Raw genomic sequence first — 60,948 nt, 5'->3', positions numbered from 1 at the left:
GGGCAAAATAAATGTGTCACTTTTGACTTTGAAATGTAAAAGGAAGATCCAGAATTTTGATTTCAGCTTTTGGAGACAATTTGTCAATGCTGGGGTACAAGATTGGCTAATGTACTTCAGACAAGTATAAAAAATAATCATAATACATATTAATAATACAAGGTTACTGAATACAACATGAGAGTGTCGTTGAGATTTTTCTCAAAAGCAAATTAGTCTAGAAAAAAAAATATTGTTGAACTCCTTATGTCAGTAAAATTTGGAATTTTTTTATAAAAAGATCGCAAAAAAAAAATACATGTGGCATTTGCCATTGATTGTAAAAAAGGAAGATCCAGAATTGAGATGTCAGCTTTTAAGGACAATTCGTCCATGCTGCTTTAAAACAAAATTCAACAGTGTTTTTCACAAGTAGACCTTTTATGATAAATTGTTTTCTAAAACATTCTAAAGTAAAAGAAGTAAGGGACAATAACATCAGCTAGTCCAGCCATTGTATTGTACATGTTAGTTTCTTGCAATATTTTGACTTTTTGAGTCCATGTAAGTTGTGAGTGCATAAGTACTTTACGACCAATCTTGTACCCATCTTACCAACAGACATTGTAGATTCACCCTCCACTCTCTTACTAACTCATTAATGTTACCAATAAGATAGACCAGCCTCTCACAAGTAACCCATGTTTAAATTCTAACTTCAAGTGAAATTTTAGAAAACATATGCAATAAGTTTGTTTATATCATGATGCTAAAATATTCTAATTTTTCTTTCTAATAAAAATATCTCATATTCTCCATTGGTGCAGACCTTGCCTGATTAGTTTTTGTTTTCAGTAAGTTGATTTGAAAGTTCATTTTTTGGGAGAAAATTATTGCAAGAAAATTATTTTTGACAGGAGGTTTTTGGTCCTGGTTGGTGTGCACACCGTTTTGGGTCAATGTCATGAAAGTTAAACATCTACATGTAAGAGTGTGGCGCCAAAGTAGTGGGAATTAAATTTTGTTATCTGTTTAGATGTATAATTTTTAGGCGCAGGCTTTCTGTGAGAGGCTGTTCCCAAGTTACTTAAAGATAAAATACTTATAATTATACTAATTACCCTCTGTTCATGCATGAATTCCTATGTGCTACTTGACTTGGGTGCACTTCCTCAAAAGTCAAATCCAACATGATTATTGAAAAAATTCCTGCACTATCCTACCAAAGGTTTAAAAAAGTTGTAAGCACTTAAAATGTGTTCAGTTTTTTTCTGAAGATCTACATGTATACACTGAAGTTTAAATACTTCAACTTTACATCGGCCCTTTACTTTCTTCTTGATTAGTAAGATTCAAGTCTTTGCATGATGCATGAAGTAAAAAGTGACTAGATTTAGGATTATCAGTCTCCATCAGGAACAGTATTGGCACGGGCTGAGATATGAAGCAAACCTTAAAAATTCTAAACAATAAAGTACTGTGCTCAAATTCCACTAATAGTGTTCACTATTCTATTTAAAGTGTTTAACACTTTACATGTCTATCATTAACTCAACCTCAAGTAAAATTGTTTTGTGGCTTAAAATATAGATTTGGTGTGACAGAGAATTGACAAAATTCGGACAAGCCATTTTTCCTTATCCCACACATCACTATATGGTCTTTAGTGCAAGGATACACAGGCCTTGAAAAACTATTCTGTTTTAGAAACTATTCTGTTTTAGAAAGTAACTGTTTTAATCCTATTAATATTTGAAGTACGCTGGATGGTTTACAGTTAATGCTGATAAGAACCTATAAAGAAGCAACTGTGCTTCAGTCCCTCCTCAATTTGTTTTTAGTATCCGCCTACTCGATGCCATGGTTTTAGTGAGAGCCTACATAAAAAAATAGTTAAAAAAATATTTACAAAAGCGTTTTCCACACCTTTTCCTAAACCTTCCTTTTTGATAAACTTGCTTGACTTAGATTCGGGCATACTGATCATGATAAGCTATTTAGAAATACTACATGTAGTTCAATCCTATTCACCTCACAATATCCTATACATGCATGAACAGATGACTATACCTTAATGCTACATTTTTACAAAAGTGCTTACTTTGACAAAGATATCGTCACCGTTTTCAAGAAGTGCCCCCTGCAGCAAAACTTAAAAATTTAATTTTGAAACCATTGTGTCAAAATGTTTTAGCCCCTTAATCTTTGGCATTTTTAAAAACCATGAGGGTTGAGAGTTGAGACTTTCTATTTTTATAAACAAACATGTTCTGTTGTACAGAGCATCATGTTTAAACCAATGTCTAAACAAAATTGCCATTTCAGAAACTTGTAAACTCATCTGGGTCACACAGATTGTCTGACGTTTCAAACTCATTGTTTGGCATTATGAAAGCACTTACTCTTTAAAGAAAGGGGCAAATTCAAGGTCGCCTGTTTATTAAAAACTTAAAAAATCTGGTGATATGATCATTGTGCCAGTTTATGAAATTGGAAGACAATGACATTTTGCCAAAAAACAAAAGTTGATTTTGATAAAAACAAGATATAGCACTTTACAACTTTCCAAAACTTTTCAAAAAAAGAGTTTGTCTTTTCTTGAAAACGGTGGCGACTGACAGACTAATCCCCCTAATTTTGTAAGTATATTTTACATATAATTATTGGCATTGCTTTTTAGATACGATACAAACACTCTGGTCCTTTAATGGTGATCACATTGAGGTTCCGAAGAGTGCAATGTCCACGTGCGTTTAGAAATGTCTCTAGCCTTCATGGCCTTACGAACACGTGTAGTCTCAACAGAACTGCTTTATCCTTCTCATCTCAATTGTATCTTATATTGTTCAAAGAGTCTGTAAGTCAGTAACTCTGTCTCCAATCCAGGCTTTGAGATGTAGCATTAGAGCTGCATCTCGAAGCCAACATGTCCAAATTGTTCAAAAGGTTTTTGCTAGAAAGAAGCTTGTAGAAAAGGGTTGATGATTCTTCAGAGTTCAGTGAATCCTTGAAAGTTCCAAAGAGTGCGCATTCAAAGTGGGTTCAGAAATGTCTCTAGCCGTGAATACACATAGTGTCTTTGCAGTGATACACCCTTCTCATCTCATTTGTATCTAAAGAGTTCAAAGGAGTTCCGTCTCCAATCCAGGCTTTGAGATGTAGCATTAGATAACTCCAGCACCGCATCTCAAAGCCAACATGTCCTAAATTGTTCAATAGTCTTTGTTGGTAAGAAGCTTGTAGAACGAGTTGATGATCCATCAGAGTTCAGTGCATCCTTGCAAAATAACGACGTCTTCACACGCCTTGCATCATGCAGCTTGCAGCATGGGTTGATAGATGTTTCTTGCATTCACAAGGTCTTTTGAAGAGAGTAGCTACCTGCTTAGTCCATGAAGTAAATATTTCTCTCCATTTGAATACTTGATTCTGCAAATAAGGAAACCCACTAGGAGTTACAATTGGTCCAAACAATAGGATTTACATGTACATGTTATCTATCCTCGAAAGGTCAACAGGAAAAATTAATGAAAGACTTCCAAAAAGTCCTTAAAGAAATGTTTTGAGTAGAACAAAACAAAATTTTATGAAGCAATATTTGAGACTGCTATGTCCAACTAAACTATCTAGCCACTATGTTAGCATATCTTTATTTGGTCAACATCTTGCCAGTGATTTCCCACTGTCACTTATTACTTGAAGTCTTAAAGTTATTTAGTGAAGGGACTGAGTGACCCTTTAAAAGGGAAAGGTTATTTTGATTAAGGAAGATCAGATTGTATTCTATGGGCCACAAACTGGCTGCAATGGCCATTCTGGTGTACAAGTATCCCAATAATATCTCAACATTTGATGATAAAGAAGTGATTATGTTTTCCACTTACACGAGTACCATTCTTGTGCTGAAAGTTACTGCATCTTCACAGGACAGTGAGCCTTTATGAGAGGGTTGTGCAGATGTTGTGTAGCCAATGTTGTGCAAAATGTCGACCCTCATTTGTCATCTAATGAAGGAAGGTAACAAAAATAGAACAGTGTTTAAAATATGCAATAGCCACATTAAAATTAGATACCCAAGTCAAAATGCATAAAATCTGAAAAGAGTTTGTAAGAGTGAGCATAATATAATATAAGGGGTGAAACGTACTAAATGTTCTTGTAAACACCTCATTGACACAATCATCCCTGCCATGACAGGGTTTTCCACAGGGTTCAATATTTTTTGGAACAACAAATTGTGCAAACCATTCCTGCACTAACCTCAAATTGCGCAACTAATTCATGCACTATAGTCAAATTGCGATTACTACACTGCAAGTTGCATATTGTGCACACCATTTCTGCACTATCAGCAAATGCCCCAACTATACACGTACATGTATTCCTGCAAGATTTACTAATTGTGCAAATATTATTTTACAAACCATTTCTTTTTCAGCTATAACAAAACCACCGATGAAATCCCACTTTGTGTACGATAACCCGATACATGTAGTTTCGACTTGAAATGAGAGTTTCAGATTTGCTTCCGCTTTTCCTTTCTTAGAGGCAGTGGACACTATTTGTAATTACAAAAAATAACTATTATCATAAAACCTCACTTGGTAACGAATAATGGAGAAAGGTTGATAGTGTAATACATTGTGAGAAACGGCTCCCTCTGAAGTGACGTACTTTTCGAGAAAGAAGTTATTTTCCACGAATTTGATTTGGAGACCTCAGATTTAGAATGTGAGGTATGGAAATCAATCATCTGAAAGCACACAACTTCGTGTGACCACGGTGTTTTTTCTCGCAACTTTGATGACCAATTGAGCTCAAAAATTACAGGTTTGTTAATTTGTGCATAAGTTGAGATACACCAAGTGAGAAGACTGGTTCTTTGACAATTACCAATAGTGTCCAGTGTCTTTAAATCCTGCTCCCCGCCGGTTGAGTCTTGGCGCTGTATGTTTCAAAACCATAGAACTGTCAACCTCTCATCAGGCCCCTGATTGACAATGTAATCTCTAGTAATAGCGCATGGTCAACTCAAGTGTTGAGTCTTGGACACAACGTTCCGGTCATTGGCTAAAATGCAGTCAGGTTGCCTTATGACACAGAGAGAAATGCCGGCGAAACGTCTTTACGAAATAGCTGACTTCGGGGTACTAGATGCTGCACACTATTAATTAGATCAATCTATGTAAGTTGCAAGTTCAAGGCGAATTGAAATGGTTGTCAGTTTGCTGAAGAATTTGCCAAGGCGATCAACGATTTGGTCCGGGCGCTACATGTACATTTCTTAATGGGCACATTTTGTAATTTGAAAGTACTGTCCGGGCGATCGTGCACAAAGGGGGATTTTAGTCCGAAATCAGTGGTTTTGTTCATGCTGAGAAGGTTTGCACAAAAATGTTGGCATGATCTTGCAATAACAGTTTCCCTGTGCAATTGCCGATCGTGCAGAAATGGTTTGTGCAATCGGGATATCGTGCAGCGATACAGTTTGTGCAATTTGCCAATAGTACAGGAGTTTGACGTTATTGCAGGAAACATCCTGCACCTTGTGAATACAGTTGATCAATGATGTTGCTGTAGACTTTGAGATAACGTAGTAAAGCACTCAGCCATGTTTCTGGAATTCTTTTGATTATTTCCACTGAGTAAAGTGTAGCAAACTAAGCTGAAAATACGTTTAATTCGAGTTTGAAAGACTTTCTTACCTCCTGTGCTTGTGTTGTGAGCAGCTCACTGTCTGTCTCCAACTCATTGTAGTCATCCATGGTTTTTCGGCTCAAAATGTTGAAATGCATTGTCTTTCTGTGGTGCCTCTTGTCTTTAACTTGCTGTTGTACATGTATGTTGTGTGTTGCTGGTGTCAACATCTCATGTTGCCAAACGTCATGGGGATCGAGAGGGATCAATCTAAAGGAAAGGATAATAAGAAATCAGAAATTAAATTATCTGTGCATAAATCGATACAATCCTACCGCAGATCCAAATGATTGTTGACTAACGGGACTGGTTTCTTACATGTACATGTAGGACCTGAGGACTCAGACTTTAGTTACATACAGATGTATCTACATTAACGTCAAACCAAGGTAATGTAAATCACTTACTTACAAATCAACAAAGAAAATTATAGTTTCATTTCATAAAAATGTAATTTGCCCTGTCAGTGATGACGCACACCCAATATTCAGACCGGTACGAGATGTTCTTGCACCAAGTGATGCAAAACCCAACATAATAATTGATCATTTGATGAAATGGAAACAAAATAACAGTACAGTGAAGACATTTACAAAGGAAAAGTTTTCATATTGCGCCAACACTTTTTCATTTGATATGAAAAAATATGGTATCTGAAAAAAATTCTAATTTACCTATTAATGAGATATCCCTTTTTTTTTGTAAAAATGAGTGAAAAAGTGCAGGCGCCATACGGAAAGTTATCCATTTAATCATTTATGCTTTAAAAATAGTGCACAACAAACGTTTTGTGTTTAAACATCCAAACATTGCAACACTGACTTTTTCCTAAACAAAAACAATATAAAATATTTACTACATCGACTGAACCAACCACACCACAACAATGGTCCCTCCGCCATCTTGAAAATTATAAAAAATAGTTGTACATAAATAGTCAGAATATTGACTGTCACTTATCAGCCAGATAATGCATTTATTTTTACCTGAATTTCGACTCTACAACATGACTGTTTCCCATAAGACGCAAGGGGTATTTGAAATTATGTTACAATTGCCAAAAAGACAAAATAGAAATAGGTTTCTTACCGCCATGTATAAAAAAAATTCCCCATGCTGGATGCAAAACTGGACAACCAAGACCAATGGAGGGCGCTGTTTAAAAAAAGTCCTTTGAAAAACTTAAAAAGTTCAGTACATTTTTCACTTCTCAAACACCAAAACGAAAAATTTCAAAACCCTTTTACGGAACAATAATATATAAACAATAATTTTAAACAAATATTGTCATGTTATACTTAATTATAAAATTCAAGGGAGGATAATAACCTGGTCCCGATCAATAGGCCCCTGTCATGACATACTTGGTGAGTCAGGGTACCAATTCAAGCAAACAATGCCACACGTTGAAGGAATGAGCACATGTTTTTTGTTATGACTGAAAGTGAGCCTGAGGTCAGCTGAACTCAACAACAATCCACTTTTCGAGGTAAATATACTTGTTAAAATTCTTAGTTAGTTACCCATGGAGCTAGCCCATGGTTAATCGGATAACTTTCCGTTTGGCGCCAACACCTTTTCACTCATTTTCACCAAAAAAGGATATCTCATTGAGGTAAACTAGATACTTTATTAACATATGGAGATAAAAAGTGGTGGCGCCATACAGAAAACTTTTCCATTGTGATGCACAAAGTTACAATGTGGTTTAGCTGCACCAAAAACTTCTTTCAAATTAAAACCCTTAACAAAACAAAACAAACTTACTTATACACAACCTAATCATAATACTAAACACGAAATTAATTACACTTTTTCTAACGAAAGTGGTTAAAATTGCTAAGCACCACATTGTACACCCCCCCCCAAAAAAAAAAAAAAAAAAAAAAAAACTTACAAAATCTGACAACAGACTTGCAATTGGACAAACTGGTAGGTCTTCAAACCCAAATGTTTTAAAATTTTGAAAACAAATTATAATGATTAAATAAATAAAACAATTAATAACTTAATATGAATGTTAACCAAATAAAAGATAATGGTTAGTATAGTGCCCCTGGAATAATCAGAAAAAAATCCTGAAAATCTTCAAAGCCTACATGATGAGGTCAGCTTGTAAATACTCTGATTTTTTTTGGATTTTTTTTTTATGACAAAAATATCCCAATTTATTAGTCATTCTGCTTTTAGTAATGTACAAAATGAAAGTTTTTAACCCACAAAATAGAGCAATGAAATGGGTGTTTACTGGTGTAACAAACAAATTATACTTTTTAACTTTGAACTGATTTTTAACTGATGTAATTTCATTGCAAGTTGAAGTATCAACCGTGCAACAGGATGGTGTTCAATGCATTGTGGGAATTCAAAATGGCCACTTTTTCCAGCAACCATATTTTATTTTTGAAACAAATTGTAGTGTTTAAAACCCAAAAGAAACAAGAAACAAGAACATTGACAAGAAAATTTAACAAAAAAAATTATTTTAAAAACATTAAGACTGGGTTGCTGTAAAAATCAAAGATATTTTTAAAATGTTGGCAGACTTCAAAAAATGGATTTTGGCAAAACTCCATGTATGAGTAGGTATGGGTACACAATACACAAAAATCGAAAAAAAGTTAAATCAGACATTGGTTGCCATGGTTACAGCCAAAATAAGATTTTCAGCAAATTTTCCAAGTTTTTACCCTTTTTAAGAGTTAAAATATAGGTAAATTGAAAGCACTGGTACATCTAAATGGGAAAACGTTGAAGTTTTTCTTTCCACACATATTGCACAACCATGTTTACTCTTTCAGAAAATGTTTTTAAAAATTAAGTGTGCGATCAACTTTGGATCAAACCACTATTTGAAATAGGGGTGTTTTTGTCATACTTTCTTATAGCGGAAAATAGGGGTCTCGAATGGGGCCCTAAGTCCGAAAGTGGCACTTTGTGGATTATGACACTTTTATAGTTGGAAGATAAGGTACCAACCTACATAAAAATGCAATAAAATGTTTTGGTATTTTAAGTGCGCGAACACAGTTTTGCCGGAAAGTTAGCACTTTGGCAGGGCAAAAACGCAACAAATGGCAACAAATTATACATTATTATTAGGTAAAAATATCAGTAATTTTTTTTTTTTTTTTTTAACCTTATGGGTGGATGGGACTTGAGGTGCATTAAAACAAACTCAACTTTTGAAATCATGTTATAGCCCATTGCCATGGTAACAGCTCATTTGTGGTTTGGCTATTTTTTGCCACTTTTGGGGTCAAAATAACCGTATTTTAGCATATACTTTATTTGCAACTCCACCCAGCCAATGTGCATTCTTTTTTTCATAAAACCTTTCACATCAATACATTGAGTCGTCCTATGCTTAACTTGAGACAAAAAAATTATTGCTTAAACTTTTACCCTAATGCTATTTTTAGAACATCATTAGCGCAATAATACTTTTAAGTCTTCCATCAATCCGGCACCTTTTATGAGCACCCTGTAGCCTTGTGGACTACCCAACATTGAGCAAGAATATTTTTAATGACCTAAGTTTTGGATTTTATACAACCCCCTTCCCTGCATGCCCCGCCCCCAAGCATATCAAATTTTGTTGACAATGCATTAAAAAGCGCCTCCTTTGTTGAAAGTCCCTTTTTAAAATTTCCATTGCACATCACTAATAGTAGGAAGGTTTATGCTGTCTTCAGTCACCTTTAGGGAATATTTGCCATTTCGGTTGTGATTGGGCGGTTATTTGTGTTTTCATGTCTGGGGAGCACAAATAGGCAACTGTATCATGTAGTGACACTGCCTCAACATGGTAAAATTTGAATTAATTCTCTTTATTGGCATTTCTTACATGCTGAACAATGATGTTGATTGAAAGAAAAAAGCAAAGCAGCTTAGAAGTATAAAAAATATAACTTTATACAATGTATAGTTCGAAGACTCACCCCAAGCTAATTCGGCTGGTAATAGTGTTATCCGGCTATGTTCAATTAGGGAACTTGGAAATTAATTGATTTACGTAACCATTAATTGTACACGCAGTCACTGATTATGTGATGCCTCTGCGCAGTGTTAAGGACGTGTTAGACATTTTTGATGTTCAAACGAAGAGCTGTGAACGTTCATTTTGTCAAGAAAATTGAACATTTTGTTTAAAGTCACCTGGAAATAGATTTTGTTTTCTTTCAAACATAAGAGTATATGCTTATGAACAATAAAACATTTTTTTTAGTAATTGTTTGTCACGATTTATATGTTTAAAAAATATATAAAGTTGTTTGGGGGCTGACTCCGCCTACCCCTTTTGTGACGTCAATCGAGGCAAACTTTGCCTGCAATGCGTATAGTAAACACACGTGCAAAGTACATGTAGGTCCAAGTTGTGAGTTGGTACATTTCAAAAAGGGTTTTTCTGCATTCAGCAGCAATACACCTGGTCGGCATTGCCGAAAAAAAGAAAAAAAAACCACTTGACAAACTCATGACTTGGTCCGTACATGTACTTTGCAAATTGTGTTTATTCTACGCATTACAGGCAAAGTCTGCCTCGATTGACGTCACGAACAGTGCCCTCTCGGGTCGGGGTCTACTCTCCAATTTGTAAATAACATAAGAACTGTTTTTTTTTAAACCTTAGTTAACTGTTTATTCACATTCAAATCATCAATATGTATATATTATTATTAATGACATACAACACTGCTCCCCAGTTCAACAAATACCAAAACATTTTTGTGAAATTCCTTCAGACCAGTATCTTATCTTTCAAGCCTGGTAGACCAGCTTGACTAAAAATGCTACTTTCGGACTTCTGACAAACTTAGCAACCCCCTCTATTTCCCAAATTGAACTTTGTTAAAAACACCCCTTTTTGAAATAATGGATTATTCCATTCACAATTGAATGTACCTGTGTCAGGTGCACTTTAGGAAAGACCAAGGGTGTATATTTACCATATTCAGTTGAAGGGCAGATAATATATTTGGTCTTTATACAGTGAAGCCTTCAACTTTGGGTAATTTTCAGAAAAGAGCTAAATTAGGTTAAGTATGGCAATTTTCTTATTTTTAACCGTTGTCATGGCAACCAAAGTGCAATGCAAAAACTATGCTTTCTTTTTACACTTTGGTTGAAGGAATTAACATGTGCAAAGAGTAAACAAAATCCATTAAAACAAAAGTTCATATTTGTTTGTTATACAATTTGAAAATAAACACATTTTTTTCCTAAAAAGGACGAAGTTTATGGCAGCACTGCTCCCCAGTACAACAAATACCAAAACCTTTTTTTTGAAATTCTTACAGACCAGTATCTTATCTTTCATGCCTGGTAGCGAAACTTTCCTAAATATGCCACTTTGGGACTTCTGACAATTTTAGCAACCCCCTGTATTTGCCAAATTGACTTTTCCTCAAAACACCCCTTTTTGAAATAATGGAATCTTCCATTCACAATTAACTGTACTTTTGTCAAATGCATTTTTGGAAAGATTAAGGATAGATATTTATCAGATCCAGCTGAGAGGTAGGTCCACTATTTGGTTTTTACACAGTGGAGCCCTCAACTTTGGGTAATTTTTACACGTGAAAAGAGCTAAATTAGGTGAAATATGGTAATTTTCTACTTTTGACCGTTGCCATGGCAACGAAGGTGTAAATGCAAAATTAATGCTTTATTTTTTCATTTTGGTTGATGGCCTTCACTTGTGCAAAGTTTAAACGAAATCCATTTTTGAAAGTCTGCCACCACTTCTTTGATTTTTAGAGCAACCCAGTCTTAAATATGTAAACAAATCAGGAAAACTGTTAATACTTTTCCTAAATCACATCTATTATAATGGATTTTGTTTTACCACAGACAACATAATATTTATCCCTACAGTCTTTTTACCCCTGAAATATTTAAAAAGAAAATTAATTACCTCAATTGTTCTCAAAAGCCAGTATATTACCACATAACATTAAGTCTGCCCAATGTGCTTGCGAATTGTTAATTTTCCCACTTTTTTAATAATGAACCAAAAACGATAATATTGATAGAATCAATGCCACAAAGTGGTGCAGCTGATAAACATATCACTGTTTTATAATGCTGATAGCAGTTTTAGTTATGGACAAGGTATAGTGCAATGGAGTGTCTTACTGGTGTATTAATCAAAAACTATGAAATTAACTTGTTTGATTTGGTTAAATTTTGTAAAACTTTTTGCAACCTGATCAAATTTAATGACAAATTTAAATGTCATGTGTCACATGCATTGTGGGAATATTGAAATGGCTGCCATTTCTGGCAACCATCTTGGAGTTTATATTTCAAGACTGTGAGGGTTTAAAGGCAGTGGACACTATTGGTAATTACCCAAAATAATTATTAGCATAAAACCTTTCTTCGTGACGATTAATGGGGAGAGGTTGATGGTATAAAACATTGTGAGAAACGGCTCCTTCTGAAGTGCCATAGTTTTCGACAAAAGAACTAATTTTCACGAATTTGATACCTTAAGTTTAGAATTTGAGGTCTAGAAATCAACCATCTAAACGCACACTCATTTGTGTGACAATGGTGTTTTTTCTTTCATTATTATCTCGCAACTTCCATGACCGATTGAGCTCAAATTTTCACAGGTTAGTTTATGCATATGTTGAGATACACCATGTGTGAAGGCTAGTGTCCACTGCCTTTAAACAATTAGTATTAATTTAACACTTTTAAGGAGCTCGTTCTTAATTTTTCAGGCCAAGAAATAATCTAAAATTAATTTGTTGAATTTTGTTAATTTTGTGTAAAAACATTTGCAATTATTTATCAAATTATGTGGCCAATTCAATGGTGATACTTCATGTTTTATTGGCCATTGCATTGTTGGAATTCAAAATGGCTGTCTTATCTGGCATAGTTAACACCCAAAATAGCTAAGGAGCTAAATTTATGAATTTTGTGCTGAATTGAAATTATGAAATTGTGCTTGTGTGAAGGTGAGAATAGCTGGTAACAATATCACCGAGCTCCTTTTAAAAGCGCCATAAGTAGCTAAGTACAACAAAACTATGCTAACTAGATTAAGGTTATCAATTTTGGTTTCACCCATTATACACACCGATGTGTGTAGCACTGTATACTTATTACTTTCCCCGAGACTTGTGAAAAAAAGGTTCCCATGCCCCATGTACAATTTGTGAGTGGTGTTCTGCTCATTTCTGCTGAGCAGAAAAATGTAAAACAATTTTGTTTTCTGCTTAGGCAGCTCTATAAAATTGACCCCTGGTCTTCACTGCATGGTTAATGGTTGTGTTGGTGGCTGGCTGCTGGACAGAGCCAAAGGGGAGGTTCATAAACAGCGGTTCATCACACTGTTATTGCCATTAATAAAAACCTTCATGAAAGGTGATTGCAAAAGAGCCACAGATGGCCCCCCAGGCATGATTTGAAGACAATTAAATAAAATATTTGATGGAGATTGTACTGGCCGATTTTGATAAATTGTTGGTGTGAGAAAAGTGGGACCACATCTGAAACTTGTTTGCTGTTGTTTTTGTCTAACCGTTTAACTGATGACACAAAATGAAAATGTTACAGGGTCTAGGCCTATAGAAAATGTAACATTTGTTTACCAAAAAGAGTGACCTTGTACATTCCAGGGCCTTTTGGCAGGCAAAACATCACACTCTTCAAAATGGAAAGTTTTACATTTTATTGGTCATCCATAATCTCAAAAGTATCAGCTAAACATTTAACAAACTTTGAGTTTGCTTCTAAAAACCTTTATGAAATTTTGACATTGCTTGATGGTTATCTCCTATTTGGTCATTGACAACATTGTTTTTGTATCCTTTTTATTTACAGCCATCATCAGAGACAGAAGTCTAACCAAGCACATCTGATGTTCTGCACAATATGATGTCAGCCATGGATATGAACAATCTATATGCAAGCAGTGGTTTACATGTATGTACTGAGGCTTTGGGATGTAATGAACTAGCTGGCCAGGCCAACAGTCTTGTATCTTGGAGCAGCCATCTTGTTTGTCGCTCATTTAAACCAGCGTAATCAAAACGAGGGTGAGAGTCAGAATAGATTGGTGCATTTTAGAGATATTTAGAATAGGAATTGATGATTGCTATTGCAGTCTTTAGAAACTCCTGGGTCAAGATTGAGTAATTTTGAGGTCATGCTGAACAGGGCCGAATGTCATAAAGCCTGTAAGCACAAAAATTTGCTCAGCATAAAATTTCTTGCTCGAAAAAAAAACAAGATTACCAACCAATTTTTAATTTGTTGCATATTGCTTGTAACTGGCATTCAGCTGAAATTCACGTGAAAATTTGGTTGGAAATCCTGAATTTATTAAGGAAGAAAATTTCATGCTAAGCAAATTTTTGTGCTTACAGGTTTTATGAAATTGGGCCCTGGAAACTGGTTTTAAATTTTTTTGACTCTGACTCTGCTTCAGCTTGACACATTTTTGAATCACATGAACTTCAATAGTAGTGGGTAGTTTGAGTGTATTTTGCAACAAAACAACTTAAAGGCAGTAGACACTATTGGCAATCCCTCAAAATAATTATTAGCACAAAACCTCTCTTAGTAATGAGTAATGGGGAGAGGTTGATAACATTGTGAGAAACGGCTCCCTCTGAAGTAATGTAGTTTTCGAGAAAGAATTAATTTTCCACGAATTTGATTTTGAGGCCTCCGATTTAGAATTTGAGGTCTCGAAATCAAGCATCTGAAAGCACACAACTTCGTGTGACAAGGGTGTTTTTTCTTTCATTGTCATCTCGCAACTTCGATGACCGATTGAGCTCAAATTTTCACAGGTTTGTTGTTTGCATATGTTGAGATACCAAGTGAGAAGACTGGTCTTTGACAATTACCAATAGTGTCCAGTGTCACCGAAAACTGCTGTTCTCTTGTTTACAAGAAACATTTTATGTTATTGTCTGGCCTTAATCTGGTGAGAGTAAAGCAGAATTTTCTAAAATGTGAGCCATTTTGTTGGCCTTAAGAAACTGCATGTAAATGCCTTCTTTCATTATCCATCTTGGATCAAACTGCTGCCATTATTATTGTGACTTCTGTTTAAAGGCACACGGTGCACGTTTGGTAATTGTCAAAGACCAGCGTTCTCACTTGGTGTATCCCATCATAAGCATAAAATAACAAGCCTGTGAAAATTTGGGGCTCAATTGGTCATTGAAGTTGTGGAAAATGATGAAAGAGAAAACACCCTTGTTGGACGAATTTGTGTGCTTTCAGATAGGAATAAAAGACTTCTAGCTAAAACTTAGAAGTCTTTTATTATTTTAGTGAGAAATTACTTCTTTCTCAAAAACTACGTTACTTCAGAGGGAGTCGTTTCCCACAATGTTTTATGCTATCAACAGCTCTTCAATGCTCGTTACCAAGTCAGTTTTTAAGTTAATACTTGTATTGAGTAATTACAAAACGTGTACCTTCCCTTTAAAGTCATTATTTTAGAATTAGTCTTTATTCGGAAATACTAAAACTTTGATAAATTTCAGGCCAAACACCTTGGCCCAATTTCAGAAAGCTAAGCAAAAAATTAATGGGGCCCCGGTGGCAACAGTGTAAACCTAATGAAATATTGGCTGGTTATCTGTTTCTGCTAAGTAACATTTTACTGTGCTTAGCAAGATTTTGTGCTTATTGGCTTTATGAAATTGGGCCCAATTTCATTTAAGCACAAAAGCAGCTTAACAAAATTATGCTTCGTAAAGTACAGTTTACTTGACAAAATACGATTTCACATGTACCATGAATGTGACTGGTTTCATTCTCATTTTTTCCTCAGCAGAAAATTATTTTTGCAATATTTCCGGCTTAAAGACACTGGACACTGTTGGTAATTGTCAAGGACTAGCCTTCACAGTTGGTGTATCTCAACATCTATGCATAAAATAACAAACCTGTGAAAGTTTGAGCTCAATCGGTCGTCAAAGTTGCAAGATAATAATGAAAGAAAAAAACACCCTTGTCACACGAAGTTGTGTGCTTTCAGATGCTTAATTTTGAGACCTCAAAATCTAAATTATTTGAGGTTTCGAAATCAAATCCGTGGAAAATTACTTCTTTCTTAAAAACTACCCTACTTCAGAGGGACCCATTTCTCACAATGTTTTATTCTATCAACCCCCCCCCCTATTACTCGTTGCCAAAAAAGGTTTTATGCTAATAATTATTTTGAGTAATTACCAATAGTGTCCACTGCCTTTAAGAGCAGCACTATGAATTTAGGCACTGGACCCAACTTCAGGGCACTGCTAACTGCATAAATTATTGTGTGCTTACACTATTCATCTTTCTTTGATTACAAGCTTTGTGATGGTTGTGTAGGCACTAGGCAGGATAAGCTAAATGGTAGTGTGAAGCAAGAAATCCTTGCTAAACTATGAAACAGGCTTGCGTCCAAGAGCATGGTGAGTTTTCATTTACAGTAAGTAGAACTATAAAGTTGGCCATTGATATATAAGTACCAAACTAGAACCTAGAACTTAGAAATATAAATTTGTGCTTATTTAACAGTAAGGAGCAGAGCCCAAATTCCTAGAGCCGCTTAAGCAGAAAATAATGCTCAACATATTCCTGCTTAGCAGAAATAAAGTAGAATACCAGTCACAAAAAGAACATGTCACATGGTATTTAGTCTGGTAACCCTAATCTGGTAACCATAATTTTGTTGTGCTTAGCTACATTTTGTGCTTACTTGTTTTAACTTCATGGTAAGTTCTGGTTGGGTGGCTTGCTGCTGTTAATCGACCAAGCCATTTTGTCAGCATTAAGCATCACTTGAAGTTGCCTTAAAGGTGCACTTTTCAAAGATTCATATTTACAGACAAAAAATGTGTTATCAAGCCTAAACTCTGCATGTATTCAAGCGGGGATATGTAACATTTACAATTTGAGGGACTGTTCATCAAGGTGAAATCACCTTAAAGGTGCAGTTTTACAAGATCTGTATTTAGTTACAGAAACAAAACCATGATTGAGCTGAAAACAGCCGGAATGTGTAATATCTATATTTTGAGGTCACACTGCGATGACATCACCAATCGTCACATGACACCAACTTTAAAGTGCACCTTTTCAAAGAAATGTATTTACCCGAACAATGTGTGATTAAGGTGAAACTTTGTTTGAATTCGAACCGGGATATGTTACATTACAAATTGAGGTAATATCATTTCTGAGCTAGCCTTGTAAGGTTAGCGAAGAATGCCTAGTAATGTGGAGTACGCACGTGCAGAAGCCCAAATTTGCCGCTAACCCATGAAATACGCTTGCTAGAAGCACTGCTTCCGTAAGCGCCGATCTGTGCTTACGGTAAGCAGAGCCACTGAAATTGGGCCCAGGGACCAATTTCATACAGCTGCTAAGCATGAAAATTTGCTTAGCATGAAATTTCTTCCTTGATAAAAACAGGATTACCAACCAAATTTCCATTTTGTTGCATTTCCTAGTTACTGGTATTCAGCTGTTGTATGGTTTTCTTGAAAATCAGGCAGAACATTTCATGCTCAGCAAATTTTTGTGCTTATAGCAGCTCTATGAAATTGGACCCAGGTGTGACATGCTGTCACGTTAAAGGTACAGTTTTACAAGATATACCAACAAAATACATGTTGTTGAACTGAAACTTTGCATGTTATCATGCTAAGAAATGTACATTACATCCAAAATTTTAGGTCCTGTTGTAGTGACGTCAACAAATGTAAACTGACGTCAAATTAAAGGTGCAGTTTTATAAGGACTAGCTCCGTTTTATTCGCAAAACCAACACACAGCTGTAGTTGGTTTTTATTAGAATCTATTAGTGTTACCGTAAAGCTGCAAATGTTTATTAAGTGTAATGGAATACGTTTAACAATCAGTTAATTTTCAGGTTTTTTTTAACCTTGTATTGTTATGCAAATCTGTTGTTAGCACAGTGACCTTTAATGGATAACCCCTTAGTATCTTTATGAGTAATTAACCTCGTATTACAAGGCTAAATTTTCTTAGTTATTATTTTGTGCAATCTCAATTTTGATGGAGGGGTCGGTAAAATATTTCACTCTTAAGATTTATCAAAAGTGTACCCGGTGATCACCATGAACTTTGGATAAATTTAAGATTAGCGTACACTTTGAAATTCAATTTTGATATTGAAATTGTTTATCAATGGATTATTACCAGTAAACCTATTTTGATCAGTGATTTATTAGATTTACACTAATTAATGTATTTGTATATTACTGTTATTATTGTTTAATTTCTAAGTATATTTCTGTACTTTGTGTTGGGATCCAGTGTCTTTACTTGAATGGGTGTCAAACCAATTGTTCAATCATTTTATGTCTGTTATCTATCTGTCATAATGGAAAATAAATTATTGACAACTAAATAAATTGTGAATGTTTTTTTTTAAATGTCAGACAAATATCTTCCAAACCCCAACCCCCAGAGTATCTTCTTATGGATTTGGCTGTAAAATTTATTTTTGAGTTAAATATGATTTAATTTCTGACCAAATCACCATGGATACCGAGTTTGTTTGGGTGCTGTAAAAAAAATTCCCCCTTTGTGTACATTGTGTATACCAACAAGCAGCAGTCACTGTGCATGGTGCAAGCTCCTTGCTTTATGGTGCAATGCACCACTACACTAGAATGTATGGGTACACGCTGCACGTGGTGCGAATGCTGAGCACAATAATTGTGATTGACAGACATTTAAAGGGTTTTAATTTACTTATTACAAACCACCAATGTGATCCTTACCTGATTATGTATTCATTGCATGGGTTTAAAATGTCACTCATCCACGAAATCATGCAGAAAATCACAATTTTAAGTTGCAACTGTCAAAAAACAAGATGTCCCGCTTCGTTTGTACATAGACTGGTTCCTTGTCGCCATTTTCACACAGCCAGGTGTCATTCCTATGCATTTTCGCCATGATGACTTCAGGGTCCATACATTTAAAGCGCCCTCTACGGTGTTGTCAAAAGTTTAAAGCATATAGCAACACGGAGGTTTCAAACTCCAAATCTAAGGGGGTGGTTTTGTTTTTGGGTTGAAAGTTGAAAGTTAACATCCAATTATGAATTTTAGTTGATAAGGATTGTAATAGTCCACTCATACACTTTATTGAAATTGCCCCCTTGCCCCTATAACCCCCTCCACAAAAATCACAACATTTTAACTTTACGAAGTATCCACCAGCTAGTATTCCCACAGGGTCTTTTGGGCTTTTAAGTGGAGTTTTATAACCACCCGCCTCAGTGAAACACTTCAAACAGCGAATTCCAAGCTTCCCTTTCGTGGATCGATTCCTAACCCTAACCACTACCTATCCAACCGAAATCATCCCATGTCCGAATTATGGAGTTTATTTTACAGTATAGCCCCACTCTCTTAATAAGGACCACTGTTTATAACCGCAAAGGTTTTTCTTCAAAACATCCTGAAAAATCCCAACCCTAACCCTATCCGCACCAGAACCATAGTCTGTTCCCCACAACCGAATCCAGACCGAGGAGTTTCAATGAGTTTCTGTGACAGTAGACCTACTTTTTCCTTAGGACTGCACTTTGTAAGCGCATATTGTAGTTATTTCACAACAGTCCCCAAAAAACCTAACCCTAACCGTTATTTTATCCAAACCAACTGAAAACACCCCAAACCCGCGGGAGTTTCTTGTACTATCCGTCCTTTGTTAAGGCCTGTTGTTTGTAACTGAAGTCTATTTCCGGCTGTCCTGGAAAAAACTAACCCAAATTCCAACCCAAAGCACCCTACACCCGAATCATGGACATTCTTTACATTACTCTTTCCTTCAGGACTGCTGTGTAACGGCAAGTATTTATTTCCAATTTACTTGAAACCCCACATCTAATCCAATTCCAACCAACCCAGCTGGAAAAAGCCCCATATTTTGTTATTTACTCCCACAAAACCTCCACAACTGGAGAAGATAAAAATACATACCTGAACCACAGAGTTCTTTGCAGTGCTCTTCACGTCAAGACTGATGTTTGTAACCGCAGAGTTTAATATTTCCAACCAACCAACCAGCCCTCTCGAAAAACCCTAACCCCAACAGCCCCAAACCAGACCCACGGAGTTTCTTTCAATACTTCTCCTAGCAACCGCAGAGTTTTACTTCCAAACTTATTGACAAAAATCCCTAACCAGTAACCCAAACATTACACCCCACACCAGAATCAGAAAGTGTTTTTCACAATAATCTTTCCACAATTTTATTTCAAAACTTCCTGAAAAGCCCAAACCCTCTCCCCAACCAAAATCATTAACCCCCTAACCAATCTAGTCAAAGGCACACCCTCACAAAAGGTGTTTACCTTTACATTACTCTTCATTCGGGACTATTGCGTGTGTAAAAGCATTTGTTACTAAACCATTATCAGGCAAGTCTAGGACACAAAGCATCAAAATCAAAATTTTGTTTTAAACTGTTCTCTTTATCAGTTTTATTCGTTTGAAATAAATTTACAATACTAGCTACCAACAACTTTAATGCTTACATATGCCAACATATTTAATACTAGCTCCCAACAACTTTAACACAAAGCGTACAGCTCCCAACAACTTAAATACAATGCTTACATCTACCAACAACTTTAATACAATGCTTACATCTACCAACAACTTTAATACAATGCTTACAGCTACCAACAACTTTAATACAATGCTTACATCTACCAACAACTTTAATACAATGCTTACATCTACCAACAACTTAAATACAATGCTTACATCTACCAACAACTTTAATACAGTGCTTACATCTACCAACAACTTTAATACAATGCTTACATCTGCCAACAACTTTAATACAATGCTTACATCTACCAACAACTTTAATACAATGCTTACATCTACCAACAACTTTAATACAATGCTTACAGCTACCAACAACTTTAATACAATGCTTACATCTACCAACAACTTTAATACATTGCTTACAGCTATATACCAACAGTTTTAATACAATGCTTACATCTACCAACAACTTTAATACAATGCTTACATCTACCAACAACTTTAATACAATGCTTACAGCTATATACCAACAGTTTTAATACAATGCTTACATCTACCAACAACTTTAATACAATGCTTACATCTACCAACAACTTTAATACAATGCTTACATCTACCAACAACTTTAATACAATGCTTACATCTACCAACAACTTTAATACAATGCTTACATCTACCAACAACTTTAATACAATGCTTACATCTACCAACAACTTTAATACAATGCTTACATCTACCAACAACTTTAATACAATGCTTACAACTACCAACAACTTTAATACAATGCTTACATCTACCAACAACTTTAATACAATGCTTACAATTACCAACAACTTTAATACAATGCTTACAGCTACCAACAACTTTAATACAATGCTTACATCTACCAACAACTTTAATACAATGCTTACATCTACCAACAACTTTAATACAATGCTTACATCTACCAACAACTTTAATACAATGCTTACATCTACCAACAACTTTAATACAATGCTTACATCTACCAACAACTTTAATACAATGCTTACATCTACCAACAACTTTAATACAATGCTTACATCTACCAACAACTTTAATACAATGCTTACATCTACCAACAATTTTAATACGATGCTTACATCTACCAACAACTTTAATACGATGCTTACAATTACCAACAACTTTAATACAATGCTTACATCTACCAACAACTTTAATACAATGCTTACATCTACCAACAACTTTAATACAATGCTTACAATTACCAACAACTTTAATACAATGCTTACAGCTACCAACAACTTTAATACAATGCTTACAGCTATATACCAACAGTTTTAATACAATGCTTACATCTACCAACAACTTTAATACAATGCTTACAGCTATACCAACAACTTTAATACAACGATGACCTTTACCAACCACTATATACAAACAATTTTAATACATGCTCAAAATAATACTGCTAATATAATACTGCTAATTACAAATCTGCAATTGCATATGAAATATCCCTTCAGTCGCCTACAAAATACTATTTTGTTACAAGAAGATTTTTTTTTTACCCTCATGCGAAGGTCGACGGTTAGAGTCTTACCAAAGTGTTTTGCCAGTTTTGTTTTTGTTTTCCCACAGAACTCGCTTAGAGGCACTGGACACTATTGGTAATTACTCAAAATAATTGTTAGCATAAAAACTTAACTGATAACGAGCAATGGAGAGCTGTTGATAATATAAAACATTGTGAGAAACGGCTCCCTCTGAAGTAACATAGTAATTTCTCACTAAAATATTTGAATTGATTTCGAGACCTCAGCTGAGGTCTCGAATTCAAGCATCTGAAATAACTTCGTGTGACAAGGTTGTTTTTTCTTCCAATATTCTCTCGCAACTTCAACGACCAATTGAGCTAAAATATTCACAGGTTTGTCATTTTATGCATATGTTGAAATACAGGTGGGAAGACTTGTCTTTGACAATTACCAAAGGTTTCCAGTGCCTTTAAGCACACAAAATAGCCAAGCACAACAAAATTATGCTTACCAGAATATTGGTAACCAGCAAACTACGCCGTTGTCACATAAACAACATTTGATGTGAGTGGTATCCCGCTTATTCTGCTTACGACAACTGTTTAGCGAAGTTTTCTGCTTAAGCAGCTCTATGAAACTGGGCCCTGGGGTGGATTTCACATAAGATAGTCCTAACTTAGGACTAGTCCTAGGCAATGCTAAGAGATAGGACTGGTCCTAAGTTAGGTCCAGTAACTCATCCTAACTTAGGACTGGTCCTATCTCTTCGCATTGCCTAGGACTAGTCCTAAGTTAGGACCAGTAACTCATCCTAACTTAGGACTGGTCCTATCTCTTCGCATTGCCTAGGACTAGTCCTAAGTTAGGACCAGTAACTCATCCTAACTTAGGACTGGTCCTATCTCTTCGCATTGCCTAGGACTAGTCCTAAGTTAGGACCAGTAACTCATCCTAACTTAGGACTGGTCCTATCTCTTAGCATTGCCTAGGACTAGTCCCAAGTTAGGACTACCTTTGTGAAATCCACTCCTGGTGATAATCACAATTACAAACAAAACATGATCACTGAAGAAAAAAATCGTTAGGTTTTGTTTGAAAGTTCCATATTAATCACAAGAGGTCACCTGCTAAACTTTATTTAACTGGTGTATTTCGTTTAGAAACCATGTATTCGAGTCCAAAACGAGCAGTATTTATTGTAATAATGTGCCAATAACTGTTCTCACTAGTCACTTCTGTACCAAAAAATAAAAGACAACCCTTTAGTGCCTTATGTGTGAATAATATGTGGACAACTTTCTTTCTTTCTTTTTTCTGAAAATAATTGTAAATGTGGCAAAGTGCTCGTTGGATTTAATTGTGAAAGTTGAGGGCGCCAATTTGATTATTTCATTTTAAAATAAGTCCATAGCCTGTTTCAAGTTAAACTGTTGTTTTTGGATGTGCCCCCCCCCCCCCCACATCAGTTAGTTTGTACATTTGGTGGAAATGAATGCCCATCAGGCAAGCTATTTGGTGCACGATCTTTTTTGCGCCATTGGTTAATATATCTGGGGGAAAATATATCTTGGAATGCACTAGATGAACGGCGTCCAGAGGTTCACATTGTTCAAAAGTCTTATTAATTTGGTGGTCATGGGTGAATGACCGCACTTTTGAAAATGTTGCATGTTAACAGGAAAGTATAAGGGCCTTGAGCAGTTGGGAAATAGGAGACCAGAAAATGTACGTTATTACTTAACGTCAATAAGTTTTTACTTTTCGGTAAACTCGAGTTTATGAGGGAGTTTTGGTGGTGACATTAGATGGCAGCAGACACACCAGGGCCTAGTTTCATTGATCTGCTTAATTCTTAAAATTACTAACTTATCAATAATGAACAAGTCAACGGCCACAAATTGCGCATGCGACATTGTATTTTGGTTGGTAACCTCATTATGGTTAGCATACATTAGATTTGCTTAGCTTATCCGAGTGCTTAAGCAGTTCAAAATGTGCATGCTCAGATTACTTATGTCTGGCGCCACCTAGCGCTACCAAACCTCCAACCGGACCCAACAAATTATAATCTAGTAACTTTTTGTACCAATTAATGGAGCAATCACAAAAACTTACCTTTAGGAATACAAGATGAAGGACATGCTTACCAGTGAGCCAGCTGAAAAAATTAACAAGAAAACTAATTTCAAGTCAAACTGAAAGCAATATGGCAACCCCCATTTCAAACGTGCTAAGAAATAGAATTGTCCCAATTTAATAACACCGGGAATTTGTAGACAAAAACAAACTTCCGAGAAAGGACTTTGTTCCAATTGTTATACCCCAGTTAACAGCTACCTATTAGATTTATTGTTTCAGATCCATCAAGTAGGCTACCGTTTGTATTAACTACATTTTTGGTCATTATTTTGTTCTCTTTAAGCCGTCTTAAAAAGGCTGTTCGATTATTTTACTTCTCCATATATGTAGATAAATGTAAAGACAACAAACCTAACCTCTGACAAAAATGTCATTCTAGTAAGTGGTAGTGTTTATGAGAAATTGTCGACAGGCAGTTTTGCCAACACAGGAAGAACATTCCCTAGATTAAATAAAAAATCTGAAGAAAAAATGTAATGATAAACTCGAGTTTATGAGGGAGTTTTGGTGGTGACATTAGATGGCAGCAGACACACCAGGGCCTAGTTTCATTGATCTGCTTAATTCTTAAAATTACTAACTTAGCAATAATGAACAAGTCAACGGCCACAAATTGCTCATGCGACATTGTATTTTGGTTGGTAACCTCATTATGGTTAGCATACATTAGTTTTGCTTAGCTTATCTGAGTGCATCAGCAATTCAATGAAATTAGGCCCAGGTTGATTTTCATTGTTCAAAATGTGCATGCTCAGATTACCTATATGTCTGGCGCCACCTAGCGCTACCAAACCTCCAACCGGACCCAACAAATTATAACCTAGTAACTTTTGGTACCAATAAATGGAGCAATCACAAAAACTTACCTTTAGGAGTACAAGATGAAGGATGCCTACCAGTGAGCAAGCTGGGAAAAAATCAACAATGAAACAAATTCCAAGTCAAACTTAAAGCAATAATATTATTGGTTATTATATCTGGAAGAAAAAAAAACACCCAATCAATAGACCGATTGCGCTACCAACCAATGTTTACATGTGATCACGTGACCTATAGTGGGTATAGAAAAACACAGCTACTCGGTAAAGACATGAAGACTCGTACTGATGGACCATTATTGGCTGTTTTTTAAACAAATAACACTTTTTAACTAAAGACGGAGCCCTTTTAATGAAAATGAACATCGTGACATTGATTTAAATTACCTTTGCTGTTTGATGTTCCCATTATTCTACTACAAAAGAGTTTTTTTTTTGAGAGTTATGGTTAGACTACCTAAATTACTGGGGTTTGAGCGAGCTCACGCGCCGTGGATTTTGCGTTGTTCACGGCGTGAAGTTGGACTGTGATAAGGGAGATAGCGAAGTTGTCCTACTCACTGCTGACAGCTACCCCTTCTAGTTACATAATTTGAGGGTGAAAATGAAGGGATTTGCAGCTTCTTAATGAGATTTTTATTGAAAGTATTGGCAGCAAAATCATCACAACGAGGGCAATGTAAAACCACACTTTCCGTGCACAAACACATCATAATGTGAACCTTTCTCTTAGAATTTCCTATTTGGTGGAACTGTGTTTACCCATTACTGGCCATGTTCAACCACCGGTAAGGTCTCATGTTGACAAACTCGGGAGTATTCTTCAGTGATTTTGAGAATTATGTCTTTTTTAGCCAAAAATTACAACAGTAATCATGTCTTTTTAACGCACGTTTATGATGCACTACGCCGTGTTTGTTTACATCCACTAGGTCACGTGACGCACGGAGCGCAATCGTCTACTACAGCCTTTGAATCAATTTTATCACTAGATAATTTGATGTTATCAATGTCATAGTTGAACGATTTTTTGCACAGTAACGATGCCGACCTGTTTACAATTTTATAGCAGGGCGCGGAATTATTTCAATCCACCTAATTTTTAATTGGTTATGGTGGGGGGGGGGGAGGGTCGAAAACGCTCCCCGGTTACGGGCAGGTTAGAAAAAAGCCACACGTAAACTTGTCCAGATGTCCCCCCCCCCCCTCCACACAACCTGGTGTAGCTTCTTGATACCCCCCCCCCCGTCCACCCAAAAAGGTTACCATAGTTACGCAGCGTTTTGGACTACACTAGATGAATGGCGTCCCGAGGATTACATTGTTCAAAAGTCTTATTAATTTGGTGGTCATGGGTGAATGACCGCACTTTTGAAAATGTTGCATGTTAACAGGAAAGTATAAGGGCCTTGAGCAGTTGGGAAATAGGGACCAGAAAATGAACGTTATTATTTAACGTCAATAAGTTTTTACTTTTCGGTTAGCTCGAGTTTATGAGGGAGTTTTGGTGGTGACATTGGATGGCAGCAGACACACCAGGGCCTAGTTTCATTGATCTGCTTAACTCTTAAAATTACTAACTTATCAACAATGAACAAGTCAACGGCCACAAATTGCGCATGCTACATTGAATTTTGGTTGGTAACCTCATAATGGTTAGCATACATTAGTTTTGTTTATAGCTTATCCGACTGCTTAAGCAGCTCAATGAAATTAGGCCCAGGTTGATTTCCATTGTTCAAAATGTGCATGCTCAGACCTGTATGGCGCCACCTAGCGCTACCAAACCTCCAACCGGACCCAACTAATCTAGAAACCTTTGATACCAGCAGATAAATGGAGCAATCACAAAAACTTACCTTTATGAACACAAGATGAAGGATGCTTACCAGTGAGCCAGCTGAAAAATAAAATCAATAAAACTAATATCAAGTCAAACTTAAAGCAATATGGCAACCCCCCCTTTCAAACGTGCTAAGAAATGGAATTGTCTCCATTTAATAACACTGAAATTTGTAGACACAAAAAGCTTCCGAGACCGACTTTGTTCCAATTGTTTATACCCCAGTTCAAACAGCTACCTATTGGATCCAATGTTTCAGATCCATCAAGTAGGCTCGTTTGTATTAACTACATTTTTGGTCAATGTTTTTTCCCTTTTCAGCCATCTTAAAAAGGTGAAAAGTATGCATTTGTTTTTTGAAACTGTTCGATTATTTTACTTCTCCATATGAAGATAAATGTAAGAACAAAATCCAAACCGCTGACAAAAATTTCATTCTAATAGTTGGTAGTGTTTATCTGAGAAACTGCCGACAGGCAGTTATGCTAACACAGGAAGAACATTCCCTAGATTAAATAATACAAAATCTAAAGAAGAAAAAAAATACCTTTTTTGGTTAAATGCTAACACAGGAAGAACATTCCCTAGATTAAATAATACAAAATCTAAAGAAGAAAAAAAAATACATTTTTGGTTAAAGACAGTGGACACTTTTGCATGGTAATTATCAAAGACTAGTCTTCACAGTTAGTGTATCTTAACATATACATAAAATAACAAACCTGTGAAAATTTGAGCTCAATCAGTCGTCGATATATGCAAGATAACAATGAAAGAAAAAACACCCTTGTCATACGAAGTTGTGTGCTTTCTGATGCTTAATTTCGATACCTCAAATTCTAAACTCGAGGTCTCGAAATCAAATTCGTGGGAAATTACTTCTTTCTCGAAAACTACGTCACTTCAGAGTCTCTTACAATGTTTTATACCATCAACCTCTCCCCATTACTTGTAATCAAGAAAGGTTTTACGGTGTCAATTATTTTGAGTAATTACCAATAGGGTCCACTGCCGTTACACCTCTCTCTAAAAATACATTAGTTTGCAGGGAATCGTTTCTCAAAATGTTATGAATTGATGCATGGGCGTCAATCTGTCTTAACTTAACTTAAATACATTTATAAAGCGCTTTAACCCTGTTTCAAAGCGCTGTACAGTCAAGAAAAAAATTAAAATGCAGGATTAAAAAAACATTAAAAAAAAGAAAAATAGCAATATAGTTTTTAAAAAATACACAACAGTTAAAAAGTGAGTAGCAAGAAATTTGTAAAAACATTGCAATACAACAATCACAGATATGGGGGGGGGGGGGGGGCATTATTGAACGTGTAATTGGGGAGCCATTATTGAACATAGTTGGGGGAAATTAGGCTGTAAATGCTCCATGGTGCAATCTAGGGAGTCATGAGGGGTGACGTGCCCCCCCCCCCCCCCTCACATGTTGGAATTTAAGGCCTTTTCAAGCTATGATACACAAATGGAGACGATCCCCGGTAACAGGCAGGTCCCCGGTAATGGGCAGGTTAGAAAAAGGCGTAAAAGACATAAATTTAGTCAGTTGTGAACCCCCCTCCACTTGATTGGTGCCGCTCTTGAGCCCCCTCCCCTCCCCCGGAACACATAGTAATAAAAATAGTTGCGCAGCGGTTTTGGAATGCACTAGATGAATGGCGTCCAGAGGTTTGTGCACATTGCTCAAAAGTCTCAATAATTTGGTGGTCATTTTTGAAATGTTGCATTTTTACTAAGTACGCCTAAGGGCTTTAAGCAGTTGGGAAAAGGACAGACCAGAAAATCTATTGTGAAAAGTAACGTTATAAGTTTGAAAGTAGTACTTTTCGGTAAACTTTCTACCTCAATGGTTCATGGGAGACTTGGGCGACACATGGTGACAGCAGACAAATTAGCACTAATGAGCCCACAAAGTGTGCATGCGACAAATTTATGTCTGGCTTGTAATCTTAATTCTGATTATAGTTCATGTTTTGCTTAGCATATTTTTGTGCAAATTAATGAAATTCAGCCTCGGTTGATTTTGTCTTGTTTAAAATGCTCGGAACTATGTTAGACCTGGTTTAAAGCCATTAGACACTTTCGGGTAAACAGTATTGTCCAAGGCCCACACTTCGTGTATCACAACTTCTATATCAAAAAACAAACCTGTGAAAATTTGGGCTTAATCGGTCATCGGAGTCGGGAGAAAATAACGGGAAAACCCACCCTTGTATCCGCTTGTGTCTGACATTGTGTTTAAAATAAATCCGTAATTATCGTTAACGGGAATTGATATTGTTTTACTGTTTTCTCAAAAAGTAAAGCATTTCATGGAATAATATTTCAAGGGAAGTATTTCACCACTATTTTCTGTAAACCCTGTAATTTATTTGTAAATCTGTGAACTTTTTTCTTTTCCCCTGTACCGAAAGGGTCCAATTGCTTTAACAACATGCACGATTTCTGCAAACTCTCAATTAAATAAAATACCAGAGCCATATTTAGTTGTTCTGTTTTTGACTAAATACTTGGCACTTTTTGTAGCACTGGTAGAAAGAGTGGTGATCTGTTTTTGATTTGCATTTATGGCTTTCCATAGTTTTCCGACTGGGTTGGCTAAAAACTCGGGTGAACGTCACGGACCATGGGACGTTGCAAAAGAAAGGTTATACGTAGCAACTTTATTCAACCTGGGATGTCTGGCGCCACCTGGCGCTCCCCAACCTCCAACCGGACCCTAACAACTTTGCATGATTTGCATAGCTTAGATAGTTATAACCCTACCATTATAACTTTTGATACCAACAAATTAATGGAGCGATGACAAAAAAATTACCTTTCGCAGTACAAGACGAAGGACGCTTACCAGTGAGCCAGCTGGGGAAAAAATCAACAATAAAACTAATTTGCAACAAATAAACCAAGTTTCAAGTCAAACTGAAAGCAAAATGCCTACCCCTCCCCCCCCCCCACAATCGAATGAACATAATACGTTTCCCCATTTTTAATACTGAAATTAGTAGACAAAAAGTTTCCAATATACCCTACTGATGTTGTTCAATTGTTACACCCCACAGTTGAACCATCTACCTCTGGACCGTTTGTCTCAGATCCATCAAGTGGCCGCTTTTAGCCATCTTAAAAATGCCCAAACGTATACCTTTTGTGTCTGAAACTGATCGATTGTTTTACTTCTCAATAAAAATGAAGATATTAAAAATACAATAAAAAAAAATGTAGATATAAAATACAATAAAACTAACCTAAGAAAAATTTCAGTCTAATATAGGTGGTAGTATTAATTGCCGAGAGTCTGAGGCGGTTTGCCTACACAAGAAGAACAATCCCTAGATGCAATCACAATCTGAGAAACGTTTCAAGCAGAAACGTTTCTCAGATTGAATGTTGAACCCCCCCTCTATTCCTTTGTAGAAATCGTTTCTAAAAATATTATTATCAACGGATGCAGCGTCTCTTCTGATTGAATGTTGACCCCCCCTCTCTATTCCTTTGTAGAAATCGTTTCTAAAAATATTATTATCAACGGATGCAGCGTCTCTTACCAAGTACGGTTTTATTGTTATTGTTTTGTTTGAGCAATTACCTAAGAGTTACCCCTCCCCAAGCCTATACGCCATGAAAATTGTGTTCTATGGGGTCATTAACTGCACAGTAAACTTGTATGTGGCTTTCATTCAGTTTCATTGTCGCTTTGCGAAAGACATCGCTTTGTTAAGAGTGCTTTCATTAAATTGCCCGTTATTTTCTTTTTTGTACACTTTGCTCTGTTTGACATTTCCTGGGTAAACGTACATACATTTCCAATATTGAGGTAGGCCTACGAGGTGGCTGTTGTAATTGGTTAAATGGTCGGAACTAAAATGCGGGTTTATTCTAATCTACATAAAAAGACACACAAGCACATTTTTGTTTTCTTTTATTTCACAATAAAAAAAAAACAGACAGAGACACAGTATGGTTTCCTTTACTACAGCAAAATTACACAAGTTACATTTCACATTATGTGATGGGATCAAGCAGTCCTATTTTTTTTTTTTTTTTTACATTTGGAAAGAGCAAAATCTATGATTTAATGATATAAAAACCCGTCAAAACACCTAATTTCAACCCCTTTTAAGTTTTTTAATTGGGACACAGGTTGACACAAAATAAGCTGTTCTTTGGCATAAATAAAGCTTTTAAACATTACACCACCTTTTGTCCAGTTTATCCATAACAACATTCCAGACACTCGACTCATTTAGATTGATCACATCACATAATACTGGATATGAACTAAAAGAAACATACCACATTAAAAATGACCATAACACTTTTTTGTACTAACTTGCCTTTCAACCTTTGTATTTGATGATGGCCATTTATGTTTCTTAACAGAAATCCCAGTAAAATGTTTTGAATTTTCATGAGAGGTGATGTCTAAAGTAATTCCTCTTCTTTGCTTCATCCCAGAGATGGAAATCAATTAATCTTGCAGACCTTTAATGCACTGCTAACTTTGTTATAATGTCATACCCCAACTTGGAATAATAATAAGTCTCCTCACACTAGAATGGGACCTGGGGTGGATTTCACAAAGGCAGTCCTAACTTAGGACATAGTCCTAGGCAATGCTAAGAGATAGGACTGGTCCTCAGTTAGGACCAGTAACTCAATATAACTTAGGACTGGTCCTATCTCTTAGCATTGCCTAGGACTAGGAAGTTAGGATTACCTTTGTGAAATCCACCCCTGACTACTTTGCCATCCAAGACTAACCACACTCTAAAAACTCCTGGTGCCTTATTCATAAAGCTGCCAAGCAGAAAATATTGCTTGACAAATATCTGTGCTTAACAAATATGAAGTGTTAGGGTAACCAATGCACACTTAAAGGCACTGGACACCTTTAGTTAATTGTCAAAGACCAGTCTTTTCACTTGGTGTATGTCATCAACATATGCATAAACTAAACAAACCTGTAAATATTATGAACTCAATTGGTCATCAAATGTGCGAGAAAAATGGAAGGAAAAATACCCTTGTCGCATGAGTTGTGTGCTTTCAGATGCTTGAATTTGAGACCTTAGCTAGCTGAGGTCTCTAATTCAACTCAATTATTTTAGTGAGAAATTACTTTTTTTTCTCAAAAACTACCTTACTTCAGAGGGAGCCGTTTCTCACAATGTTTTATACTATCAACAGCTCTCCATTGCTTGTTACCAAGTAAGTTTTTTTTCACAGTTATTTAGAGTACGGTAACTACCAAAAGTGTCCAGTGCCCCTTGATGTAACTTTGGCCGGTAATCTGTGCTTAGCAAGAGTTTTTGTGCTTACAAGCTTTTGAAAATTGGACCCAGGTCAGAGCTGCCAACATTTACATCTTGCAATCAGCGAGATTTTGTAAAATAATTAAAGAGAGATTCAAAACTACATGTTTATTTGACATAATAGTGCTCCATAATCACAAAGCTTTTTTTAATTTGTTGATCAGAACACGAAAAGATTGGTTTATTTTTTGGGAACTTTTAAGAAAGACCCTGCTTGAGTCGAAACATCAGGACATAAACTTTCTTTTTGTTTACATTATTATGCGATAGATCCTTTTGGTCCTTTTGGTCGATAAGTTGTTTGCAACAGCTAATTCTCTTTTCTCAGTCTTGTAGTTTTGTTTTACATGAATCTGAATCCTTTGAAATAACTCATTTTGGGTCAACACAGAGTAGCTAGGCCTACAGGATTGTAAGTGTTCCATATCAGGGAGATTGTCAAATTTGTTGATCAGAACATGGACAGATTGGTTAATTTTCAGGGAACTTTCTGCAGACCCAGGGATAATTGGCAGCTGCTTACCCCCCATGTGTCAAACTGATGTATAATCAAAGCTAAATCACACTTTTCAACCACTTTCCGGGATAGGACCCGGGCTCAATTTCATAAAGCCTGTTCGCACAAAAACTTGTTTAGCACAACAAACATTCGCTTAGCAAAAATAGATAAGCAGCCAGAATACCACACAGTTAACCATTGATGTGACTGGTACCCTGGTAATTTCTTGCTTAGACAAAAAATTTCTAAGCAGATTTGTCTGCTTATTTCTATTAGCTTCATGAAATATTTTGGAGTATTTTAGAGTGTCACATACAAGCGGATTGGCAATGCAGATGGTTTGAGACATAGCTGTCAGAGAATATCAATACCTTACATGTTGCTGACTTCGTGAGCCGAGACATCAGATACACCAGGTTCTCCAATAGCTCACCACTCTCCTCAAACTGCATACCATTAAAAGGGATAAACAAATGATTATGTTGTAAGTTTCAAGCTTTATAAATGACTGCAAGACAGACATACATGTATAGAGCCCTAAAAACTATAGTATGATTAGATGAGGTTTGCAGGAACACCATGTGATAATCTCTCATAAGTACGTGTTGGTTCTGGAAAGGACCGGTGGTTGACAACTCAGTATGCCCTGATCGTTTTTCTCCTGAAGACTATTAGAGCATACTGATCGAAACGTTGAGTTGTCACCCACCAGTTCTTTAAAGAACCAACACTACTCATAAGCGATTTACACATGGTGCTATTACAAACCTTGCCTTATTATACTCCCACCGTGCAAGGTTGAAATTCCTGCTGTACAGAGATCAGGGTAAAAAAAAAACTGTGTTCTTTATCCCTGATGCAAAATTAACATCCAGAACATATTGCTCAAACAATTTTTGCTTAGAAGCAGGATACCATTACAACAGATAGTACACATGTCAATGTTGGCGGGTAACCTTATTCTCGATTAGCATAATTTGGTTGTGCTTAGCTATTTTTGGTGCTTAAGCAGTTTAATGGGCACTGGAGAAACTTATGTTTCACTTGGTACTGGTCTGAAACACTTAAAATCCTGTCTTGTCACAGTCTTGACTGAACTGAGGTTATTTCAGAGGTATCCATTTTGCTGGACACATTTAAACTAGACACACTAAATTAACAAGATTGCTCAACACTTCCATACAATTCAGGCATTGAGTAACATAGGTTTGGTAGGGGGGGGGGTCCAATTGTCTGATGCAAATGTGAACAAGGTTCAAACCGCTTGGATGCTGTTTTTGCACTGTCAATCAGTGCAATGATGAAGGTCCAACAGGATAACACAGGATAACAGATCAAGTGAGATCATACACTGCATGGTCACCATCTTGCAGTGCCAATCTCCTCTAAACCAAAAAACCAAATGGAGGGGATAACAAGACAAAACATTACCAGTTTTTACTTGCACTTGTTTACACTAAAAATTTCCGCACTCGACAGCATGTCCTACTTATTTTTTTGGGACGCATGCGCAAACACGCAGTGCATTTATCCTCACATAAATGCGAGGCTGCACTTCACAGAAAGGAAGGAAGAGTTGTATGCATTTATAAAAATGCTGTAAATAGGATGAAGCAATCACTCACTCTATGTAAGTTTCTAAAGTCCCTTCAGAAAATTAGTTCTTAAACAAAAAATAAAATCGAACCACCACTTAGTCTCTTGAATGTGAAAGAGGACTCTTCGGGGTGCTATTATGACTTTTTTGGGGTCGCCATTTGCAAGAAATAAAAATAAATAAAGAGTAAACAATTGAAGTGTCCGTGATCAAAATGGAAGGGTTAAATTTCTTCCAAAGACATGAATGTTTAGGGTAAACACATTTAAACCCTGTATCCTGCCTTGAATAGGTCGAACTCCAGACAACTTCAGAGTCCTTGAATAACATAAACAAATGATATACACAACTCATTGTTTTCATCCATAATTGACAAAATATTTTAAATCTTCGGATAGGAGAGTCTGGTTGCCAATGAATGTGTGGATTGGTAATGGTTTGCTTTTTTGTTTAACACTTCAAATGAAAGTTGAAGACATACATGTAACATGACAAGTCACAATATAGGCCAACTTGTGCTAGCCATGGTTGTTACTTCTCTGCTGACACTGAAAACAAAACAAGAAAAAGAACAGTGTTAACCTTCCTACTCTGAGCCCATATTGGATCCCACAAATTTCGACATTCAAATGAGTTTTCACTGATTATGCATGGTTGTGATTCGTTCAATGGTACAAAGTGTGTGGTTAAGAGTCAGGGAATGATTTTTGAGTGGTTTTTGAACCAATTCAAAGGTTGAATGCAAATCTTAAAGCCAGGGTACACGAGTCTGCTATATGAAATTCTTAATTTTCATAGTATGTTTCTATTCATTATTCTTCTTCTTGGGGGGTAGGAGGGAGCTGGGGGCTGGTAAACAAACTTTGTTTACAAACAGAGATTTAGAGATAAAATGGCTTTATATCGGGGATTAATTGAATACAAGGGGGTATGATAAAGCCTTGATGAAGACAATCTAAGATGAAGAAGAGAGCGACTCTGGGAAAAAAATTCGTTCCAATTTCCAAGCCCACAAACATGTACACAGAATTGAAAAGCAATTTGTTAGTCCCACTTTGAAAGCATTGGCAAGTTTGAACAGAGGAGAAACAAATATAAGAAGTGTTCATGATAAATGCTTTAAGTACAGGACAGGCCTAATGATGACAAGGCAGGAAAGAGATAACAGACAAATGGTACACTGAGGGTGTTTCACAAAGTCAGTACTACTGAGGGGAGGACCTCATGAAAATAATGTACATTTGTAGCGTTACACACTATATAGGCAAGCAGTCCAGTTTTTGGACTACTTCGTTACAATGTCGGAATTGACTAAAGAAAGGAAGAAACCTCACAGAAAGGGGAAATCTTGGGAAAATCAGGTGAACGAGCCGATGCGACAGCAGCTGACTCCGCCAAGATGAAGGGATACCCGCAAGATGAAGTCTCATAAATTCATTCTCTACCTTGCAGCATACCTCGGCATCCTGGAAGATCTTGCTGACCTATCATGCACTCTTCAAGCCTTTAAGGAGTAAGGTTGAGGCTACTTGCTTAATGTTAAATGGAAAATTAACCCAACAAGGCCAGAGAGTAACAGAAGTAATTGAAGAGATACAGAAATCTGAGGCTGAAGAGCAAGATGGCTCCTTGATGTACCGAGGGGTTAGGCTCACTTTTCCAGTTAATTTGACTACAAAAACAGAATTTCAGATGGGTGTGAATTCATTGTTGAATGCAATCCTGCAGTGCATAAACCAACAGTTTGGGTCTTTCTTTAATAACAAGATCCTGCTTGCAGCTGATAATTTTGACCCAACTGACTTCCCCACATCCAAAGATAATCTGGTGTTGTATGGTTTGGATGAGGTGACTGTTCTCAGTGACCTCTTTTCCATACTATTCTTGATGAGCAGGGTCGTAACAGGAAGGTTCTGCAGAAGGAGTGGCTGGCTCTCAAATTGGACATCTTTTGACATCATATGAGATAAGTTTTCCCCCTTGTGGACGAAGTTTTTGACCAGTCAGAGTCAATCATAACACGTGAACACTCTTCATCTTTTTCGTAAAATTCTTGTACGGTGCCCAGTGGCAACTGCGCAAGTGGAGCGCATGTTCTCCTTCATAAAGAGAATCCTGGGTGAGTGGCGCCTGAGTATTTGCTTGATACTGTAGATGCACTGCTAAGAATAGCTGTAGATGGGCCAACGGTGGAAGAGTTTGATCCAGCCAGCAGTATCAAAAAAAAGAATGAAGTGTCCATGGCATCTTGGCGGCCCGACAATGCCTCCTTCATCTGGAAGTGTCCAAAACGACCGTGTGAATAACATAATCATAACAAAAGAAAATGTGTAAGAGTAAAGCAAATTACTGGGCATACGTATTTTTGACCAGTGATTATTCCCGAGAACGAAATGCAAATAAGTTAAATGCACATAATTCAGTTTTTTTTCTTTTTAGTCAAACATAAGGATGAGGATGACCGATGAAACGCAACATATTTCTTAGAAAATGATAAAGATTTGACTAAAAAAGTTGATATAAATATGCCCCCCGTTTGCTTGTAGTTGCCCACTTTTTTTTATCTATCATTAGCACCATCATAAATTTGTATACAGTATTTAAAGACGAATGAACTACGTGTACAGTATATCATGAAGGAAGTAAGCAGACCAGAACAACTGAGTGGTGTGTATTTATTGTGTAAGATTGTATTAATTATGAAATTATATGTGTTTTTCAAAAATCACCTTGATGCCCTTTTAAATGTTTGAAAATTGCCTTGGTGCCCTAAATTTTTACAAAAAGTCAAGGTAAAACTGCCTTACCCCTTTCAAGCCGAAGTATCATGGCCGTGATAGAACAAAAAAACAAAAGATATTATCTGCGGAGATATGGGGACTAAATTAACCCCCAGTGAGTATTTAGTTGAGTTGAGGAAAACACAAGAAGGAAATAGAGAAATGTCAAGCTCTCCTTCATAGTTTGCTGTCCAAGTGTGAGAGAAATGTTGAAGAGATTGCATGGAGTTCAGGACCAGCAGTGCCTGGAGAAGACAAGGCATGAACGCACTGGTTTCAATAAGGGAGAGGACCTCTTTAAGATAAAAGAAAAGAATAAATAGCAAAACATGGCTTTGGTAATAGTGCAATGGAGTCGAGGTGTTGACCACAGCAGAGTTAGAGAAAATGTATGTAAATGTAAAAGAAGACAGATCAACGGAATTTTTGACATAATTTGAGTTTATTAAAGAGTATGTACATGTATTTGTTGTTGTTGTCCTGATAATAATACATCTTATAAAGCGCTGCTATCTAGAAAAAAACTACGAGAACAAAACTGACGAGAATGAAAGTAAGGACAGTGCATGGTTCAAAACATGCTCTATTCATTAACTGATCTTGAATGGAGGTTAATCCTGATGACAGGAAAATAGATGTGTATATACATGTATCCCCTGAGTATTCCATTGAGTTGAGAAAAACAGAAGAATGAATGAAAGAAGTTTCAAGCCCTTCACAGTTTGCTGCCAAGATTGAGAGATGGATTCGTCAATCCAGTTCCACAGAGAAGTGTATAAAGAGATGGTGCACGACTGTGAAGTTGAGAATTAAATGCAGCTTCTACCATGTAGACGTCTAGTTATTATTGTAGGTTTTTAGGGTTTCATATACTGATTAAAATTTGCTTTAAAATCCCAGATTCAAACAAGTCAACGATTTTGGTGACCCTTCTCCTTCATGCATCCAAGCACACTATTTACAAATACTGCTGGAAAATGCGTTTACTGGGTACTGATGTTTCTTATTTTCTGATTGTATGTAGTTACATGCAAGTAATTGTCAGTTTACCTGTGACTCTTTTGAATAGTAAATTAAAATCTTTAATGAAAAAGGTACAATTATACACTTATATGACCAACTCGGGATTAGTCTAACCTTTTTCTTTATGTGAAAATGACCAACTCAAATGAATGGAAGCTCAGTTTTTAAAACTTTGTTGGCTCCAACTGTTGACGGTGTAGTCAATAACACATGTTTTTAAAGAGTCTTTGTTTCAAAAATCGAACCCACATCCCGATGACTTAATTTATAAAGACACTGGACACTATTGGTAATTGTCAAAGACAAGTCTTCTATTTCTAAGTTAATGTATTACAACATATTCATAAAATAACAAACCTGTGAAAATTTGAGCTCAATCGGTAGTCGAAATTGCAAGAAATTAATGAAAGAAAAAAACACCATTGTCCCACCATGGTCACACGAAGTTGTGGTGCTTTCATGATGCTTGATTTTGAGACCTCAAATTCTAAATCTGAGGTCTCTTTGTGCTAATAATTGTTTTGAGTAATTACCAATAGTGTCCACTGCCTTTCACCATCAGAACTTGAATTCGATACTCTAAACCATTCAGTATTATAAAGCACCTTGGTCAATACAAGTGTCATGACCAGGATTTGAACCCACATCCCGATGACTTAACCACCACAACTTGAATTCGATACTCTAAACAATTCAGTATTATAACGCATCTTGCTCAGTATAAGTGTCATGAACAGGATTTGAACCCACATCCTGATGACGTATCCACCAGAACTTGAATTTGATCGCTCATGAAGACACTGGACACTATTGGTAATTGTCAAAGACCCAGTCTTCTAACTTGGTGTATCATAACATATGCACTCAATTGGTCATCAAAGTTGCAAGATAATAATGAAAGAAAAAACACCCGTGTCACACAAAGTTGTGTGCTTTCAGATGCTTGTTGTGTGCTTTCAGATGCTTGACTTCGGGAACTCAAAAGTTAATCCTGAGGTCTCAAAATCAAATTTGTGGAAAATTATTTCTTTCTCGAGAACTACGTTACAGCAGAGTGAGCCGTTTTTCAGAATGTTTTATACTATCAATATCTCTCCATTGCTTACTACCAAGTAAGTTTTTATGCTAACTACTATTTTGAGTATTTATCAATAGTGTCCACTGCCTTTAACCACTCAGTATTATAAAGCACCTTGGTCAATACAAGTGTCTTAACCAGGATTCGAACCCACATCCAGATGACTTAACCACCAGAACTTGAATTTGATACTCTAAAACCATTCAGTTTTATAAAGCACCTTGGTCAATACAAGTGTCATAACCAGGATTCGAACCCACACCCCGATGCATTAACCACCAGAACTTGAATTCGATACTCTAAAAACCACTCAGTTTTATAAAGCACCTTGGTCAATACAAGTGTCATAACCAGGATTCGAACCCACACCCCGATGCATTAACCACCAGAACTTGAATTCGATACTCTAAAAACCACTCAGTACTATACCATCTTGCTCAATACAAGTGTCATAACCAGGATTCGAACCCACATCCCGATGACTTAACCACCAGAACTTGAATTCGATGCTCTTAAACCACTCAGTACTATACCATCTTGCTCAATACAAGTGTCATAACCAGGATTCGAACCCACATCCCGATGACTTAACCACCAGAACTTGAATTTGATCGCTCTTGAAGACACTTGACACAATTGGTAACTGTCGAAGACCCAGTCTTCTAACTTGGTGTATCTCAACATATGCACTCAATTGGTCATCAAAGTTGCGAGATAATAATGGAAGGAAAAACACCCTTGTCACACAAAGTTGTGTGCTTTCAGATGCTTTTGTGCTTTCAGATGCTTGATTTTTTCGGGACCTCAAACTTTAATCCTGAGGTCTCGAAATCAAATTCGTAGAAAATTACTTCTCTCTGGAGAACTATGTTACAGCAGAGGGAGCCGTTTTTCAGAATATTTTATACTATCAATATCTCTCTATTGCTTACTACCAAGTAAGTTTTTATGCTAACTATTATTTGGAGTATTTACCAATAGTGTCCACTGCTTTTAACCACTCATATTATACAGCACCTTGGTCAACACAAGTGTCATGACCAGGATTCGAACCAACATCCTGATAACTTAACCACCAAAACTTGAATTCGAAGTGTCATGATCAGGATTCCACCCACATCCCGACGACTTAACCACCAGAACTTGAACTCGATACTCTAAAACCATTCAGTATTTTAAAGCATCTTGGTCAATACAAGTGTCATAACCAGGATTCAAACCCACATCCTGATGCATTAACCACCAGAACTTGAATTCGATACTCTAAAACCACTCAGTACTATAACATCTTGCTCAATACAAGTATCATGACCAGCATTCGAACCCACATCCCGATGCTTAACCACCAGAACTTAAACTCGACCGCTGGGCTATGACACCCTATTGGCAACACATTGTTCTCACATGCATCCAATATTTGTAAAACTAAAAGAGCATCTAGTAATTCTACTTATATTATACATTAGGACCCAATTTCATGGCTCTGCTTATCGCCAAATTCTGCCCTTACGATCACCATTCTGCGCTTACTCTGCAAGCGGCAATCTTCGGCGCTAGCCTTGTAAGCGTAGAATGTTATAGTAACGTGGAGTACGCAAGCACAGAAGCCAAAATTCCTCGCTAACATGTGAAACAGGCTTCACGTAAGCACGGAATTCCCTGCTTCCATAAGCGTCATTTCTGTGCTTACGTTTATAAGCAGAGCCATGAAACTGGGCCCTGATCTTTTTCACAAAATTATTAAAATTCATTTTTATGAAAAGAATTAGGAAAATACAAAGCAGTCTGAATAATTCAATACGTTTAGCCCACTAGTTTGAAAGCTGACATTCCTGTGGCTCAGTGCTATAATGGTTTAAAAAAAAATTATTTTCTTTTCGTAGCAATCAAAAGGTCTAAAAAATGCATTATGAAAAGTTTGAAAGAAATTCACAAAATTCCACAAGTAAATGTTTTTCTTTTGATTATTGTAAAGTATCTTGCTCAAGGACACACGTGCCACAACCAGGATTCGAACACACACTCCGATGACTTAACCACCAGAACTTGAGTTCGATCGCTCAATTAACCGTTCGGCCATGACACCCTATGCTTGTGTGTGTCAGAGGATTGAAGGGACCTGATTATAGTACAAAGTGTCTCAAACATTCTTTAGTTTCAATCCAGCTCCTTTAAATTGTCCAATGAGTTGACCAATCGTTAATTTGAAACCATGCACTGGTTGTCAGGACTCTAGGAGTGGAACAACTGTGCACAACATGTGTGTGTGTGTTCTGTGTACATGTACATCAGATTTATCTTTCATTGAAAGGTGTCATTAATTGGTCAAAAAGTAGGAGAGTTTTTAGCAGCATTTTGTAAGGTGTTTTTTGTACAAATAGTTGATCTATGCCACTGATTGGGGTCAGACCAAATCACTGTGCGTACCCCGCCGTCGAGTCAGCAATTTAAGGGTTCTGGAACCCAGCCAACCCTGGGTTCGCAGGCAGCATAGTACCACAGCGCAGGGAGGCCATTCCCCAACCTGGTGTGCAAGAACAATATTTGTCAGAATAAACTCTGCAGTCTGGAGGAGGATTTTACATTTGTATATATTCAATCACCCTCTTGAGGCATGGTAGCATTCATCCTCTGATCTACACATGTTTGAATATTTGTATATAATAGATGTTAAAATTTGCATCGAGAATGATGAAGATTAATTTTGGTTTTTACCCATACACCAAATATTTGTATACTATAAAAGTCAGGACTTTGACTCAATACTCTCATATGACCACTGTGCCGCAAGAATCTACATGTAAATCAAGCTGTTTAAGGTGTAGGTCCATAAAGAGTCAGCCAAGATGTTTAGATGGACTATTTTTATGAGAACAAAATATTTTCAGAGTAAAAGCCTGGGTCATCCCTCTTCCTGCGAATGCAAATGCGACACGAAGTTGCCGTCTAGACCTTAGTCTCAAAACAGTTTCAACTACTGTACATGTAGTTTTTATAATTGTCATTAAACATTTCAGTGTGTTTTACATTTGTGCCCTGGTCATTTGGCCAATATTATTGTGTACTCTTTCTCAGCTCAATGGGGAGTCTAGCCTACAGCCCTGGGCTGCCCTGGCACTCCCAAGTGCCTTTTCAAACACAATATCAACATCTTACCCTTGCAGGTACCCATTTATGCCCCTGGGTGAAGATAGAGAAGCAATTTTATTTGTAAACTATCTTGCTCATAAGAACACAAGTGTCATGACCAAGCTTCGAACCCACATCCTGATGACTTAACCACCAGAACTTGAATTCGATGCTCTAAGAAACCCTACATTCGCAGGAAGTACATTGTATGAAACTGGCTTAGGGGAAATTGTTACATTAATGTATTACATGTACTGGCATGTACTGGCCAATAACAGTCCTTTAATCTTTCTCAGCTCATATGTGCAGTATTCAGCCCCGAGCTCCCTGAGCCACACAAGGGCTTTTTCAAAAATAAAAATTAACCTCTACACTTGCAGGTTCCAATTTATACCCATCGGTGAAGAGAAGCTTTAACCAACACAGTAAAGCATCTTGCTCAGTGACACCAGTGCCATGACTAAAAGATCGAACCCACATCCCGATGACTTAACCACCAGAACTTGAATTTGATGCTCTTAGTCGCTCGGCCATTGGCACCCTACATTCGCAGAAAGTATGAACCAGACTTAAAGGGATGGATGAGTATCCAAACGTATTTTGCATGTCTTGTTTATAAAATAACAAATTTCAAATGAAAAGGCTAATTTTGTGAATGTGTATTTGCTTATAAACCAAAATAAGCTAGTGCACGACCTATTCACTCAGTGAAATCTGGCTTTTTCATAGCCAAGACCCATCTTGTGATTATATTCTGTGTCAATACACCAACATGCAACCAACACTAGTAAGAATTAAAATGACTATTAACTTAGTATTTCTAACTACATCACCTAAATGTACCATAAATTTTAATTACATACATTTGATACAAAAAGGTCTTTACAAAATAGTTCAGATGGAACCTAACAGACTTACATAAATGATTAACTTGCTCCAACATAGACATATTACAATCAAAGTAACTGTGGAAGCAGAAGTTGGAAATCTGCTAAGCAGAAATTGGAAAACTGCTAAGCAGAAATTGAAAATCTGCTAAGCAGAAATCGGAAATCTGCTAAACAGATTGGAAATCTGCTAAGCAGAAATTGGAAATCTGCTAAGCAGAAATCGGAAATCTGCTAAACAGATTTGAAATCTGCTAAGCAGAAATTGGAAATCTGCTAAGCAGAAATTGGAAATCTGCTAAGCAGATTTGAAATCTGCTAAGCAGAAATCGGAAATCTGCTAAGCAGAAATCGGAAATCTGCTAAGCAGAAATTGGAAATCTGCTAAGCAGAAATCGGAAATCTGCTAAGCAGATTTTGAAATCTGCTAAGCAGAAATTGGAAATCTGCTAAGCAGAAATCGGAAATCTGCTAAGCAGAAATCGGAAATCTGCTAAGCAGATTTTGAAATCTGCTAAGCAGAAATCGGAAATCTGCTAAGCAGAAATTGGAAATCTGCTAAGCAGATTTGAAATCTGCTAAGCAGAAATTGGAAATCTGCTAAGCAGATTTTGAAATCTGCTAAGCAGAAATTGGAAATCTGCTAAGCAGAAATCGGAAATCTGCTAAGCAGAAATCGGAAATCTGCTAAGCAGAAATTGGAAATCTGCTAAGCAGATTTGAAATCTGCTAAGCAGAAACTGGAAATCTGCTAAGCAGAAATCGGAAATCTGCTAAGCAGATTTGAAATCTGCTAAGCAGAAATCGGAAATCTGCTAAGCAGAAATTGGAAATCTGCTAAGCAGATTTGAAATCTGCTCAGCAGAAATTGGAAATCTGCTAAGCAGAAATCGGAAATCTGCTAAGCAGATTTTGAAATCTGCTAAGCAGAAATCGGAAATCTGCTAAGCAGAAATTGGAAATCTGCTAAGCAGATTTGAAATCTGCTAAGCAGAAATTGGAAATCTGCTAAGCAGAAATTGGAAATCTGCTAAGCAGATTTGAAATATGCTAAGCAGAAATCGGAAATCTGCTAAGCAGAAATCGGAAATCTGCTAAGCAGAAATCGGAAATCTGCTAAGCAGAAATCGGAAATCTGCTAAGCAGAAATCGGAAATCTGCTAAGCAGAAATCGGAAATCTGCTAAGCAGATTTTGAAATCTGCTAAGCAGAAATTGGAAATCTGCTAAGCAGATTTGAAATCTGCTAAGCAGAAATCGGAAATCTGCTAAGCAGAAATCGGAAATCTGCTAAGCAGATTTTGAAATCTGCTAAGCAGAAATTGGAAATCTGCTAAGCAGATTTGAAATCTGCTAAGCAGAAATCGGAAATCTGCTAAGCAGAAATTGGAAATCTGCTAAGCAGAAACTGGAAATCTGCTAAGCAGAAATCGGAAATCTGCGTAGCAGAAATCGGAAATCTGCTAAGCAGGAAATTATAAATATGCTAAGAACAGTATTAAAGACACCGGTGTGGCGGTTTCAATATTCGCCGTGTTCAGTTTTCCGAATGAACAAATATGGTAGCATTACGTCATGCGATGCCTGCGCACAGCAAGCGAAAGTAGTCCATTTTTAGTGCCGTATTGAGTCGCTCGTTACCCTCTGGTAGCTGTCATGGCGGCGTCCACGAGTCGAGTACAACTAGCGGCAAACGCATGGATCATATGAGTTGTTTTTTATGCAAGCAGAGTGTGACCTGACCTAAGTTATACCCATGATTACATGTAAAGATGGGGCGAGAGATAATGTGACTACACAGAAAAGAATCGTAATATATAAACAATTTGGGGTCACTGCTGAGAGAAGTACATTCCTCGCCAGGGTACTCACCTGGAAAACTGAACACGCCGAAAAGCTAAAACCGTTCGAACAACGTGATGATATTTCCGACTACGTCACCCGGAAAACTGAACACGGCGGAAGACTGAAACACGGCGGAAGACTGAAACCGCCACACCGGACACTATTGGTAAATGTCAAAAACCAGTCTTCTCACTTGGTGTATGTATCTCAACATATGCATAAAATGACAAACCTGTGAAAATTTGAGCTCGGTCATCAATTTGTGAGATAACTACAGAAGAAAAAACACCCTTGTCACACGAAGTTGTGTGCTTTCAGATGCTTGATTTTGAGACCTCAAATTCTAAATCTGAGGTCTCAAAATAAAATTATTTCTCAAAAACGACTCCACTTCAGAGGGAGCCGTTTCTCACAGCGTTTATACTATCAACCTCTCCCCATTATTCGTTACCAATTGAGGTTTTATGCTAATAATTACTAAAGTAATTACCAATAGTGTCCACTGCCTTTAAACAGCTTACTAAGTGTATACCAGAGGATTGAAGGCATGTCATGAACGTTTTAAAAAAAGTGTGCAGAATGAAACATGTCTACTGAAAAAGTATTTAAGTACACATTTCATAGCTTAACCACCCCCACCCCCACCCCCTCCTCTTAAATTTACCAGTCTCAACTGTTAACTTGAAACAACGCAAGTGCACAGGTTGTTCAGAGTGGAGCAACTGAGCAAAAACTTGTTGTGTACTTTTTATAGTGTGTTCTGTATAGATTTTCATCTTTCATTCAAAGGTGCCATTACAGGCCTGGAATTTCGTCATTTTTAGGGCAAGGCCACTTTGGCCTTCGATAGGTGCAAATTTTGAAGGGCACCAAGGCCAAATGAAAGGGCACTAAGGCCAAAAATAATTTTTTTTCAAGGGCACGGAGGCCAAAGATTTTTTAAATGAGCGATATATGCAAAACAAAAAAATTGAAGCAAAGCACAAGGTAAAATGTGTCCCTGGTTAAAACCTATCCTAAACAATGAAATGTGTATATAAAAAAAAAGCACTTTTAATTTTATATAATGAAAAAAATAATTTACAAAAAAACCTGGTCAAATTGTGCAAATAATTTATCTGCACTATCGGCAAACTGCGCAAACTATTTCCTGATGCAATTGCACAAATTATTCCTGTACGACGATCGGTGAGTGCACAAACAACAAAACCACTGCTAAAAAGAACTCTTTGTGCACGATCGCCCGATAAATTTGCATCCAACTATTTTTCTTATCCTGCTATCCGCTTGGTCTTGCCATGCCAGTCCTCTGAATGCAAGGTTTGTTAGACTTCCAAGTATGCGATCTTGGGGTTTAGTCGTCCTGATAGCAGATACATTATTGCCTGAAACAGCGCCCTCTTTGAATAACCACAGTCTCAGACTTGAAAAAGGCTAAATGTTCATCGGCTAACAGGTTGCCTTGCCACACAGAGAAAAAATGCATGCAAAATTCTGTTACAAAAAAGCAGACTTCAGGGTACCAGCCACCGTGCATGTTTTTATGTGGTGAAAAGATCGTGGCCGCGTGGTAAAGTTTGGTTGTGTTGTATTCACTTCGTTCGGTGGCTGCACTGGATGACTGGTGTGGATTAATTCGCGGCACGATCAGGCTGAAGTGGACCTTGGATTTTAAGGTGAAAAGGGCACTACGGCCATTGGGGAAAAGGGCACGGCAAACTTGGCCGTGATGTTTGGTTAGTTTCAAGGGGCATCACGGCCACTTGAAGGGCAACGACGGCAGTGGCCGTCGTGGCCGCCGTGAAATTCCAGCCCTGCATTAAATGGTCATGTAGTAGGAGGGTTTAAGAATTTATGTTTATTTGTGCAAAAAGTAGATCTATGCAAACGATTAGGTCTGACCAAATCACTGTGCATACCCCGCCGTCGAGTCAGCAATTTAATGGTTCTGGAACCCAGCCAACCCTGGGTTCGCAGGCGGCATAGTACCACAGCGCAGGGAGGCCATTCCCCAACCTGGTGTGCAAGAACAATATTTGGCAGAAAGAAACTAAGCAGTCTGGAGGAGGAGATCTGAATGTATGCAAATGGAAAAGGTGCACGATTGCAGATTCACATATTTTTGTAGGCTTTTGTCATAATTGTTATGTCTTACATTTTCCAAAGTGTTATTCATGAAAGCTTCAAATCAGAACTATTTTCAATCTATTAGCATCCATGGCAGAGATTAAGAAGCTTTGCAGTGTTAGATGATTACAAGAAAGAGAAAAGATGAAACTGACAGTACACTGTAAGTAAAGAAGATGGAAATAATTAAAGCCATCCTCCATCAGAGTAAAAACACAGAGTTATAGAAAAAACTGTGTATAGATAAAAGAAGATTGGCCAAATGTTTATCTACCAATATGTTGCTAAAGGCGCTTGACGAGGTACATGTAGTTTTCAAGAGAGTTTGTAAAGTCTGTGAAGTTTGAATCAAACGGCCCTATTTAGTGGCACTTCTTACTGTGGAATTCTGTGCTCATACTCCCTGCCACAGCTCATAAAAGTATTACAGGATGTTGTCAGCACAGAATGTTTGGTAAGCAGCCACAGGCCAAGATTCGTCTTAGGAAATGTTTTCAGTTACAATTATTGCTAAGGAGACAAAAGTGTACAATTTAAAATGTGGGTGCAGATATATATGAATGTAGGCCTACATGTACAGCCATCCTCCATCAGGTATAAATCACAGAATTGAAGAAAAAAGCTGTGTATATAAGAAAGAAGATTGGCCTAAAATAATTGATTTTTACACATAGCACATTTTATCCACCAATAAGTTGCTAAAGGCGCTTGAAGAGGCAGTTTTCAAGACAGTTTACAAAGTCTGTGAAGTTTGCATCAAACTTGTGAATGGCCCTTTTTAGTGGCACTTATTACTGTGGAATTCTGTGCTTATATAACCTGCAAAAGCTCATAAAAATCTGCGCTAGTTACAAGGCGTTGTCAGCACAGAATTTTTGGTAAGCAGCCACAGGCCAAAGTATCTCTTGGAAATGTTTTCAGGGAAATAATGATTAAATTGATGAGTTGAGGAGACAGAAGTGAGAATATCTGATAGGTGTGAAGATATGAATGTACAAGGAAATGGGAAAAGTGGATCATTGCAGATCCACAGATTTGTGTAGGCCTTGCTTTATTAATTTCTAACAGTTTGTTTTTTAGATTTTCTCTTGCCTTGTTTTAAGTATTTGATTTTGTCTCAGTCTTCCCTGTTTGTCTGATGTGTGTTTCTCAGTAATGTCTTGCCCTTGTTTGCTGGGATGTTTGTTTGTTTGTTTGATAAGGTTTGTTAATAATAAATCAATAATAATAATAATAATAATAATAATAATAATAATAATAATAATAATAATAATAATAATAATAATAATAATAATAATAATAATAATAATAATAATAATAATAATAATAATAATAATAATAATAATAATAATAATAATAATAATAATAATAATAATAATAATAATAATAATAATAATAATAATAATAATAATAATAATAATAATAATAATAATAATAATAATAATAATAATAATAATAATAATAATAATAATAATAATAATAATAATAATAATAATAATAATAATAATAATAATAATAATAATAATAATAATAATAATAATAATAATAATAATAATAATAATAATAATAATAATAATAATAATAATAATAATAATAATAATAATAATAATAATAATAATAATAATAATAATAATAATAATAATAATAATAATAATAATAATAATAATAATAATAATAATAATAATAATAATAATAATAATAATAATAATAATAATAATAATAATAATAATAATAATAATAATAATAATAATAATAATAATAATAATAATAATAATAATAATAATAATAATAATAATAATAATAATAATAATAATAATAATAATAATAATAATAATAATAATAATAATAATAATAATAATAATAATAATAATAATAATAATAATAATAATAATAATAATAATAATAATAATAATAATAATAATAATAATAATAATAATAATAATAATAATAATAATAATAATAATAATAATAATAATAATAATAATAATAATAATAATAATAATAATAATAATAATAATAATAATAATAATAATAATAATAATAATAATAATAATAATAATAATAATAATAATAATAATAATAATAATAATAATAATAATAATAATAATAATAATAATAATAATAATAATAATAATAATAATAATAAAAATAATAATAATAATAATAAGACTTGTAATGCGCACATATCCACCCTGCTGGGTGTTCAAGGCGCAGTAATTCTTTGTTGAAATTAGTCTGGTTTGATAGTAGATTGTGCAGGGAATTTTCAAAAAATACTAGTTGGAAATGGATGGACAGTTATCACCTGACTATACAAGTACATGATGTTGAAGTTAATTGAACTGGTATGAGAGAAAACTAGTCGTAATACAAAACAAACTTGTGATTATGGCCCTATATTTAGTGGCACTTCTTACTATGGAATTCTGTGATACTCCCTGCAAAAGCTCATAAAGTTTGTGAAGTCTGTAAAGTTTGAATCATACTTGTGAATGGCCCTATTTAGTGGCACTTCTTACTGTGGAATTCTGTGCTCATACTCCCTGCCAAAGGTCATAAAGTTGGCACTTTACAGGGCGTTGTCAGCACAGAACCTTTGGTAAGCAGCCACAGGCCAAGATACGTCTTGCAAATGTTTTCAGTTACAATTATTGCTGAGGAGGCAAAAGTGTACAATGTGAAATGTGGGTGTAGAGATATGAATGTAGGCCTACGTGTACAGCCATCATCCATCAGATTAAAATCACAGAGTTGAAGAAAAAAGCTGTGTATGTAAGGTAGAAGATTGGGCTCTAATAATTGGTTTTTATATAGCACATTTATCAACCAATAAGTTGCTAAAAGATGCTTGAAGAGGCAGTTTCAAAACAGTTTACGAAGTCTGTGAAGTTGAATCAAACTTGTGAATGGCCCTATTTAGTGGCACTTCTTACTGTGGAATTCTGTGCTTATACAACCTGTCAAAGCTCATAAAAGTATGCGCTTTACAATTATTACTGAGGAGGCAAAACTGTACAATGTGAAATGTGGGTGTAGAGATATGAATGTAGGCCTACACATGTCAATGGAAAAGGTGCACACTAATTGCAAATTTACAGATTTTTTAAAGGCTTTTGTTATAGTTGTAATAACTAAGTTGCAATATGTCTTCCATTTTCCGAATCGTAAGTACTGAAAGCTTCAAATCAGAACTATTTTCATTCTATTGGCATCCAGGGCAGAGATTAAAAACCTCTCATTGTAACATGTTAAACAGAATTTAAGCCATCTTCAATGCGAGTAAAAATCACAGCATTGAAGAAAAAAGTTGTGTATAAGAAAGAAGATACATTATATTTTTATATATGGAACATTTATACACCAAAAAGGTGCTCGAGTGACTTTCAGAGACAGTTTTGGAGACAGTTTGTGAAGCTTGTTAAGTTTGAAACCAACTTGTTTGTGGCAGTTCTTACTGTGGAATTCTGTTTTTTTATACTCCCTGCAAAAGCTGATACAAGTATGGGCTTTACAGGGTGTTGTCAGCGCAGAATTTTTGGTAAGCAGCTACAGGCCCAGGTATCCCTCTGAATTTCTTTTAGGTAATAATGATTAAACTTGCTCAGAAGGCAGAAGTGTAGAATAATAATTACTGAAATAGGTGTGGAGATATGAATGTATTCGGTATTGGAAAATATGCATACTAGGACTTTATCAATTGCACATTATTTTGTAATCTTTTGATTAATAAAAATAATAATAATGTTATTTATATAGCGCCCCACAAAGATCAGAGCGCTTAACAATTTACATAGCATACAAACAAACAATGCAATGACAAAGATACAAGAAACAGTTCAAGCAAAACCGAAATGGCCGGATTACTCAAACAAACGAGTTTTGATTTAATGTTGAAATGTCTTACATTTTCCCAATTGTTATTCAAGTCAAATCAGAATAAATGAGTCATCCTTGAGAATGAAAGAGATTAAAGAAGCTCTCAGTGTAAGATGATCATGGGAAAGAGAAAAACTATAATTGACAGTACATTACAAGTACAGAAGGTAGAAAGAAATTAAGCCATCCTCCATCAGAATTGAAGAAAAAACCATGTGTAAGAAAGAAAGAAGACCTAATATATGAGTTTTTACTAGCACAATTATCCACCTTGAAGGGTGCTCAAGACACTTTCAAAGACAGTTTGTGAATTTTGATACCAATTTATGTAGCATCTTAAAATGGCTAACACGATTTACCATCTGAAAAGATGTCACATAAAGAAGATGCAACATGGAGTTTTGCATCCCAGCAAGAAAACACTCAAATGTTTCCTACTGGGATAGGGGAAATAAACACTGAGGATAAAATGATTTGGGCGTACCATTTCATCCTTCCCTCTTTAATCTCTAAAATAAAAACTGATGACTACATAGGATGTAAATTCAAATTGTATCCACACCCAAACTGAAGAAAACAATAGTTGGAAATGGACGGACAGTTCCTCTAAGAGCAAGTAGTGCTAAGGACTTATGGGAATGTATACCAACAAGGAGACGTTCAACACCAAGTATAAAGCTCTAAGAAAATGTATACATGAGCCATGCATCAACATCCATAGACAGGCCTGATACTTCTCAGAAGTTCTCAGAGGCAACGAAGGTGTCAAAAGGCGATTGCCTCCATGCCCCCTGGTCATTGCTTTGGTATCCTTGAAACACTCCAGCAGAAATTTACAATGCCCTCATAGGGTGGCCTTTAACATGGAGAAATTGCCTTGGTGCCCTTCAATAATGAAGCATTCAGGTATTAGAGCAACTGGAGAGGAGCAAAAAGCAGACAAAACAAGGGCAAAGCAAGGAAGAGGGATCACAATGACAGAGAGAATAATAAGACCCCACTTATGTCCCCTTGTGTAACAATGTTTGGGAAAACTACTCCTTTAAATGGCTAATAGTTAAATTGCATTGTTATAGGCATATATGTAACATGCGTGGGGCCTTTGTTTGATTGTTTGAATCTCTATAGTTAGGATGTCAGGCTTTTGTAATGGGTTTCGCATGGCAACCATATAAAACCAAAGGAATTTGATTATGTGGTTGAGATTTGCGTGGCGGGGTGCTGAGAAGGGTACTGTTTGGGTATGACCCAGCGGACAGTATTTAAACCAGCGTTGAGGCTGTGTCATGTCGACCCGTCTAGCACGGGTAGGGGTCCGGCGTGTGTTTTAAGACCCATCAGTGATGCAAATCCTCCGGGGACTTAACAAGTGCTAACCTTTTGCTCTATTAAAAAAATAGGCTAGGCCCATTATTGTTATTATAAACTTTGATCTCCGTAAAGGCTTTACAGTGGCTTATGGACAATCAGGGCAAAAAAAAAAAATGGCTCAGCATAACTTCATAGATAAAAACAGATGACCCGGAATCCGATGACCGGTCCGGGTCATTTCAAATTTGACCCGGATTCCGTGTCGAATTTGAAATGACCCGGATTCCGGGTCTAATTTAAAATGACCCGGATTGGGGGTCGAATTTGAAATGACCCGGATTCCGCGTCAAATTTGAAATGACCCGGATTCCGGGTCTAATTTAAAATGACCCGGATTGCGGGTCAAATTTGAAATGACCCGAATTCCGGGTCAAATTTAAAATGACCCGGATTCCGGGTCAAATTTGAAATGACCCGGATTCCGGGTCAAATTTGAAATGACCCGGATTACAGGTCAAACTTGAAATGACCCGGATTCTGGATCAAATTTAAAATGACCCGGATTCCGGGTCAAATTTGAAATGACCCGGATTCCGGGTCAAATTTGAAATGACCCATTTTACTCAAAACTTGTGATACCTATGAGAACAATTCCAAGTGTATGGCAACTTCTGAAGCATTAGATCGATAAGTTTATGAGGCAGATCGTTGCAGATGGTTTTTCAAGGAAGCGAAAGATTTTATATCTGGGGCCAAGGATACGGACCGATTTATGGGACTAGCATCTATATGTATGGAGTACGGGTGGTACAATTACAACAAGATATTCGGTGTGATGAGGAAATTTTGACAAAAAAAAGTTTTAAAATATCCAAGTATATCCCCAAGATGATGGGATAATATATGCCGACTTCATTCGACTTTATTCAATAACCTGGCAGTTCGAACTTTCATTGCTGTAGCACTTGCTGCAAGTTTTGTTTACAAATTTCCTAATAGACTGTTGCCCACCAATCACCCTGATAATAGTACATTTATGTGCACGGGACGGCTAGGTACCAACCAATGTTGATGAAGCACAAAACTTGAATTGTTTCGAACTTACCCAACGAAAGTCTTTCCTTTTGTCTCTTCAGTAAAAACATGATGAGTCAACAGTCTATCCCAGTAACGACTTGATGGTTATTTATCGAAGTTATATACATCAACAAAGACGTAACCGAAGGAATACACGAATTATTTCGCCTGAACTCCGGAATCCAACGCAAAACAACAACACATGGTTCCTCCAAGCTCTGCCCCTCTCGCGTGCTCTCGCCACTCAGCAACAAGCACGCCCTCTCGTGATTGACAGCCACCACGCTCTACGCGTCTTTATTCATAGTTATTGGCGCCACGAAAAAACAAAACATCTCGTTTTGTACTAAATGGGATCATGATACCAGGACTGCTGTTTTCTTTTTATAGATAATCTAAGAATGTTAATTTTAACAATTTCTGTCCCTGCCCACATTTTTCACCACATAGCAAGTCCTACTATAGTCATCAAGTGTTTACGTCCTTTCGCAAGATGACAACAAACATCAAAACGGGTGAAGCTTCTTGGACTATTGAACCATGGAGGAATAAACAATATTATTATTCCAATGTGATTGTACTACCCTCCAAAAAATTCTTCAAACTGAAGTAAAATTGCAAGCTTAGGGTAATGAGAATATGATTGACTGACTGCATCATGACCTTTTGGACTACCTCTTAGACTAGACCCAGTAACTGGGGCGCTGTACTCCTTTTCAACAATTTTTGACTTTATCTGTCGTACTAGCGCCCCAGGGAATGGCACAGAATTTTAACGAATACCCAGTTTTTCGCGACACCCAGCCACAAAAAATGCCTCAAAATGACAAAAAGACCAAACAAACTAGCTCAAAAATCGCCTACTCTATTCTCGATACGTCTAGGATGTAACATCAGGCATTTAATTGTACTCACGATCATTTTTTAAACTCCAAATCGATGATTTTTAACTCCGCATCGTGGAGCGATTGACAAGTCTGCGATTTTCGGATGTGTATGGTAACGAAACATGGCGTCGCGTTGTGGGTGGATGTCCATCAACGGCTGTTTAATGCTACACTTGTTACAGGCGTTGCAGCGAATGCTATACATTGTACACGGGGATGGGTACAGGCGCTGCAGCTAGCGAGTGCCCACGTGCGTTCAATCATGGGCAACGTAACTTATACGGTGCCGGGTTGTTGGAAAAATATCAGAAAGGGGGTGAAAGGTTCTCAGAAAGGGAATATTGTCTGAAAGAGGGGATTTTTCTGGTCATCGCCCCCCCCCCCCCAAAAAAGGGGGGAAAATATGATAAATAAATAAAACCGCTGTACTTCATCTAGGCCTACGATTTTTGTGCATGGTTAAAATGCTTCTTATAATGTTTAGTGCTGCCAGTGTCACTGTAGAATTTTTATTTATTTATTTATCATCTTTTTTCCCCCTTTTTTTTCCCCTTTTTTTTTGGGGGGGGGGGGGGCGATGACCAGAAAAATCCAGACCAGCAGACTTCATCCAGAACCATCCAGCTTCATCCAGCAGACTTCAGACCAGAAAAATCCCCTCTTTCAGACAATATTCCCTTTCTGAGAACCTTTCACCCCCTTTCTGATATTTTTCCAACAACCCGGCACCGTATAAGTTACGTTGCCCATGATTGAACGCACGTGGGCACTCGCTAGCTGCAGCGCCTGTACCCATCCCCGTGTACAATGTATAGCATTCGCTGCAACGCCTGTAACAAGTGTAGCATTAAACAGCCGTTGATGGACATCCACCCACAACGCGACGCCATGTTTCGTTACCATACACATCCGAAAATCGCAGACTTGTCAATCGCTCCACGATGCGGAGTTAAAAATCATCGATTTGGAGTTTAAAAAATGATCGTGAGTACAATTAAATGCCTGATGTTACATCCTAGACGTATCGAGAATAGAGTAGGCGATTTTTGAGCTAGTTTGTTTGGTCTTTTTGTCATTTTGAGGCATTTTTTGTGGCTGGGTGTCGCGAAAAACTGGGTATTCGTTAAAATTCTGTGCCATTCCCTGGGGCGCTAGTACGACAGATAAAGTCAAAAATTGTTGAAAAGGAGTACAGCGCCCCAGTTACTGGGTCTACTCTTAGACTAATTTTGGTTGACGATTATGTAGACGTCATTCAAAATTAGACATATGAAATTTTTAAAAATGAAAATAATTTGTAGTATAGAAAATGATATGTAACAGTTGGTGAAATGAAGAATGTAGATGTAAACACAATTTCCAAACAATAAAAAAGAGTTAAATTTGGCTGTAATGCCCATTGACAAAATTCAGGTAGCCTGAATTATTATTTTGCAGACTCATCCTGTGATTCTATGCGGCACAATAATACACTTCAAAGACGTCGCACCATAGCGAGACTTACTACACTTAAGAAAGAAACTCACCCCAAAACTATATCCAACCATGGAGGAAGAATGCAAAAAGTAATCTTCGCTGCAACCAAGGAAACAGGCAACAACTCGTCAAACTCAGACTCTAAATTACAACATCTCGTCAAACAAAGATTGACTGCTACCGTTACTCCTTCCTTGTGTTGTATCCAAAAACATTACCAATCTGGAACTCACTCCAACCATGCTCCCACCACAAGTTAAATCAGCCCCTGACGCCAATAATTTTAAAACCATCCTTGACAAGATAACAATTTGAGTAGGAGGAAGCATGAGGGTCTGGGCCCAATTTCATGTAGCTGCTATAAGCACATCATGCTTATCATGAAGATACAAACAACATTACCAACCAAATTTTAATTTGTGGCATAGTACTTATTACTGGTATTCAGCTGTTGTTTGCTTATCCTGAAAATTACGAGAAAATTTGGTTGGTAATCCTGTTTTTATTAAGGGATAAATTTCATGCTGAGCAAATTTTCGTGCTTAGCAGCTACATGAAATTGGGCCCTGCACATTTCCAGTGGCGGCGGTTTGTGCAGTATATAAAGACAAGTCAAGTCAGACAGTGTCATTTATTTGTTTAAGAATAGCCAGGGGAAGGAAGGCCTAAAACATTGTGTATTATAGGGTTGTGAAACAAAGCTCTGAAACTTGGGAGAGGGTGGGGGTGGTTGAAAGAATGTTCAAAGAAAATGTCAAATAGCTTCATGTATGAAACATTGCACTTAAAATGTTGTTTAATAACACTTAACTTCCAAACACAAGTAACATGGTACATGTACCTCAATAACATATATTATATCATCAGCTCAGCCTATAAGATCATTAATGCATTATTAATTCCCTAGTCAAAAGGTCTTTGTATAAAAAAATGCCTATATATTTACAAATAAATAAATCAAATTCCACAAACAAACGTGAACTAAAGTGATTGTTGTTTCAAACGATTACTTTTGAGACCACTCTTGATCAGTAAATTCAATTTACCAGGTCCAAAAATAATCATTTTTGAACGTTTAGTTGGTATCATTGTTTTTTAATGTGTGAAAAGACCCTTAAAAAGGCATTTTTTTTAGGCAGTACTGTCACAACAGGATACAATTGCCCAAGTTTGTCTCACCAGATAATGACAAAAACAATTTCGGCTCTAATCACAATTGAAAGGAAAATTGTCTTAGACCCCTGGCAAGTTTATATTGGGTCAAAAATAGGATAAACATGTTGATTTTGCAAGTTCTAAAAACATACTCTAATGCATGAGGAGAAAATAGCACAAGGGTGAAATTTAAATCAATAAATTGTTTTCGCAAGGAAGACCAGTAGGATGATACTTTGTAGTGATATAAAAGGTTTTTTGAAATAATTTCGCATTTTGGTGGAGTGGAGCTGTAAATTTGAGTTTAAAAAAACAGTTTTCAGACCCCAAAATAGGCCTAATTTTGTTGTGGCAAAAAACCCCCACAAAATATGAACAAAATTAATTTGTTTTACTGTGAGCACATAATGTCAAATATTTAGCCAAACTGACTCTTAATTACGCATTTGTAAAGCAAACTACTTTGAACAGCTGTTGTTTTTGTAAAATCTTTGCTCTTAAGTTTCAAGCTAAGCATATATAATGACAAGAAGTACTTAACATTTTTTTTTCACAGAAACTTTCCTTTAATGCAGCCATTAATGTTGCAAAGCCAAATACTAGATACTTCAAATTCTTCAACTAGAAATGATTATGCCTTCAATTCATGAATTCACGATTTTGTACTGCTTTTTGTTGACAGTCAAACTGAATTGGCTAGCATCTGCTTAGGGCAAAAGCATCACCTTGTTTTGAGTATTAAAACATACGTATGAACAGCATGGCTTTTTAAGCTCAGTGTAACAATTCAAAATAGTTATAAACAATAATTTGAAGGTAATGCTATAAATAATGTAATTTGGCATGTCAAAATGGCATAAGATTGCCATATGACAGCCATTATGCCATTTCATACAAACGTTCATTTACACAGCGGCAAGTGGCTTTGCTTAAAAGAACACGCTGCCTTGGATCGGTCGAGTTGGTCTTTGAAAAGCGTATGTAACCGTTTTTTATAAAATGCATATGACTAGAAAGATATTTTAAACATAAAATATAATGATCCACACAAGTATCAATCAAAATTGCATGGTTATCCTATTACCTCGTCGACAAACACGGTCGGCCATAAAGCCGACCGTGTTAGTTCGCAGAGTAAAAGGAAAACCACGCAATTTCGAGGCAAATGTGTGTGGATCATTGTATTTTACTTTTAAAACATCTTTCTCACCATATGCATTTGATAACAAACAATTACAAACGCTTTTCAAAGACCAACTCGACCGATCCAAGGCAACGTGTTCCTTTAAAATGTTAAAATGTCCTTTAAACAGTGATATAGTATTCAAATATTGTATGCATATGAGTACAATAATAGCAGAATAAAATCATGAGGTGAATTGGAACACTCCAGGTTTCATTAAAGTGATTATGGCCTGCATTATTGTACGAATAAAATGCATCCTATACTTTTTGTATATACACGCACCTTACACATAGATCCTTGTCCTTTAATATTTTTCATATAATTCCAAATTTGTTAAAAGCATTTGGGTACTTTTTGTAACACAAAACACAATGCCCACAGATTTACATTAAAGGGACACACCGGCTCACCGTTTACGCAATTTAGGGGTGGAGAATCATAAATAATGTTTTTATAGATGGTTGCTGTAAACAAAAATCATCAAAATGTCACGTATTTAGCGAAAAATGATTTTAAAAACCGAAGCGGCCATATAACAAGCTTCAGTTACACGGACTTTTTGAATGTGAATCTTATGTTAGAATTTTCACCATTATTTACATTTTGTAGCGATAATTTGAATACATGATCTTTTTCGTCAATTATTCGTAAATAATTTTGTACAAAAAAGATTTAAATTTGGTTAAGTAAGTTACTTTTAGGCGGCTGCAAGTAAAACTAGCCCGGAAGGTCACGTGATTGTTTGTATCACTTTTTGGTTAGAACAATCTCGCGACCTGCGTTTTTGTCTTAAAATGCTCACAAACGGCTTAATTTGATGATTTTTTTAAGGACTGTTCTTCTTCATTCCTGGAAGACTGTTGAAGTCACATCTTAGTCTATTTTGTAGCCCAGATAGCCCAATTCGGCCGGTGTGTCCCTTTAAAGGTACACCATTTGAAGATAATGTCATAGTAGAAAGCTTACCTTAAAATATAACTTGCTGAGGTGCTGTAGTTTAAAGACAGTGGACACTATTGGTAATTGTCAAAGACCAGTCTTCTCACTTGATGTATCCCAACATATACATGAAATAACAAACCTGTGAAAATTTGAGCTCAATCGGTCGTCGAAGTTGAGAGATAAAAATGAAAGAAAAACCCCCTTGTCACACGAAGTTGTGTGCTTTTAGATGGTTGATTTCGAGACCATGGAGACCTCAAATTCTAAACTTGAGGTCTCAAAATCAAATTCGTGGAAAAATACTTCTCTCTCAAAAACTATGTCACTTCAGGGGGAGCAGTTTCTCACAATGTTTTATACCATCAACCTCTCCCCATTAATCTTTACCAAGTAAAGTTTTATGCTAATAATTATTTTCAGTAATTACCAATAGTGTCCACTGCTTTTAATACAATGTCACGAAAAATTCATTTTACATGCTAAAATAATTTTTGTGACTTGTTTTACTCATTTGTAAAAAAAAATACCACACTCCAAGCTTTGAGAGTTTTGAGAGACTGATTTTTAAGAGATTGTGAGGATCAGTCCTGCCTGTGCGTAAAGAAAGTTGAATATATTGCGTGTTAGCTAAACACAATGGCTTTCATGATCTCCACTCTCTCCTTATAGTGGAGTGCTCGGAAACCACCGACATGCAGTGATTGGTCAGGCAAACTCACCAGTCACCATGCAGGGAATATGGGGCAGGCGGTTGTACATAATATTACAATACACAATGTGTTATGCATTCCAGATTCTCCTCACACAGTCAGGACTGCCCCGAAATGCCCAAATAAAAAATTAGAATATCTCCTCACTCTTCCTACAGGGCGTCTACTTTCATTTGAAACTGTAGATTTTGAAAAAAAAGGTCCAGTACAATGACTTGATTGAGCAAAGGTTTATACTGTATAAAGACACCCTGAAATCAAAGTATGCTGCATGCAAAACAGGGACCAAATGTCCTTTAAATTGTGTCCGGACAAGCGATCTCTTAAAGATAGTTTTGTATACATTAATTACAAGCGGTTTCTTGTAACTTTACACAATAGAAAAGAAGATACAGAAGTTATTAGACGGGTTTGTACATTGGTTACAGAGAAGATCCAATGTCAAATTGAGTTTTTGTGGTGCACTCATTTTCCAATAGATAGAGTCCTCATCAAAATGGAGGGCAAAAAATTACAGCCTTTGGCTCAATCCTTTTAGACACGTTGTTTGGTTGAACAGGGCCCAATTTCATAGAGCTGCTAAGCACAAAAATTTGCTTAGCATGAAATTTCTTCCTTGATAAAAACAGGATCACCAACCAAACTCCATTTGTTGCATGTTGCTTCTTAACTGGTATTCAGCTGTAGTTTGCTTGTCCTGAAAATCACATGTAAATTTGGTTGGTATTCCTGTTTTTATCAAGAGAGAAATTTTATGCTAAGCAATTTTTTTGTGCTTAACAGTGCTATAAAATTGGGCCCTGATGTGTGACCTGTTTTACATGAAGGGTAAGTACCATTCTGTCAATGGGAAAGAGGGCTTCTTGTCTCGCCATAGACCTTATAACAATACTCAGTACACGCGCGTCAGGCTTGGAATGAGGTGCATGCTGGTCTAGCTAGCGATCGAGCTAGACCAGCGTGCACCTCATTCAACAGTTAGCACTTGCGCAATGGGTTTTGCAAAAAGGTCTATGGTAGATGGTTTTTATGCCCTCTACTTTTCATAGATATTTATGGCTTGCTGACAACTTTCTGTCCTTTTTCAAGGACAAGGTTGATACCATACGCTCCAATGTCAGTTCACACCCTGATACCAATGTCATTGTTCCTAAACAGACTTCCACTGTCTTTTGTATGCCAGAATTTGAGCAGCTTACTTGTGACGCCGTTAAACAAATTATCATGCGTCTTTCAAACAAATCTTGCTCATTGGACACCTTACCATCCTGGTTGGTTAAAAACAATCTATCCACTCTTCTCCCGGTTATCACAAAGATTGTTAATGCTTCCCTCTCATCTGGTATATTCCCGTCCAATCTTAAACACTCTGTAATTACTCCTGTACTTAAGAAGAGTTCTCTTGACCGTAATGATCTTAAGAGTTACCGTCCTGTAGCCAATGTACCCTTTTTGTCCAAGGTCATAGAGAAGGTGGCAACATGTCAAG

At 36.5% G+C, this 60,948-nt stretch overlaps 1 protein-coding gene and 1 long non-coding RNA gene across 3 annotated transcripts; both read right to left on the bottom strand.

The window, feature by feature from the left end:
* Positions 1 to 308: 308 nt before the first annotated feature.
* LOC139946707 (uncharacterized) lies at positions 309 to 18,545 on the bottom strand. Of its 2 annotated transcripts, none has more exons than XM_071944355.1 (4): positions 18,450 to 18,545; positions 5,685 to 5,886; positions 3,864 to 3,983; positions 309 to 3,408 (listed from the first exon to the last, which is right to left on the bottom strand). In XM_071944355.1, the coding sequence occupies exons 1-3, from the start codon at positions 18,500 to 18,502 to the stop codon at positions 3,918 to 3,920; spliced, it is 321 nt and encodes a 106-aa protein (XP_071800456.1). In that variant the 5' UTR covers positions 18,503 to 18,545; the 3' UTR covers positions 309 to 3,408; positions 3,864 to 3,917. The 2 variants fall into 2 exon arrangements, with proteins under 2 accessions (XP_071800456.1, XP_071800458.1); XM_071944357.1 differs by lacking the exon at positions 18,450 to 18,545 and adding an exon at positions 6,766 to 6,799.
* A 4,195-nt stretch (positions 18,546 to 22,740) lies between these two features.
* Positions 22,741 to 33,864, bottom strand: LOC139947171 (uncharacterized). Its single transcript, XR_011787326.1, has 5 exons — positions 32,746 to 33,864; positions 29,382 to 29,422; positions 26,568 to 26,608; positions 24,757 to 24,797; positions 22,741 to 23,909 (listed from the first exon to the last, which is right to left on the bottom strand). It is a non-coding gene; the product is annotated as an uncharacterized lncRNA (long non-coding RNA).
* Positions 33,865 to 60,948: the final 27,084 nt, after the last annotated feature.

This window comes from Asterias amurensis, chromosome 14 (genome assembly GCF_032118995.1).
Source record: "Asterias amurensis chromosome 14, ASM3211899v1".
Classification (NCBI taxonomy): domain Eukaryota; kingdom Metazoa; phylum Echinodermata; class Asteroidea; order Forcipulatida; family Asteriidae; genus Asterias; species Asterias amurensis.
Note: the sequence above shows the minus strand (reverse complement) of the source record. Positions and strands in the feature narration are given on the sequence as shown.

Coding starts and splice junctions, on each gene's coding strand:
- LOC139946707 (XM_071944355.1), bottom strand. CDS start 18,502: ATGATTTCGTGGATGAGTGACATTTTAAACCCATGCAATGAATACATA. Junction 5,887..18,449: donor TGCAATGAATACATAATCAG/GTAAGGATCACA, acceptor CCTTTCCTTTAG/ATTGATCCCTCTCGATCCCC. Junction 3,984..5,684: donor TCACAACACAAGCACAGGAG/GTAAGAAAGTCT, acceptor TTCCTTCATTAG/ATGACAAATGAGGGTCGACA.